Source organism: Leuresthes tenuis, unplaced genomic scaffold (genome assembly GCF_036924035.1).
Source record: "Leuresthes tenuis unplaced genomic scaffold, fLeuTen1.0.hap1 SCAF_13, whole genome shotgun sequence".
NCBI classification, from domain to species: Eukaryota; Metazoa; Chordata; class Actinopteri; order Atheriniformes; family Atherinopsidae; genus Leuresthes; species Leuresthes tenuis.
Genome location: NW_027325367.1, coordinates 13,739,565 through 13,806,471, shown reverse-complemented (window position 1 = coordinate 13,806,471; position 66,907 = coordinate 13,739,565). Strand labels below are relative to the sequence as shown.

Sequence of the window (66,907 nt, the reverse complement as noted above, 5' to 3'; positions counted from 1 at the left end):
GAAATGAAAGGGGTAAAAAAGTATAGGCTACAGACATGACACAATTTTTTAAAAACCAATATACTGACACTTTAGTGTAAACAATGCAACCCTTTTTGTGTCCCGTTCAATTTTCAGTGCCGTACAACAATGGCAGTACAGCCAATGACAATGCTGACACAAACCACTCAAAGGAAATTCCACAGCTAGTTTGTAATGCACACTGTGTGTCTCCAACTATACAAGAATCCTGAAGAATAAAGAAGAATGTTAGCCTGATATCCCCAGCATTAGATTGCTGTGCAATGGAACCACAGAGAAACTGTTATCATCATTGGAACATGTAACGAGGAAGAAAACATCTTGTTTCTTCAGATTGTCAAAATCCTCATGAATACGTAACTGTCAGTGCACTGTTAGTCATTATCATTCATCAGCCATGAGGATTATGAAAATGTATCCTTGTAAAAAATGTATTTTTTGCATCTATAGCCGTCATCCTTCTAATCTAAAACAATGCTATTCAATTTAAACAACAGGCTACTCCAGGAACATTTTATCAGTCATAAATTAGCAGTTCACAACTGACAGAGTCGAACAAATGCAATCACTTTTCATTAAACAGCCTTAAAGCTTATGCACGCTTACTGTGTGCCTGCAAGGGTATGTGAGATGTAAATTTCATCATCTGCCAGAGTCCCAGTGGGTCCAGGCAGAGTCGTCTGCTGATGTGTGCACGCTGCTCAGAATCTGTGTCAGCACAGATTGTATCCACAGCTCATTCCCAGGAAAACAGCATGCCTGACTACTGTATAAAAATGAAATACATGGAAAATAAAGTAAAGTAATACATAACGCCATATAAGGGGTATAGTATATATTAGTATATAATACTAAATACGTATTACTATTGTAAAAGTTGGGACTGTGATGGAAAATGTGAAAAAAAAAGAAACTTACTTGATTCTTACATTTACTTTGACTGATTTATTTTCAGACAGAATGAACCCAAGATATTTCATGATTTGTCTCACCAGTGTAAGTTACATGTATTAATAATGTAAAAACAAAACATTAAAAATGCTAGTGATGACACAAACGATATTCAGTCATTTCAAGGTGACGTCAACAAGTGGTTGTGACTTGTTACAAAAGCAGGATCTATGGAAAGATTTGAGCAGCAAAGATGGGCAGTGGATCTCCGGTCTGGGAACAGATGCGTTAGAAAATCACTGAACTGTCTGTAAACAATGTTCCTGAAAGAAAGATTGGAACAGACGTGCACACTTCTTCCTTTACAGTGCAGAATATCCAAAAAACAATCTGCCATCTGAAGGAAAGTCCAGATGGCACTGCATCAAGAACTGTCATTCAAAGATAGTTGAATTTATTACTAAAACAAGGAATGACCGCTGGAAATGTTTGTCAACCACTACAAAAAGGTGATATATTCACAAATGCCACTTCAAAACTTCAGTGAGTGAAGAATAAGCCTTTTGTTCATCTTGTACAAAAGCAACAACTGGAACTGACCATCACATAGAGGAAATGTGTGCCGTGGCCAGACAAATTAAATAGACACCTTGTGTGCCAGACAAATGTCAAAGAAGATGATGATATGAGGTTGTATCATTTCCCCTGGCAAAGCTCACACACACCTCTGTGATGGCAGCATTAATGCAGGAAAGAACACCTTTCAAGTGTTCGAATCTGCAATTACTGAAGGACGCATGTAGCCTTACATAACCTGAAACACACTCTTAGTTCATAATGTGCTAAGAAATAGAAACCAAAGTAAAAGTAGAAATCAGCTGTTTATTCATTTGTTTATTTATCTTATTGTTATTATTCCATACCTTTTCTTATGTTGGGTTGTAATTATATGTAGATATTTAGTATAGCTTCTGGCTTGCTGCCTTGCTGCGTATTCTCTTAAAACTGGTCATATCCACTTTTAGAAGTCACGGTCAGCTTTGCAGGAACATCCAGGAGAGCTATGTGTGGGGTTTTTTTGTGTTTGAAATTAGTAGCAATGTAACGCCCCAGTTCACTGAACTTTGCTGCCAACACCTGAAACTACTGCTGATGCCTCTACTTGTCGATCTTGCTCTTGCTCTGACACTCTGTACTGTAGTGCACGTGAGTGGAATGTTGACATAGAAAACCTGTCCCTGCATAGAGAGGCTCTTGTTGGCCTGGCAGCCTAGCTCACTATTCATTTAAGTTAATTTAAGTTGTGAAATCCATCACTCATTTTCGACTCGTTCCATATTCTTGGATAATGGACATTTTCCGCTTGTTTCTTTTGTACTTGAGTTTTTTGAAGGATCTAAAGAAACCACCCATTTCATTCTATCTCCCCACAAGCTTATGTTTTTTCTTCTTTCTGCTACTTTCTCTCTGCATTTATTATGCCTTCATGATGTGTTTGTGACTTGGGGCTAGTTCTACCAGCTTTATAAGTGACCTAATTTACTTAGAGAAGATTCACACTTAGCAAAGTTTCTAATACAGATGACTATGCCAGTGTTAGCTTGCTAAACTTGACTTGGCACTTGATTAAAATGAGCTATTTAATGATACTGCACAATTGATGCACCAACTTTCTAATTTGTTCATTAATTACTTTTTACCATCTGAAACAACTTGAACCTCCAAAATTTCATCGTGGTTTATGAATGTGTGGATTTTTAAACCATGTCCCTTGTTCATCAGACAGTTACACTGACTGGGTCCTTTTAATGCAGTCCGTGTTGCTTTGGAATGACTGTGGTCTGTGCTGCTACAGTAAAACTCAGGAAAGCGTCGGGACGAAGCAAACAACTTTTGGGATGAAAAAGTGACACAGTACACAGTCGCTCAAACCGTTACAGTTTCTGAGGTTTGAGTTGTGTGAAATGGTGAAATGTTGCTCTCCTGGGAGCCCAATTCTGAGAAGCTTTTAGCATGGATAGCCCAGAAATCTTCTGGTTCTTCAAACTGTGAGCACACTAAGTGCTGTCTATGAGTAGGACATACACTCAGATCCGTTTAGCTCTGACTGTATGACATTATGAGTAGCGCAACATGTTGCTGTGCTAATTCAAAGTCTTTTGTGTGTTCTGTCAGAAGGAGAACTGTTGTTGCTCAGGGACTTGCACTGAAGGCTGACATTTGCTGTTGATGATAGGGTGTTTTCACCTTTAAGTTTGCATCAAAGTCTTCAGCTGATCAATGTGTTAAGAGAAGACTGCAAGATAAATTCGAATGGACTGTATATGTGTTTAATTAGATCTGTATTCCGTCTTATTTTATGTATCCAAATGCTCAGGAGCAAATATTCTGCTTGTGTGCGTTAGGTTTACATAGGTTCCTCTGACAACACACTATATGCTAGTGTGTGTGGTGTGTTGAAAAAAGAAAATCCAGGCCAGATCCCCTGGGGAGGCAGACCTAGACTCATATTCAATGCTCTTTGTGAACGAAAGCTGTGCCCCTGTCAGATCTCTCTATCTCTCTTCTCCCTTCATCTCTCACTCCTCTTTATATTCATCTTGTTCTCTTCTCTCACATCTACTCAACCCTTCAGCATACTCCCCTGTATTTCATCTGGCTCTCGGTATCTTTTCTCAGAATCTATCAGGATTTCACTTTGAACTGCTTTTCCTCTCCACCCGTACACGTCGAGGGCATTTGTGATGAAACTGCAGTTCCTGCCATACGGCTAAAATGACCCATAACTTTTCCATCCCACACTATATAATTATACGGTCTGTACATGGAATCTCTGATGAAATTTGGAAAAGATGAGCTAATAACCTGTGAACTTTCGAAACTGTGGTGTCGTTCAGTGACCGTGCTTTATTCCCCATATCTATTAACAGGGACAAGTTGGCACAACTTGTTCCATTTAGCACCTGGTGTGAGTGTAGAAAGTAACACAATCTTACAGTAAATCACTCTGCAGTTTCGGCAGCTTACCCAACACTGCACACGGGAATGTCCCGCTCCCTCCTATCAGCATTCTCCATCTTCACTACCTCTGCCCTTGACTCTACCTCATGGCGTTAATGTGGCGATGGGGGGTCGGTGGCTGGCCATTGGTGTGGCGCCAGATAGGAAGCAGCTGACTACTTGTCCAGGAAGTTGGACAATGAAGGACACATTGAACATCAGGCATAAAGTGTGGGACTGTGGGTATTCATCATGTGTGTGTCAGCAGATGTGTATATCATAGCAAGCCATTGTTTTTAGGGATAACATGGAAACAGAGGGTTTCTGTAGAACATGCATTCATTTTGTTCAATTCATCAATGAATGTTTGAAAAGCATCAATAGTCTGAAGTTTCTGCGCATTTTGGATATGATAACTTCTATTAATTTACTTCCATAGTGTGTCACCTACTACAAATTTTCTGCGCAATGTATTCGTTATTCATGTCTTTAGTTATTTTGCTTTTAAGCTGTAAGATGTCAACAATTGCACAACTAGGAGCTGCAACATATAAGATTATCATAGTGTAAATATATATATATATATATATATATATATATATATATCATATCTGAAACACAGATCAGACATAGGGAAATGATTGGCATGCCACAAGCTGCATGAGGGACAAAAGACAGAAACAAAGCATGTCTGTAAATAGTGCTGCTGTACTCTGTGTGCTCCCTGTGGCTCCTGCACGTTTCCTTATCTCAGAGCCATCGGCTAGGTTGCTCCTCTGAAGTCAACGCTTCCCATTGTTCCTAGAAAGAGTGGAATTCCACAGCTGGTACAATGGGACTGACAGAACAGGGACACTGAGCAAACAGGGGGTTTGACATGAACATATATGGACAGAACAGTGACACTAGGAGAGTTGTTTTTTAACACTGATTGTTCCTTTCTTTTTAAATTTTTGTTGTTGCCTTGTTGTCTAATCCCCACTGAGGTAGCTGTGAGCCCAGTCTATGTCTAAAATGATGGACATGAATACAATGATCTGAAGAATATATATCAAGCCAAACCAAACACAACAATCTATGTTCATTCAAGTGATTGAAATTCTGTTGATTTCATCTTAGAAGTATTTAGAAATACAATGATAAGGCAAGTGAAGACATCACAGGCTGAACATACACACCTCTGTACATTAACATTGGATCTGAAAAAGAATAAGCGTAGAATTAATTTCTGATGCTGTGGAATAATGCCTTTGGAAAGACAATTAGAGTAGTGTGTATAGGCTTTGGCACCAATTTGGATGAACAGTTTTAATCCTAAGAGAAGCCCCCTGGATTCTCCAGCTGGCTTATTAGGAAAAGAGGAACAGTAAAGCTGATGTGGTCAGGCATTAATGAGGCTGAATTTATCTGCTGATCGTGAATAATCCTTTGGGTAAAAGATTCCAACTGCAGACTTGTTCACACTAAAAATACATAAAAACAAGTTGACTGCAACTGATAGTGTTCTACTATATACAGCAGAAATCAGTACACCTGTGCTATATAATTTAAATGTCAAATAATTCAAACTGATTCGCCTTACAGTTTGTGCATTATTTCTCCCAGTTAATGATAAAAAAAAAAAAATTACTTTGAAAGCACAGGCTCCATATTAGAAACTTAGAAAAAATGATGTGCTTTGAGTTATAATGTAATGATGGACGTGGCTTTGTAAAAATGTGATTATTAAACTTTAATAACTTGTGATACTTTGTTAGCCTACTTTTTGGCCCATAGGCCCCATGCAAAACAAGTGCCCAAGGAACTGAAAAACACTATGAGTCAAAGATGATACGAAGATGAAAAATGACATATGGAGGTCTTTGATCCATAACAAATCAGTAGAAACACAAATGCATGAGCAATCTTCTTACCCCGTTAGCTGAAATGAAAACAAGAAAATCACTAAAACTGAAGTTTCCACATTCAACCAAAAAGAGGCTGCGTGTGGCTTTATCCCTGCTTTTTTGGTTTTCAAGCAGAATGAGTATCGAGGTGAAAGGATATGATAAATTGCCCTTTGATGTGTGTCCTTGGAGATACATGACTCAGGCGTGGTGGGCATGTGTGTGTTTGCATGCGTGTGTGAGTGTGCAGGTAATATGTCCCCGAGTCTCCTGGCTTATCCCTGTCAGTCATCGAACTGAAAACTGCATTGCTGAAAAGGTCACATGGCGTCTGATGAACAGGCAGACAGATGGCGAGATAGCTGAATATTTCAAACAGTTATTGACAAAAAACACTGGCAAAGAAGACATTGTATGGTTTGTACAATAATCTTTCTCTGAGCTGAAAAGTAAAAATATCGCACTCAACTTCATGATAATAAGGAATAATTGTTGTAAACATGCAATTATTATCATTATGTGATCATAAATCATGCTCCATTTGAAAGGCATGTGAAAAGGTGCAGTTCAACATTCTTGGTTTGTACATCATTAAGTGTGATTGGAACAGAATGTTTCTTTTCAGAAACTGCCCAACCTGACCAACAGGTGAATCACCTGTTCAGGTGTGTAAACACCAGCCATCGAAAGCCAGTATCTCTTCCTCTTAATTCATAGAGATTCTTCTTCTGAGATTCCATCTGCAACACTGAGCTGACAAGGTTAACAGGCAGGGCAAACAAGTCACACTGTGAAGTGAAAGAACACAGGGTCAAATATGGATCCAGAGGGCCTGCTCTGGGCTGCAATCGTGCTGTAACTGAGTTAAACGGCAACCATGTGTTTGAAACGGTGTGGCTTATCAGTATGTACACAGATGAATGTGTCAAATGTTATGTTCCACACAGTTTATTGAGATCCTTGTTCCCAGATCCTTAACCTTTTTTGTGTTTGAAGAAAAGAAAATTGATATACACGTTATTGCTGATGTACTTGCTATAATCCCCCCCCCGTTGATGTGTTGCAAAATAGCATCGACCACAAACAATTAAATGATAGATGAGCTCTCAGGCCTTCTCTTCTTCCTGCACATTCACCCTGCAGGTGAAGTGAAAGTGAAAAAGCCGACAGGTTGGTACTTTCAAAAGTCAAGAACCAAATTCTTTACAATCCTTGGCTTTGAAAACTTTTGGATGAAAATCAAGTGATACTTGTGCCTGGACAACCAGATCTCAGATGTGTGTTTGCAGATGCGATGAGAGTTTACTAGACATAAATTCACACTCATTCGGTTCATGACAGCATTTTTGTTAAATGCTAAACTGAAGACAGAGGACGTGATTAAGGCTTTCTGTGTATGTTAATATCACTTAATATCACTCTGCACATTTCAGTAAATGCAGCCGTATACACACACATCACATGTACTCATCACATGGTGAACATCGGGTATGTGAGCATCAGGTGACTTAACCTTGACACCTCCCATGCGAGACATCTCCCCAGACACCGGTGCCATGTGATTTGCTTTTTCTTTTATATAACTTGGCCAAATTCCAGTTTCAGTCTGGAGCTAGTCACTTGCAAACATTTATGAAATTACCGTATAAAGCATACAAATCAGGTGCTTTGTTAATAAAGTAATGTCTGATTCCAGGCCAGTTTGCACCTCTTTTGAAACTTTCACATCACATGTCAGAATAAACATGTTTTGCTGTGCTAGCTCTCCTTTATACATACACAAGCTTGTGCCTTTCCCTTTCACCTAACATTAATTCAGCAAAAACAAGAGTACACACCCATTCATTTGACTCTGTAACTTTGCCTCACCATTTCACCTCTGTTCTTTAAACAAAATGTGCAACAAATTCGTAACAACGCCACATTGAACGGGCTGTGTGAAAAGGGCTAATGAGTCCTCTGTAGGGTGAGGGGCTGAAGGCAGAGTTTGGCCTTTTTTCACTGTGGCAGGTGTTTGTTTCTGCCATGGGAAAACCAAGAAACTTGTGTCAGTCAGCTATCAGCCAGCTGAAAGTCCTCTACTTCAGTCGCTTTGATGGCGAGAGGCATGAGAGGAGGGGAAATATCTCTCCCTAAAGTCTATATCATTTGGTTTTGTCTGTGTTAGGAGCAAGATTATTGTGCATGTGGACGAGAGGGTCAGAGAGGTTGGTGTCACCTGAAACTTTGTCTTCAGATGGAACTATGTGTCAAGTGCATACGTATAAAGATGACATGTTTAGGGGCAGGTACTTTCATTAACTTTATGAAACACTTTGGCTAAAAAAACAAACTTGCCTAGAGTTCAAAACAGGCTTGCACGAGGGTTGGACAAAAATTCTTGACATTTAGCAAACACAATAGCCAGCATAGCTGAACACAGTTGAATCAGCCCTCTGGTGTTTTTGAAGGACATACTGCTGTTGTTGTTTTGGATTCTATTAAACTAAAAGATGTCATTGTTATTTCATCCCCTCTACTACATTAACCATCAAGTATCAACATCTGCGTATGCTTTACAGCAGCTTACCAAACAGCTCACCAGAAATATGAGATTTGAAGTGACAAACACAGAATTAAGAGGGTGTGTTTTATGTTGCATTGCTGGGTTCTCTGCAACCAAACAAATACATTAACTTGTGGATTAAGTAAGTGTCACATTTAAATTTTCGAGAACATCAAAATGGCTGTGATTATTGAATCATTGAACAAATTAATGTAACTTCCAGGTGGGATATTTTTCAGAAAAAAGCATGAGTGCAAGCATATGCAAGAATGTGCTTAGAAATGTTGCTTATTACATGCATTTTGGCTTTTCATCAACAGGCAAAGACAGATTCAGGTCATTCAAAACAAATCCTGTGGAAGATTTATTCTGAGAAGAAGATGTTCAGAGACTTTGTTTGCAGTGTTGGCATTTGGAAAGACAAACTTTTTTGCATGTGATGTTAGTGGGTGTGCAATTTTCTCCTTCATTTTCAAAAGGTGGTTCTGCTGGTATGGTGCATGTACTGTAACTGGTAATGAAATCGGACGTTGAACACAAAAATGAAAGAATTTAACATGGCTTTTGGTTTGACATGTTCCTGGAAGTTATTCAGTGAGGTGAATTTCATGCTTCTAGATCAGATTGATTGATTGCTCAAATGTATGGAACACAAACATGAAATGTAGCAACAACTAAATCAGGTTTTAAATTGACTTTGCTCATAACTGCTTTACTTGTTTTAAAAGCTCTGTGTTAAAGCTCGGTTCAAAGCTCAGCAAGCGTACACTGGTGCAGGTCACTTATGCTTCCCTTCAGGCTCTGCTGGGACCTGAAGTTAAGGCGTGAACCCTGTTTGAGTTTTTGCATTTTCCTTTTTTAGATTGAACAATGAGATAATGAGTATCTGGCCTTTGACTTGTTAAGCTATAACTCAAGTAAAGTCAAAGATAATTTGGACCTAAAAGCAGAGACGATACCATACTTTGTCTTATTGTCAGCCGTTCTGATGAAAAGGTCAAAACTATGAATACTGCACCTCTCTTTTCAGGCTGTCTGACTTTCTTACCCATTCTGTGGAACTCCAAATGAAATAAATGAAAATTTGAATGAAAAAAGACAATATTCATTCCAAAGGAAAATTACATTGTAGAAGTAACTTTTTATTTTCTTTTTTAAGCAGTCATTACAAGCTTTTGTCATAAAAATGTATTGCTGCCGGCTGGAAAAAAGTCCTTCCTCCTTAAGCATTATAGTTTTAGAATATCAAATATTAATTAGATGAAATTGTGGATTTGCTGGGTATTATTGTGGGGAGTAGCAGAGGAGTATTTCAGGCACCAAACCAATCCAATGGGATTAGGTTAAGAAAGATCGTCTTTAATGTGACCATGTTAAAATATTTTGTTTTGTGACCTCAGTAACAAAAAAAAAATCATAAGAAAAACAGCTGACTAATAACCAATAATAAATCAAGCTTTCACAATTTTTTTATCATACTACTAATACTGCATGGGTCGGGCACAATAGACATTTTTTTTTATATATGGTAACATATTGGCTGTTTCAATTCTGTTGATAGCTGTAGGTGAGTTTGTGATGTTTAAAACATTTTCAAAGAGCTGTAACAAGTGTTGTGACAAGACTTCACACACCTCCAGTAAGTAGTAAAATACCATACCATTTAAAAGTGTCATGTCAAATGAAAATAAGTCTTGACAGAGATGGTCTTATTGCAGTTGCTCCCCGTGGTTTAGCTGACTGAGCTCAGTGATGATTGTCGGCTACTGAACCAGTCTAATTGGTTCTCTGCTCTCCAGCGCTTTCCCTCTGTCTCCTTAGCTCAGCACCGCAGAGCTGGGGGTCCCCTGGGAGTTTTGCGGCTGCACTCTCTTCCGAGCGTACACACAGCAACACAATATGTTAATGTGGCAAACAAACGTACACAAACCCACCACAATCACTGGCAAGCGAAGGTATGTATACACCCCAACAGATTCAACCCCTCCATCCGCTTGCAAGCACCGTTATTTCCATGCACCCCTCCAAACACACCCCTGCACCAACAGTTGGCACGTGGCTATGTGTACAGACCTCATTAGACAATGATAGATTGAATAATCTTGAGTTTAGGCCTTGGGAGAACGTTGATGTAAATGATAACATGATAATATAATCCAATACTTTTTCTCACCCTTTTTTTTAGTCGGATGTGTGTATCAGAATTAATAGATGTTGTTTACATGTTTCCCTGACAAAAGTCTGTATTTCCTTGCAGATGGTAGTTACTTCTTCTCTCTCATCCAGATACTCTCTCATATATTTTGATTAATATCCTTTTTTGTTTCAACAACTCTGCATCCTGACATTGTTCACACCGAGAAATATAACGTGCAGTGCAAATACACGTAAAAACCAGCTACTATGAAATCTAAGCATATACATTTCTTCCCCAGCGAGTCACATTTTAAGAAATTGTGTGCTTGTAAATTAATATGTGCATAGTGAGGCTGCTATTTTCAGTTTGGGAGAGAACTTGTGTGAAGGCAAAGCACTCCTTCCTGTATCGGGGCTCAGTGCTTCTAAGCAGGAAAATGGTTAATTCATGAAAGCAGCTCAGAATCATGAGCATCTCTTTTAAAGTGGAAGAAAACAGTATGAGAAGTGGCTGTGTATGTGTTTTAGAGAACAACATAAAGCCAGGGTCACATGGTCTGGGCATCGTTCCCATCCATGAGCTCACTGCCGCATGTCAGTGGTCAGTCTGTCCGTGCCCAGAAAAGACTCAGCCTCGGTGAGATAGCTCTGATCGTGCCTTTTCGAAATGATGAGTCGAAATCAGGGGGAGAGTGGGAATCAGCTGTATGAGATGCATTGTGGACAGTCAAAAATAGGCAAGGATAAAAACAGAAAGACGGACGAGGAAGGCCATCTCCTTTTTTTTTTACTCTCATTTATAATATCAATTGCTGAACACATTGAAGCTCTATGCGTGGTTTGAAAAATAAACAAAAGGGTAATCCATAGCAATATATGACTCCTTTTGCTATCTCTCTATGAATTTTACATGTTTATAATGAAAACAATAAAATATTGTATGTCCTTATACAGTATGATGGACTGGCAACCTGTCCAGGGTGTATCCTGCCTCTTGACCAATGACTGCTGGGATAGGCTCCAGCCCCCCCGCGACCCTAAATTGTATTAAGCGGGTATAGAAAATGGATGGATCGATGGATGGATGAATGTCCTTATATTACATTAGCTCTGTTTGCAATTAACACTAACTGTGAAATCAGCAACTTGAATCAGTTTTGTCTCTTATTTTTCTCACCAAAAGGACAAGGATGAGCACATATTTTCCAACCAGGACTTGTTCATTAAATGATCAGCACATACCCAGTGGACCTTATTAGCAGTCTCAGATTGCAATTGTATATCATCTCTGCCCATCACCAGGGCATAAAAACAGCCTCACTTGGCTTTCTGTTGAAAGTTCTTTGCCTCAAGTGCACCGTCCGATTATAAATAACAATCATGAAAAGGAACATGAATTCCATCCCACATATGTTATGGTTATTACATTCAAGAATTTTTTTCTTTAGGAGAGCATATTTTCTTGTGAAACTTTATAGAAGTGGCATAATTTTGAGAAAAATGCATAGTTTATGTACTTTGATCATTTCGGTGACTTGTTCCATTTAAGAAACCCTGTTGTTAATTATTTAGAGGCTGCCTTTGAATTCACAAAAGCTGCCTGAAATCTTTCGGCAGAACACAGAATTATTCATGTGCCACGCAGCTATAGATATATGTGAGAGAGAATCTGTTGTGGTTATGTAAGACTGTTGCTGCTGTCAGACTCTATAAAAGCACCCTGGAGCCCTTACAGCTCTATTTATGAGGAAATATTTCGGCAAAATAGGGTTTTGTCTTTATTCCCATGACTGGGTGCAGTGAAGCATAGCACCAGTGTTTTAATGCTAAAACCAAAGTGAGCTTTTTCTTTCATTTTTTTTCTATTGACTAGATCCAGTGAAGCAAGTATTAGAATGCACTTAAAGCTAGATTCTTTTTTATTGCAAGTTCTCTTGCAGAGTTAATTTGTCCATTTCCTCTGATGCAGCTCATGGGAGCATGCTGGTAGGGGGAGATATGTCACAGAGAGATAACTGTTTAAAAGAAACAAAACAAATGTTATCACAATCTGACAGTTTACATGATGAAATTCAGTGTCTTACTGATACATCCATCCACCCTGACCTCCTCCCTTCAAAGAGTTTGTTGCTATGTGGCACTGATTGACAGCTGTGGCAGACAGCTCATTCATCTGCTTTTCTACCCAGCCCTTTGCACTATGTCTGTTTGAAAACCAGTTTGCTGAAATGATTCATTTAGTGTCAAATGATCATGTTTGGTCACAATGAAATTTAACAATCGGTCACAATAATATACTTGAGCCTATGCAGTCTAACGCCAGAGTGTGAAATAGCTACGGTAGTTCACAGCACAAAATATAGCAGTTTTATGATAAAGACTCAAAAACTGTAAAATGAATATACTCGGAGATACAAAGTCATTGTATGTCAGTGTCAGCCTGTTAAAATCATAACATGTCTATGTGTTGCATCACATGAAATCCTCATGTATGATCATCATTTTAAAATCTTAGAAAATGTTACATGCTAAGGTTTTCCTTCGTAAATTGTCACTTACTTGTGTTTTTCACAAATGGTATATTGCACCACTGTTAGAATTTCCACAATGCTCATGAAGAGGTTTGGACGGTTGTATTAGAGAACCAAGTTCAAGTACCGTCTGCCATGATACTGTTCAATAGCTTTGATATATGATACTTGGTCATGTGTGGACACTAAAGAACATATGGTTTGGGTTACTGATGAAAACAACATGGTCAGCCTTAAATATTAACAAATACAAGGCTAGAGGGTCACATCATGTCGCAATTCTTAGGCCTTCATTGTGACACACTGTGATCACATTTTGGACAAGTAGACAAATATATATTTTTTGAGACTGGACAGCTGAGAAAACAATCCATACTGTTTCTTTATTTAGGGGTAATTAAGATAAATCAGCAAGTAGTTGTTACAGTTTGAAGACTCAAGTTTAAAGACTAATCTAAAGACTTACGGGTGTTTTTCTTGATCAGAGTAGAAGGTTAGAGCAGAAAATAAAATTGTAAATATGAATATTTTTCAGGGAAATTTAATTTGAAATTAAATGCAGACATGCTGGGGAAAACAAACAAACTTTGAATTGGGTGTAATCAACAGTAAATGGGTGAATAAATAAATAAAGATAGAAGAAGCTGGGCAACAAATTATTGTGCTATTGGTTTTCTGGACAAACTGGAAGGCAAACTGACTACTGAAAAATGCACAGCAATTTTTTTCCCTGCAAGGAAAGCTGCATCCCTCTGATTATACAGCAGAGGAAAACTGACATGCATGCTGAGTAATTAGAGTTTTATTTCTGCTGAATGGCGACCAAGTGCGGCAGAGGACCTTTTAATTTAGTTGTTGTTCCTTGATGAACTGTACAATAACTGCACTTATAACATATCGAATGGTGTGATTAGAACAGGATTGACTGACTAAACTACTCTGAACAGGAGACTTTGACCAATGAAGCAAAAAAAACACTTGATATAATTGTATATGTTTAAAGAACTTTAAAGAACATCAACAGCGACTCAAGCCAAAAAGACTGTCCATCTGTTTAAAACATAGGCTTATGGAATTTGTTCTTCCAGGCAGATATGGCCAATAATTAAGTTGGAACTATATGCTACCTTTAGTGGTTGTGAAAGCAACTGCATGTAAAGGGTAAAAAAGGCTTCCATGATGGGATGGTCATGTTGAAAAACTGATGTTTTTTTCTTCTTCTTCTTCCTAACCATGACTTCTTTCTTTTTCTTTCCCTCACTCGAACCCTCCAAGTAATTTTCTAACCGTCTAACCGACATCCAACATCTATCCGTGATGTTGTTAATGTGTCCTGGTAATGTAAAATGGCATTCTTGAGGTTAAGTTGTATAAAGACTGTATCTTGGCATCAAGCATGATCATTTTCTAAGTCTAACTAAGTGATGTCACTGCCTAAACACAAATTGACAAAAGCTTTTTAGTGACACGTTGGCATATTATTGACAAAGTGTGTGTTGGTCAAAAATCTCACGTCCCATAGAGGACTTTGTGTCTTCTCAAGCGAAAGATTTGAGAATGAAGTCTGTTCTGATTTGGAGACTCATCTGAGTTGTATTCCCCTTCTGTTGCACGTACAGAAGGATACTTTAGATGACGCCACGTTTTAGTTGGAGGACTTCTTGTCAAATACAGATAGAAACTCTTAGAATGGCTGACTGCTTCATGCATCGACCATTCTGTTCACAGCCAATATGCTGTCAGGTCCGTGGCTATAGACTCAATTCCACTGACAGGAAATTAGACAATTCTAAGTGGCTGCATCTTTATTAGCTGCTCTGTAAAAAAAAAAAAAAAGAAAGAAAAGTAAAAAAGCAACTTAATCTATCCACATTAGAAGTTATTTGAGTTATACAGTGGATGCAGGTCAAGTATATACGGTAGACTGTAGTCATTGTGACTGAAAATACAGGATAAATGGACAAAATATGTCATACGCTACAAGCTCTTTTTTTTCCGGGCAAAATATCTGAAAGCATGCATTTGTATCTTCTTTTGTACTACAAAGATAATACAAAGTGAACGGGTTTATAAGAAGAGCATGACTCACCTGTATTGTTCACAGGGGTCACATCAGGGAAACTGAACTGCTTGTGTGTTATAGGGACCTACTTGAAGATTTCATGCGATCTATGTTGAATATATGTTTGAGAAACTGACCAAAGACAGTCAGTAAAAACAGTCCGCTATATGTTAAGCCTTCACAGACTGTCTGTGCAGTCGGGGCTCTAATAACCAAGTGTCACTGTCCTCTTAAGTCCTCACTGGGACAATTTCAGAAAAGAGAAAGAAAACATGGGAGGGATGAGGTGAGGTAGTTTGAAGGGGGGAGAGAAAAGGGGAGGAGCTACCATTGACTGCTGCAGAGGAATGAGTGAGTGGAGGAAAAGAGGGAGGGCAAAGAGGAGAAGAGGAATGAGCGGGATGCAGAGAGAGAGAATGAGAAGGAGAGAAGTGGAGGGGAGGCAGCGCCTGCTCACTGCAGAACCTTTCATTGATAAAGTAGCAGCGGTGTGCGCCACAGGACTGCAGCTGGACACATCACTCACACCTCATCATGCACCCAAACACACACTTCCTGAGTCTTCCTCGGAGCATTCACCCGCAATTCCACCATTGAGGACACACACTGACATGCTCTCATTGAACCGTACAACAGTATCATCACAGACTCTTCCTTCTCGTCTTTCCTTCCTGGTTTGGGGAATGAGGGTTTAGTTCAGCGAGGAGATTCACCTGTAACTGAGGAGTGACACTTGGTGCATCTGATCTAGGACCGGGCTTTGGAGGAGTCTTCTAAAAAAAAAAAAAAAAAGGCTGCAGTGGGATCAGCGGAACCAGCCAACGCAGCAGCATAAAGGTAAAGAGGGATGCAAGCATGTGGGCATACTGTACGTGTATCTCTGAACTTAAATCCACACTGGCATACCAAAACTTCACACACACCTGACAGTTCACTAAGTAGCTTTAAAAGTGCCATCAGCATCTTGTAAACAAAGCTGTTGACTCCTTACAGCAACAGGAGCTGGTTGCTCTTAGGCTCTTTGTCTTTTTCTGTACATCTTTATCTGTTACCTCCAATCCACATCTCTATCCACACTCACTGGTGTTACAGTAATCCGACTCCAATTGCAGTATCTTGCCTCTCACCCTCACGTTTTGGTCCATATGCCTCCGCCACCCCCTCTTGCTCTCACTCTCCTGCATCCTCTTTTTGGCACACAGAAGCATCTCCTAATTTCTGTCCTGCGCTTGTCTCTGCATCTCTTTCCCTCACGCCTTAAACAAGAAACTCTCGTTTGCTCCTTGTCAGCCCGTCTGTCATCCTGGGATCTACGGAGGCAAGCGGGGTGCCGGTGTCGGCCATGAAGCTGGTGAACGGGGGAGGAGGAGGTGGCGGTGGGGGAGGTGGAGGAGTCGGAGGAGTCGGAGGAGGAGGGGGAGAGAAAACTGCCTTCTCTTTTAAGAAGTGCTCTGCCTTCCAGTTTGTCAAGAGAAAGGTGAGTTTGGGTGACACACTCATGCACATGTTTCGCTCAGTTTGGGGTGAATGTCGCCTTCCTACAGCTACACCTACACAAGCTGAGAGAGGAGGTGTCACAGTTGGAGTGTTCCCATTTTCTTTGTGCCAGAGATGATGTCATCGTGAGAGGCAAGGTTCGGCTCCCTGTGTGTCTGTGTTTACAGTGTGTGTGAGGACACATCTCCTTGCTCGTGTGTTTACTTCAAGACGTTGTTACAAGGCTAAGTATCATGACATCGGTGAACGGACGAGATTCAGAGGGACAATTTAAACTTCTGTAAAAAGGAAACAAAGAAAAAGCTTTCAAATGCTGTGAAGGAGGTGAGGAGGGTTTGTAAATTCATGGAGAATAGGTTTTTAATAACAATGCATGCATAACAGAAATAATAAGAAATGAGCTGCAACAATGTTAATTGATTTCAGACGTTGGTTGTTTTGTTTTTGACTTGAGGTCGTTTTGTGCTACGTTCTCACAAATTATCGACCAAAAGATCATTTGGAAAACATGTAGCAGATTAACTGATTGTAAAATGTTGCTCTAAACAGATGTAAATCAAAGTAAAAAGTGTTAGGAAAAAAAACCAACATTAAAATCATTTGAACTTTTCAGATTCTGCATTTTGATGAACAAAACTGCGAATTAAAACAACATTAGTTGGCATGACCAGAGGTTGGATAGACTGGCGAGCCACTGCTGTATTCTTGACAAACAACTCAAATTCTGCTTCTCCAAATCTGAATAAATAACAGCTGATTTACATGAGATCAAACGAGAGCACAGAGCAGCATGACTGTCGGCCATAACAGGAAGGAAATGACTATCATCATTTCACGCTTGAAGAGAGGTAGACCGATGCATTTACTCAGTGACACTACAACACCGGGAAAAGTTGTCTTTTCTATTGGCCCAAAACAGTCCCATTAATGAACTTGACTTATAAATTAGGCATTTATTTCACAGTTTATGTAGTTTTTTTATGCAAACATGTTGCAGGAAAACAACAATTTGACAAAGTTTTTTTATGTTGTTGATGATTATTTGTTATATTTAGGTTCCCGGATACATTTACATACATCTATCTTTGGCTCAGTAAAAGTTACTAGTTAGCCTTTTTTCTGCAAACATAGGTTGTCCAAATTGTGCATTCGTGTGGGTGTGTGGGTCTCAGATGGTGTGCAGTATGGTGTGGCTCACAGATGATTCGCCAAGTGGCAGATTGTGTTGACACCCACACGCGAACACACATTTACTACCAAAGTATCTATCTATCTATCTATCTATCTATCTATCTATCTATCTATCTATCTATCTATCTATCTATCTATCTATCTATCTATCTATCTATCTATCTATCTATCTATCTATCTATCTATCTATCTATCTATCTATCTATCTATCTATCTATCTATCTATCTATCTATCTATCTATCTATCTATCTATCTATCTATCTATCTATCTATCTATTTTTTTCAATTACTTTTGGAAATATTCTTTTTAATTCTGGTTTTGCCTTTTTACCTTTATTCTTGCAAGAAAAAAAAAGTCCAGAAGTTTCCACACATGCAGCAGCACAAAGCCCAAAATGAGGAATGAATGCATGCTGCTCTTAGTGTTTTTTTTTTCTATTTTCTACATTTGTCTCTCTGGTTGTGTCTACATAAGCCTAATCACATAATGGGGAAAGCATAAGCCCAGACAGGGAAATGATGAAAGGAAATATAAAATCAATGGTACTGTGTATATAAGTGTGTTTCCATTGGCCTATTCGGGACTGAACATTTGAACAGATATGCAAGAACAAACAAGCACATCACAAAGATGATGTAACCTTAATCATTTTGAAGATTTTTTAAAATTTTTTTAAAGTGAACAAAAAAAAAACTTATGTAAAGACTGAATGACTGAATTTTATTTTCTTACGATTTTTTCTTACGACACTTACGATCAGTTTCATCGTCAGCTTGTTGTCAAATAAGAGGGATGACAACGGGTCCTTTGATCTATGACATGCAGTCACAGCATATCTCGCTCTGCTTTATAATCTGATGAGGAATATAAAAGGAGAAGGCAGTCTGATTAGATTTAATGTCAATCACACATTCGGTTCTCTGTCAAGAAGTTTGTGTTGTACTATTCTTACTTTAGGATGTGTAATGCTTTCAGACTCCTGTGCCTCTTCAACAGTGGCTTGTTTGTTTTTTTGGTGACCTGCTGGGGTGTTTTTCCAGGTCTGTCTTCCCTTGGACTCAACATGCCTTGACATGCTGTCTGCCTACCCTTCGACTTTGACATTCAATCTCAGCTTCTGTGTGTGTGTGTGTGTGTGTGTGTGCGGGTGGGTGGGTGGGTCCCAGCTGTCTGGACTTGCTCAATGACACGGGCCACAACCCCATGGCGTGTGTTTTCTAAATATTCGATCCACGCAGCAGCATGAGCTTTCTCATGGCCTCTTATGAAAATGTTGATTTTTCTCTCATCTCCGTCAATCTCCCTTCTGTTTCAGCACGTGTTCAGTTCTTTTAAATAGTTTTGTGTGTGTGTGTGTGTGTGTAGTGTGTACATTTGCCACTTCTTTTTTTCAATGTTTCTTTCCTCTGACAGCACACACACATACGTTCACCCACACACACTGGGTTTTATGGTTAGTGGCTGTAGCCTTAGTCACCGCAGAAGTATTGTGCATGAAATATGCTTGTGTTTACTTGTATCAACTTGTCCTTGTTTTGTTGGCATTACACAACTTAACCCAATGCCTCATTTCAATCTGGACTACATATGGCTACAAAATGTAAACATCAATAGGTAATCTAAGTTTGGAAGGGTTTCATTTGTGATAACTCATCTCGGTAGCACAGGAGTGGGTTCATCTGTGCTAATATTCAAGAAGGTCAAGCAAGTTGCAGACTTTTATTTCTTTCTTTATCATACTTGACGGTGCCATCAAGTTGTCCTTTGCGACACCAGCATGCTGCAGGTGTGTGTGTCTTGTTGTGTGAGTTAACAAGTGCTCCTCTTTGGTGGCAGAGCAGAGATGTGTCTTTTTTTATTGTATGTGTACCACTCTAACAGACATGTATCTGTATCTGTAGAACTCCTCTGATCAAACACTGCAGCTGGCAAGGCTTACAGTGTGCATACACTATTGTGTGTGTGTTTGTGTGCTTTGTAGCACCTATTTCAGTACTTCCTATTTCAAAATTTCAAAAAACACATGAGAAGAAATAAAGAGAAGCAAAGTGAGATGAAACCGACTTTTGTTCCCCAGGTAACGATCTATGCTTTCCTTTTCAGGTACGTAGATGGATGAGGAACCCCAAGGTTAGCGTAGAGAAAGCTCAGGGGAAAAACCTCCTTTATCCTTGTCCAAAGTGTCCCCTGGCTGACGAGTTGTGGTACACACACTTCCCCTCGCCTTACGGCTGCTGTCACTACGCAGGCCTGCAGGGCGGCCAGTATTACCACCAGGAGCCGTGCTCACCTTGCGCTGCAAGTGGACAAACCAGTGGGCATGAGAAAAGCAAAGGCTGCAAGGTAAAGGTGGAAAAACAAATAGGGGAGTACGTGTGTGTCTGTGTGTGCCCCTAACCATATTTACGTCACTACTCATTCATGATGTCACATGGCTGTGACACAAAGTCACCTGCTTACACCACACGTGCCATTTTACACTTAGAGCTGAGGGCAATATAGCCACCAGTATAGTGGAGAGTTACTGAACTACCTCTGTATATTTCCAGCTGCAGGCACCATGACTCACATGTTTTATACCATTATTATAATTATTCTTATTGTTATTATCATTGTTATTGTTGTAGTTATCTGCTATCACTTTGGAACATTTAAAAGTGTATAAGTGCATTTGTAGTGCATGTAAATCTTACTCTACCTACACCGTTTTCTTGTTGTTTTTTCTTCTTCTCTTATTTAAATCCTGTTTACTCCTACACAACCATGGAAGTATAGTGACCTACCACATTTGAGCTCCAAGCCTCAAAGTAGTAGGAATCTCCTTCAGCTGTTCCAGTCAATCCAAAGCTTAACTACTTTGTTTGCAATGGGAGTGCTATTTAAACAATCATATCCATTTTATTATTTATCTAAACAAATAACATGCATAGATATTTGGCCAACTATGTTAATGCTCACAGTGGAAAACTTTTTGTGAAAATAACCACAATTTTTGGCTTGTACGTTTTGTTCCAGGGGTGCTTCAGCAGGACACTGTTATGTATTATCAATAGTTCTTGCAACCTCTGTGCATTCACTGCATTTTCTGCAGACAGTTAAACTTGAATTTAATGCCTAACTCACATGTTCTGCATCTGCTGGCTGCATCGCTTGATCATCTCCTCAGAAATTAATACTTCGAGTTAGCAAGGTGTCCGGCAGGGGAAGTGTAACGTAACCTGATGTCTGACACATTGATTTAGGGGCCTGCACTGGTTACCATGTACCAGCTAGCTTTTACAGCAAAGCATTATAGCTCTTTGCCTCTTTGGCTTATTGGACTGACTATATTTTACCACTGACCTTTTAATAAATTCAAACCTTCAGCTCTTTAAGCTTCAATGTGAAAGCTTTCAGTTCACACTTCATTTAGCTGTTGCACTTCATCAACTCAAGTTTTTGCTCCCAAACATTTCAGCAGTGAGACTCAAGCTTAACCAGGCAATGTATTTATGTTACTTTCAGAAGAGCTTTATCACAGCCTTTTATACCAACCACAAGTTTTTTAAACATGAAAATGCTCACTGTTTTAGAGCAGATTCTTTTTCTTCCTTGATATATAGAAGTATAGTATAGAAGTATATAAGTATATATATAACTTTTAAGAGGAAAATATGTGCAAAATTGTAAAAGTTCTGTCATCCACAAGATGCAAAAATAAAAAAGAGCTTTTTCTATCTTTAAAAGAATTTGTAGGGAAATTCAAGTGGTATATGAAGTGTTAAGAAGGAGAATGTGACCTATTTCAATAAATGTACCATACAAAAGGAGAGGCCGCCCACGCTGTTGCTGTCCTCACACTACAAATCCCCACTCTGATCTGCAGGTGACATTGTATTCACAGTTCTCTCCACAACTTTAACCATTTCACTGACGTCCCATGGCTTGCCCAGCAGCCGTTGGAGGAAGTCAGAGAAGCAATTGGTACTAAAAGGTTTCTAGACATTGTTGTGTTTCTCTCTGTTCTCCCCTTAGGCTCCACCATGAGTGGTGTTACGTGACATAAACACAAAAGCAACAAAAGACTTAGCTGTTTTACAAAGAGCTCCATGTTGCTGCCCACTGTTGGGTGATTCATTACATTCAGCGGAGAGCATGGACACTGTAGTGAAAATTGAAAATGAAGACCCGTGCATGGTTGGGAGGGCAATTGTCAACACTGGCCAAACACGCACACGTACGCACGTATGCACACATTATGATTGTGCTGCTGCAGATGTTTAGGTTGTTATTGGTTATTAAGTCAAAAACAGCGATCCAGCTGCTTATCGATCATTGCACTTGTTCCCCACTGTGTGTTTTTCCATTCCTCCGGTATCAGGAGAGAATGAGTCATCACCGTTGGAGCGAGGCTAAGCCATTGATATTTGTTTAAATATCAGTGTGTGCAGTGAGAAACAATGTCGAGGCACTGATGATAAAACCAGGAGGACATATCCATTCCCTTTCCTTTTTTAAAATTTCATTTCAATGGTCTGGTCTGTGGAAGTCCTTCTGCCTTACTCAATGCCTGAATCAATTCCACCTGTCGCCCTCGAAACCGATGCATGTGTCAGTAGTGTCACTGATCTATCTCAGAGGATATAACTGGCATGTGTGCGGATTTAATAGGTGTTACACTGAGGTGAGAACAGTCTGAGGAGATTAAAGAGGAGGGGGCTCAGCTGGGAGTCATTTTCACAGCAGACTGCCAGAGTTGTGGCGTGTGCATGGGTGAAGTCAGTAGAACACATGGTTTACCTGCACTAGCTATTCATAGCTGTGATCTTGCGTGGTTTTTGATTAGCGGATTGACAAATGATTGACAGCACACAATCTAACCTCATGAGGTAGCATCTGGTGGCTTTGATATGGACTAGCATTGTTACTGCGCATTAGCAACAGTCCTTGAAAAGAAATATTGAAAACACACGGTATGGCATCTTTGCATGCTCTGTGCAAACACTTCACAACTCAACCCCTAATGTTGGTTTGCCAAACACTTAAAGAGCGTCATAGCAACATTTCCCTCGCATGTCAAACTCACTGCTGTGCTCAGATGGAGGCCACCCACAACCTGACTCAAATGCAAATGAGCAAGGCTTCATTGTGAAATGCATCATCCCATTACAATCGACTCTATCAGTCAGATTGTCTGGGACTGGCATGAAAAGGCTGCTGTCATGTGTTAAAGACGCTGCAGATGAATAAGACAGCAGATGACAAAAGTGTCAGATTACTCTAAAGCATGCGTAGACAGAAGGGAAAGCTGGAGATATTTGTCACTGGAGTTGTCACAATATCAGACTTTTGCTTTAATTGCGGTGAAAAGCATTTATGGAAACAATATTATCACAACATGAAATAGTAAACTCAAAATACACCCTCCCACACACATATATATTCATATATATGTCCATATGTTTCTATCAGACTGTTTAATTTGTTTTTTAGTATTTCTGATTTTGGCAGTTGAATTGCACTCCAAATAGGAAGAATAGACCTTTAAAAGTTCCTTGTACTTTTCTTTTATGCTGTTGAAGGATATTATTTTGCATTAAATTTTACGCTTTTGTTTTTTGCTCTTCTCCCGCATTGTGAGAAGAGGCTTTTGCATTCGGTTCGTCTGCTCTAGGCAGCAAAACATATGCAGTTGTTTCTTGCCAAAGGACCTGCATCTGACCAGAAATGTTAGTTTTTTTTTTAACCCAGGAGAGGCCAAATTTAAATTAGATATGAACTCTGCACTCTGCATCTTAATTTTCATACGGACAAACCTCCTTACACTAATGTGATGTTCTCTTTCCAATAAAATCCTTCCTGACAGATTGCCCACCTCCACCTCTTCCTTGTCCTCATTAAATAGCCATCACAGCGCCTTTTTTTTTTATTACAAAGCGTCAGCACCATTAAAAATGCACATAGCTTATCTTAGACTTGACCCAGTGCTCCGCATAGCCTTTACCCTGTTGCCACTTCTGATGAGCCAATTAGAGCTAAAGATAAATATAGACCCAGCTTTATTGAGCTGATTTTATTATCATACAAAATCATTGTGCTAAAGCCATAACCACAAATGTTCCTGTGGAGTTTAGTGACAGTAGCAGGGACAATAAAAGGGAACAGTTCTACTGTAAGTGAATGGCAGGATGAATGATAGAGAAAAAAAGGGCAAACAATAGCTTAATGGCTGGAAAGGGGTAAAATGAGGTATTGGTAGAGTTGAGATATGCGACATAAAGGATAACTACTGTGACAGAGAGAGATGAGGGGAGCTGACAGGACAGTTTTATTAGAAGATAGAAGATGAAGTCAGGCCATCTGTCCCAACACTGCCTGAGCAAGAACAAAAAAATCAGAAACATAAAGAGCATTTAAATCCTCCTGCTAAGGACATCCTGTAGTGTCCCGTACACACACCCAAACACAACTAATCCAAGTGCAGCCTTTCCACTAATCTCTTACATCAAGCCTGACCTGTTCTTGACGAAGACTTAATAAAAAACAGATAACTTTTGCTGACAGCTGCTTGCTCAAACATGTTGTCTCTCCCTTTATGCAATTTCATTCCTTTCCTGGAGTCTTAAAGCTCAGCAGCACTTTGTCACATTCAACAGCCATTATCTGAGCTCAAATTCTTCATTGATGTTTAAGAAGAAATCACTTAAAGACAACACAATATTTCCACGTAAATACAGTACTAGGAATACATGTGATGTGTGATTATATTATGAGAATGCACTCTTTCATCAGTGATTAAACTAGCAATAATGTACAGACTATTGATAAGTTTCTATGTATCATAAATCAAGGCTTCTACTTTGTGGTCCCGCAGTAAGACAAAACTGTTCATACATACAGAGGACATATAGAGTTATATATAGCGGATTTACCTAAAATGTCTACTAACTGTTCAAATTCCTGGAGACCTGCCAAGGGGCGAGGGAGGGTATGATGGTGATTCTTGAATGCCCACAACTACTGTTGCAGGTCTGGAAGCTTTGACTGTTAATAACATAAACCAACAAGACAAAAAAAATAAAGGTCTTTGTTCGTGGTAAAGGCAAACAACAGCTGTTGTGATAGCATATGTGAACAACCCCATGTTTCTGAGCAGTTGTAGAGCAACAAATGGATCATTTCAGCTGACTTTTGACTCAGTGCACATATGATGTTTGCACAACTATGCATTCACACCTAAACTGAAATGCCATGCTCTAAAAAGTATCGCAGGGTCACTCGTTGCTTGAGCTTCGAAAACTTCCGCTTTTGAAATGGTTGCGGTGGATGACGTACATGTTCAAGCTACTAAAACATACATATGATGTAGTTTAAGGTGGTAATACATTGTTTTAATACTGCAGATAAGCCAGAAAACACAGAAAAACATGCCATTGGCCCTTTAAATAGCACATTTTATTTGTCCTCATCTGGGTATATTTAACCATACCCTAACTGTGTTGTATAAAATACTGAAATTGCACATTTGTACACATCGCAATACAAGTTTTGTGATCTCAAACCTTACTTAACCATTTCACCAAGTCATAAAAAACTGGAGCATTGCCACTTTATATATTATGTAAGGTCATAGATATTATCTAAGTTGCTCAAATGGCATTTTAGTTTGGCCAGCTCTCAGTATGAACTGGAAGACGCTGTTAATAAGTGAGTGTACTCAGAACCATATACCTAAAAAAAGCCTCTGGTCCCATTTGTGTATACTGTCTAAAAGTCAGTCATACAGAGACAGAAAGGAAGGAAGGCAGGAAGTGAAACAGAGAAGATGAGTGCTGAAGAAATACAGGGAGATGAGTGAAGCCAAGTGTGTCCAGGAGGAACAGTGATTTTTATCTGCCCCCATGCATCCCTGTGTGATGTGGTTCACTGTTTGTTCCATCTCAGCTAAAAATACAAAGAAGTGGATCAAAAGAAAACTTAACCTGAATCTGAAAAATACTCAGATGGAGCAAAAGCCTCACCTCATTTGTCGATGATGTAAGCTCATCTTGTTAATCTTTTGTCAGAGTCAGCTTGATCATTCTGTATGGCTGGCTCAGATGATCAGTGGGTCATGTCCATTTCTGAATAAGCATGTCATGGTGCTTTGTTCTCCACAAAGAGAGAACAGAAGGAGATGATCTGTTACAGATCCACCTCCTCTGTTTTCCATTAGTAGTGACAAAACCCTGCCGGAAAAAGCTCTACTCCACAAATGTTAAAGCATTGTATATCAGTCAGTGAGGGACGCAATGATTGTGCACTAAATCCATTCAAAGATCTTGTCAAGTAGAAAGACATTTAAGTTGTCAAGTGCCTCAACCCTAAGCCTACATACAGGCTGTAAACAATTTCTCAGAAACAAAGTTATCACACTGTCATTTTCTTTTGTATGGTGGGAATATTTCTAATGAACTTTGCTCTCCAGACTTTGACTCTTGACGTCTCACTGGAGAAATTGCCTTTCTGTACATTCTGTGAGCCAGAACCTCTTGATGGAGCTAATGATTGATGACTGGTGTCATATTAAAGATTCTACTGCTTTACTGGTGACCTTTTACATGCACTCCACTGACGTTTTCCCGTCAAGAATATGAACTCTGTACACCAGGGTGTTAAAATCCAAACAGTAAAGAGCAAAAGAAAAATCTTAAGCAAGAGCAGATTCATGTAAATTTTAGAGTTAGCAGACATAAACTTATTTCTATTTTATGGAATCCAGTAAAACAACCGAAAATATAAAGAGTACAGGTTCAGCCATAAATATTGATAACAGTGTTAGTGGTTTATGTAACTACTGTGGGTGCACCTAATGAACTAGTGTCTTGGTTTTCTCTCTTCAACTGCCAATCAGGTTCCACAGCCTCGCAAAAACCGCAACTGAATTCGAGCTCAAGTTTAATTCGAGCTTAAGCTTCATTCACCACAAATTGAATTACTGTCAGAAAGGCACTGAGAATAAGATGGAATTAGAATTAGAAGAAACACCCATCAAGGTCCAATTAGGTTTGATACAAAGAGTTACACTGAGAACCCTTTCCCTGTTGTTAGCTTGTCATGCATAATGTATCAATAAATGGGAGAAATACCTTCCATTTCAAACGTGTGTTTGTACTCTTTTCAATAGTTGATGTAATTTACTCACAGCTTTCTTTCTTTTTTTTAAGCACCTCAGCACATATTGACATTCAGCTCATATTTGAGCCAAATGTTAGAACTCCCCGAGTCTTTCAAATTCTTTGCTTAGTAATGAAACTAGTGAAGTGCCAGCTTAGCATTTTTTTACGAAGCTGACTTCTGTCAGTTTGGCCATCTTCCAGGACCTGGCGATACTTGAGGAAGGCAGCTGGTTCGACATCCACTATTAAAGTCCAGCCTTTTTTCCTTTACAGTCTTCACACGTTTGCATTATCGTCCATTGCTGTCTCCATTGTTGATGTGATGATGTCTTTCCTTTCCCCAATTTAGAAGTACTGAAGTTGCATTTAAATAAGGGAACTCTCCCAGGGTCTCAAAGGCAATTCTAAGCTGCCACTGTTTAGCATAAACTTAGCAATGGAAACTCCTAATCCCTTGATTTTCTTTTATTCCATAGCCAAGTGCTTTGGCAGTGAAAGAATGTGGTGTGAGGAATAAACTTGGAATTGTTATGATCTCCCATCTTTGCTCACAGTAGATAAGTATATACTCTTCAAAAAGGCACTGTGCATTTATTGTTGCTGCTACTGCAACGTTATACAGACTGGCCTTCTCTGTGCCAAAGTACAAAATAACTCGACTGCAGTTTTCTGGTCTTTTAATGATATGAGCGGACATTTGAATTACTTTTGTAATGTTGCATTGTAATACAGCTTTAACAAGCTTGAGAGAAACAGAAGGAGAAAAACTAGGGAGTAGGTTTCCTGACTAATCTGCGTGATGTTTTAATGAGATAGCGAAGGCATTCGAAGCACAAGGGGAGAGATACGCATCTGTGTGACCGCGTGTCATGTAAATATCGCGTGGCATGTCATGTTCAGCAATTTTGAAGGGAGGGACTGCTTTATTTGTTTTTAATTAGTCTTTTAGACCAACGTTACCATTTTTTAGATATTGCCATAATTGATAAACATAAAAAATACATTCCCTTTGCAATCAGTGACTCGACTGAAGAAAAAAAAGGTATAGTAGAACTTATAAGCCACTGATAGCTTGTCAATTATTTCTTTTCAATAATTCTTTTGTGCTGCTGAATGTATGCTTCAAAGTGACATTCTGCTGAAAGACCTGAGATGTTTACATTTAAATCTAGTTTTCTGACACAAGCACATTTTGCTCTCAAATGCCCAGATAAGCTTCTGATTTTTATCACTCCTTTGTTACATACAGCACCTTTTGTACAAGAGGCAGCAAAATAGCCCCACAGTATGATATACTACCTCATGTTACCTTAACTTCCTACGAGGTTTTATTTTGTGACCTTTAAACAAGAATTTTAAGACATTTGGCAATGCCCTTGAAGTGTTTGAGAGAATCACTTTTTCGATAATAGCATATCTAATGCTCTCAGATGGCTCTTCTGCTTTTCTTTTTTTTTTTAAAGCAACAAGAAACAAGCAGTGCTATTTTATGCAGTTGGTTAATTCGGGTCATGTGGTGATAAAACTTAAGCCCCTTACATTACAGGGGCGCCAGAAATCTTACTCTACCACAACTATTATATCCGCATCTTGGTAATTTACATTGAATCAGTACTCCTCCTTCCATCTCTTCCGCCCTCTGTTTTCCTTTCTGCTGACCTTGACCTACCAAAAAAAAACAACAACAACAGAGAAACAGATATAAAAAGAGAGCACCCTTCCATGCAAGTTTCATTGTGCAGGACTCTGGATATTGGTGTTGGGCTAATCTACCCTAAGAGCCCAGCTAATCCCATTTTCCATCTTGATATTCCGGAGCTGCAGCCATGACTGCTGCACCACAGAAGCTCAGAGGCACAATGATCATACAGTACAACTTTTGTTTCTTTCACATTCATGCTCATCTCCAGTAAGACTGCTGTGTGTGCTTTGAGTCTATGGCAGACACTCAGCAACGAGTTTGAGACCAACCTAATCTGCCTCCATATGGATTTAGTGCCCAGAAATAAACTACTGTGGCTGTTCATTGTTAAAACAGTGATTTCATTCTGATATACTTTAACAGCTTGTCCCACTTCTAGTGTACATTAGCTTAAAGGCGTAATTAAAGTTTAAAGCCGCTAAATCTTGAGATCTATGAGCTCATCAGCGTGCTGAGAAACTAATTTGTTACTGGATAATCTTCTCATTTTTCCTTCACACCACCATGAGGAGGAGATTTGTGGTTTTGAGTGTCTTGACAACTGTTTTAGTGTTGGGCTGTTCCCAGGCTGAATCACAGCTTAGCATGCTGACATGAGCATTTAGGTCAAAGAGCTTTCGTTCCTAAGTGCAGACTCATAGAGTGATAATAATGTGTGTACTTCTACTTCTCACTCCGTTAACAAAGATCTGGGAAACAAATGTCCCGTTTTGTTATGCACAAGAAAATTTGACATCAAGCACCTTTTGTCAGATTAGGCAGCTAAAATATTACTGTCAGCTTTAAATATCTAGAAGAAGTCAATTCAAGGATTTTACTATTCTCTATTCCAGTATATTCAAGGTTTATACTAGTTTTATTAAGCTGTTAAAGTAAAATGTTTGGGCTGTTATGATTATCTCAGTGAGATAAGAGGAAAGGCTACGAAGGAGAAGGAAGTCAATCTTAAATTAGCCCCTGTAGTGGGTCAGCAGGCTCTGCGCCACTTTCTTTGTACAGAAACAAGAGAAGGACTGAGAGAGAAGCATAAAATATGTGTTAAAGCACAATGAATCTCCATGAATACTAATGTTTTTGCGAGCAAGTCAGAGTTCAGTCTGTGTTACAGCACTACTCGACATTTGAAGATCAAAGAATTAATAAAACCATCTTGGATGAAAATGGGCACAAGCCTCAAATCAGCTTAGGGTCAAGACATCTTAAAATCCCAAACTTACTATTTTTACTGCTTCTCTGTTGCATTACAGTTCTGTCTGTTATGTTTTTGTATCTGTCGGGCTTAATCTCCCAGGGGATAAACCGTGCATTTGCCGTTTGTGTTCGTTTTGACTATATAAATCATTTTGCTTTTCCTTTTTGCTATTTGGATCCATTATTCTCCCAACCCTCATTCATTTTAAGACCTTCATCAGTAATCTAGGAACAGAGGGAGAGAGAAAAATGAGAAGAAGAGCAGTGTCCTTCGCATTAATAAGGAAGTCTTATATCCAACAGAAAAAGGGGTAGATCATGTAAGACTCTCTCACATTCTCTATTGATCTTTTTGTCTTTAAAACATATATTTGTCTTTGTCTTAATGCCTGTCTGTGAATTACTGACATGCTAAAGGGAGCTGATGAAAAACACAAATGGATAATAACACAAGGCTGGTGGGAGAGTTTTACGGGAAAGAGGGCTGTGGGCTGGCTGACGACACCACAATAAACACTGTTTTTATCTACTGTGTATTGTATGAAGGTCTAAGGCAAAAGTTATGTGTAACAGGAAAAGAAAAAGAAGAGACTTTTTTTGGAACAAATTAGTGGCAGTATGTTGATTGCTGTACAGTGATTTATGACCATGTACCATAAAGTGGGACTGAAGGCCAGACCTTGCGGTAAAGGTTTTACATAACTTGTGTAGAATATAGGCAAAGGTCAGCTCAGGCCAGTAAAGAGAAAGCTGAGGAAGGAGTTTAAATGAAATGTGAATAAAATGATGTTTTCTTTCCTTGATTTATGGAGCTGTAGACTGATGTGTACATCCTGGCATTAGAATGAGAATTTCCTTAGAATATATTACATCCTGAGATTATAGGGTTAAAGGACAGATCTTGTCTGAGAAGCTTTATGTAACCTAATCACTGTTGTCTTAATGGGTTGTAACACAAAACGAGGTCAAAGGACAAAGAAAAGGGTTGAAAGGAAGGGGTGTCAAATGTGGGCATCCATTTATACACCTGAGTTTCCTGCCTACATGTTTTTTGGGCCCCTTAAGGAATGCTACTAACCCCCTTCGGAACAAGGCTCATAATCAGGCCATATATTGAAAATATTGCATGATATAGTATAGTATATAGATATAGTATTGTCCTGTATTCACAACATCTCAGCGCTATCTCAGACTCTTTTTTTTTTACACATTTCATACATAAATTAATGTTAAGATACACTACTCGCAGCTGGGTTTTGTGTCATATTTAACAGAAAAATACTGATGTTGTGTGACATACAGAGTATTTTGGAAGACTTCCTCAGTCGTTCCTACACAGGGCTGCAGTTCGAGTCATGAGATCAACCATCTACCCACAGGCAAGATTTTTTTTGGCTGACTTGCAACTTTATACTCAAACGCACACACAATCTCAGTCACTCATATTGTAAATCTTCCAATGCCAAGCTTTGTTCATGTTGCAGGCCAGCAGAGCAGCAGCTGCTGATAGAGCCCTTGATAAGACTCATTTGACATGGCCTGCAGTCTCTAAACCTGTCTGCTCTGTGTACCAAGGACATCCATTCCCTTACATAAGAGTCACTCTGGGTCACTGACACAAGCAATATGGTTTCCTTACGAAGTATGGGTACCTTGAACTTAGCTTCTGTTGTCCTATATCTTATCATTTATCTCTCATACCTTCAATCCTCTGTGTGTGTGTGTGTGTCCTCCTGTTTTTCCATCCATGATATGTCTGTGTTGGCTGTGTTGCATGCCAAATGGTGATTGAGAAAAGGAGGTTTGTGGTAAGATTGTCCTGTGTAGTGTGTCACTGCAGCTGTCACATGGGAAGAGATGTCTGCTAAGGCTGAGAGTGACTCACTCACTGCGAAGCAAATGTGACTCTCTATTTTATTTACTCAAACAGTGAGTTTTTGCATACGCATTTCATGCCTGCAAAATGTCAACAGTTGTTCTCTTGTTCAATAAAAGGTCTGAATAGATTTGTGCCAGCTCTTAAATAGAAAGTCTATAGAGCCCAAGGAAAAAGACTGCACTCTGTATTTGATTAATATGACATCAACATTAGCTTGACATCAACGAGCTAAATATACAAGCTATGACAATTTCTTTGCCCTCAACTCTGACCAGGTTGTGGTTATCCTACTCCTGATGTTATTTATAAGTTAACTGCCAGTGCAAATAGATCTTTCATTTCATGTTATTATATAAGTGCTAGCCAAAGTTGATGTTAATGCTAATGTTTTTTGTAAAACGTTTATTACCATTTACCATTTTTGCCTCTAATCTAATCTTTTAGAACTTGGATAATTTAGGCAAAACCATCAATCTGACACACAATCTGTTGTTTATGAGACTGTGTTTAGATGATACACATATGAATTACCTTTCTCATTCACACCATTAAGTATACTTCAGCTTCACTGAGCAAAAATTAAATATAAGTCTCTCTATCTCACAGGTCAGAAAGTGGAAGATGCTGGCTCGCCATCATAGTGACAACACGGGCAAGCAGAAAGAGGCAGAGTCAGATGTCCACTTAGGAACTTGTCAGTGCTGGGGGTTCCACACTTCTCCTCTCCTGGCCAGCCCAGTGATGCTGGAATGCTCCATCTGCAGTGGGCCCTACATCAGCTACACCTTGGACGATACCTGGCAACCCCGTCAACGAACACAGGCAAGTTTAATCTACAGTTTGATTCAACTTACAACAAAATCGAAACCTAAAGCAGGGGAGTTCCAGGTGTCCTAGATATCAAATTCAGGAAACTCCCAGAGAAACAATGGATCTTTTTACAATAGTTATTTCAAACATTACTTATACTTGTAACTCCCAAGTTGCTGTACACTACAATTTCTAATTTTCTACTCACATTCTTCTTCAGTGGTATAGTTTCTTTGCTGCATCTGTTATTGATATTAGGATGTGATACATGTCAGTATGAGCAGATTCTTTTTTTCTATGGCAGCTACAAACTGGTTCATTTGGCTCTCCTCACTGCTTTGCAAAATGCAGATGGCCCCACCAACTTTATTGCTGACATGTACTGCAAATTAGTATTCAGCATACCACAACCCACCTTCGATGCAGTACTTGCAGTTGTCAATAATCTAATTCATGGTTTGTAACTTTTTCAGACAATGAGGAATAGTAATTTTTGCTCTCCAAAAAGCTTCACTGCCAAATAGATTCAGTATATTACACACCTGTTTCATAGTGGTAATGGTAAACCCCTGAGCAGAAGTACAGCAAATTAATAGATCAGCTGTTTTGGAAATTTTAACCCAAAAATGCAAAAAACAACTTATCGACATTCTGGATATTAGATTTATATTTTTAATGCATAATGGCTAAAGTGAGACGATTTCATTATCTTGTCAGTTTGCATTTTCTCAAAAAACAAATAAGCCATTAGGGTATTATTTTCTCTTATAGCACATGTGCAACAACAAGTTTGCTTTAATCAGTGATTTCTATAGAAAGTCCTTAAAAAGACCAAAAACAAAGTGATATTTAACGTAATATCTTAATATTGGAAACACATAAACCTATCTAAGCAAAATGCCTGTTTTTCGTTTATTTTACAACAAGAACATATAAAATTAACAAACAATAACTAATAATAGAAAAATGGTTCGTATTCCAGACCAGGAAGAAATCTGCACTTCATTCATTTCTGCTTTTTCTAGCGTTTTTTTCTTGACGTCTGCCTCTTCTTGATACTGACACACAAACACACAACTGTTTCAACACGGTAAACTTCAAATCTTCTTTTGGAATAATAAATCTGTTATGAAACATTAATGAACAGAAACTCCAGACTCACTATCTCTATGGATACCACTCCATCAGACTTCTACTGAATCAATAAACAGCGACCAGAGAAGGGAGAGAAAGCAGCAAAGGAAAGCAGGAAGGCAGTCACGAGTGAGGCAAATTCAAGGAGAGAGAAAAAAGGGCTGTGAATGCTAAAGTGACTGCAGAGAGATGTTGACAGCATCGGGGAACATGACCAGCTGGACATATAAGTGTATATGTATACATACGTGTGCATCTGAGAGGAAATGATAAACGGATGAGGCTTCTGTCAGTAATAAGACTTAGATGGAGATAAAGTCACTCCCGTAAGAGGCAATTGATTGCACTGAAACAGCTCCCACGTGCACATTAATACACAAATATATACGTCTCAGCTTGTCTCGTTCTCATAAAACACCCATGGGAAACGACAGAGAGCTGCGATCATTTATCAGAGCTGAAGGCGAGGAATAGCAAACTAGGCTAAGACTGTATATGACAGCCACTTTGAGAAGTTGTTGACTGACAGCAACATCATGGAAAACTAATATCTGACACGACAGTGTAGTGTCACGGGAACTTAACAATTTTCTTTTCTCCCCTTGACGGCTGCCCATCACGTTATTGCAGTAAGTGAAATGACAAAGTGGGGCAAGCTGGGGACATTTGTGCACACATGCTAACGTCTATATTTCGGAGCCACTCTGCCTGCCCTGTATTGAGCTGTGTATTGACTGTTTTAATCAAATGGAGCGAGCCAAAGATCAGCTCTCACACAAAAACAGATTCAGCAATCATGTCCAACACAGAACAGTTCTGAGCTAATTTCACCTTACTCACGTATTCAAGTTAACTGCTTCTCACTGCAACACTTTAATTATAGATTGTTGCTTTAGGCCACTGATGTGCTGCACATGCTTTTGAATTGTTTACGAGTCCAGCAACTAGTCCTTGCCGCCTTACAGTTCTCAGGCGGTATTGAAATAGGCATCGTGCTGAAGTCCAAATTGTAACACAAAAAGACAGCATTTAGAAAAAGATTCAATCATCTCATGACAATCAGAATTATCTTGTGTTCCATAGCAAGAAATGTGATCAAAGATCAGGGACTTGTGGATGAAACTCTCTCAATCAGATGCAGCTGTTAAGGGCTCCTGTGCTTGAGCGCTGAAAACTCTTCAGACACTCCTCGTTTCTTTATATTTTACTTTCAAGGAGCCAGACTTTCTTGTAATCTTTTGAAGTTGTGTCACGTACTCCAGGCTTTCCGATATTCTTTAAAAGTTATTCTTTGTACATGGACTGCTTTCTAATTCATTTTCTGTCCAGTCCTTGAATATGATCAGTTTCTTAAGGATTTGTTTTAAGTTTGTTAACCCACTTAACATGCATCTACAAAATAGACAGACATGAAATAATATTTTTGCACAAAAAAGATAATTCCCAAAGATCTATTCATGAAGAAATTCCATATGATGCGTTTAAAAATGTCGGCAAACTTGGCTGGCGGAGGATAAAAGAAAAAGTGGCTGTCAAGAAGCTTTTCTTCAGGAAGGAAAACAGGGAGAAAAGGCTGAAGTATGCCAAATGATTGGACTGAAAATCAGTGGCAACAGGTCTTATGGAGGGATGAATCCTCCCCAGAGCCTGGACCTCAACATTATTGAAGCAGTGTGGGATCATCTTGACAGAGAACAGAACAAAAGGCAGCCAACATCCAAAGAACAGCTTTGGTTGTCTTTCAAGAAGCCTGGAGAACTATTCCTGAAGACTACTTAAAGAAATTATAAGAAAGCTTGTCTAAGAGGGCTCAGGCTGTGTTAAAGAATAAAGGTGCTTATACCAAATATTGCCTTTCAAACTCATTAGAACAATGTACAAACTCTTCTTTTTTTCTGCCTTACATACCATACGCACCATCCAAGTATTAATATCTTCATCTTGTTTTCTTTTTGGCTGATCATTTTTCGGTGTTGGTTGGTTAACCAATGGCACTATTATTGTCCATAACTAGGTGTAAAATAACAAATGAATTTTTAATTACTCATAGTCGTGGGGAGAAATTGTTCACTGCACATTGTGAAACACATTTTCAAAGTGGATAAGAAAAATGTCTTTTAATAAGAAGAAATATGTAGCTGTCTGCTGATGTCTTTGGGCTTGTTTGAAGTAAGAATAATCATTTTCTGAATGATTTTATGCGGGCACCGACCACCTGCCTGTGCGTTCGAGTTTAAGCAGTGGGGATACAAACGGAATATAGGTTATAGTTTCAACAAGACAAAAACTTCAGATATTCTTTCAACTGAATTCACAATTCAGAAATTCACAAACAAGGAATTTGCCAAAACTAGCATAGCAGTGTTGTGGACAACAGCAGGAAAATGTTTCCTCATATTTTAAGTACTGCTTTATGTCCATTCCAATTGTCTATAGTCACTCTTAATGCATCTTTGCATGCTATTTGTATGGTTAAAATAACATTTTGATTGGTCATTTTACATAATATAATCTACACAATAAAAAACCCTCTTGTTTTGATGAATATTTGAACATTTGTACACACTATACTTGAGTGAGTTGTTTTTCTAAGAGTCACCACATTTATCCCCCAGGCAATGGACCTGTACTACCACAATGAGTCAGACCCGGACAGCTACTGTTGCCCTGGCGACAACAGTAAGTAACAACCAACTAAACCTGATGTTTTATATTGTTCCACTTCCTCCTGACTTCTTCTTCCCAACTCTGTGACTCTGCTGCTTAAACTCTTATTCCTCTATTATTTGTCTCCATACTCCCTCTCTGTCATTTCTCTTTAATGTCAGCAGTTTGGTTTATTTTCTTTGTCTCCTACTTTTTATTGTTTAACCCGTCTTTGTTGTTGCCTTTTCATCCGAACCTGATGACTTTACATGACCTCATCACTTAGACATCTGATCCAGCCTCTGAACTCTCAGGATAATTACTGTTGTCCAAAACCAAAAATGACTATTTGTTTAGTGGAATGTGGCAAAACAGTAGTTACGGACACAATGCTCAGGACAGCTCATCGCACACATGACACAGTGACCTTTTCTGTTTACAACTTCACTGCAGCTGTCAAGACTGCATGGGAGCTTGTGGGATTGCTTCTTGGCCTATATGTGCACCTGGGTTAGAGTCCATCTTTTTTTATTGCCAAGATGACTGCAATTTATGGAACTTTAATTTTCTATCACGTTTCATATTTGTGCCACAATCCCGAGTCCAGTCTAAAGTACACAAACTGCATGTATGCGTGTCACATTCTAGCACAGAGTCAATATATCTTCTTCTTTTAATCACTATGGATACTATCACTGGCAAGAGATGGGTTCACTTGTGCTCATGAATGTGTGTGTGTATTCACCATATGATAATAATTGCACTTTAATCCAATTCAAATAGTTTTTATTGTTAGTCTTGATCAACGGGTAACAGTTAGCATTAGATATTCAATTATATCAAACAAACGGCTTTGCTTTTCCATGTAGGACCTATTCTTTGCTGAACTGTATGCTTCTTTTTGTCTCTAGACAATATTTGTGGGTTTTTTAACTCATGTAAAAGTGATATGTAATAGTCATTTGAGTAATATTTTACTCCAGAAAAAAAGCATTAGAGGCAAAATACACATTAAAGGTTGTTATAAACACTTTAATATCCATCCATCCATTTCCTATACCGTCAATCCGTCAATCGGGTAGCGGGTGGGCTGGAGCCTATCCCAGCAGTCATTGGGCGAAAGGCGGGGTACACCCTGGACAGGTTGCCACTTTAATATATAAATGGTATTTAAGTGTACACAATGAGATTTCTTAACCTTTATTAGCAAATCATTATCTCTGAGCTTACATTTTTTTCTAATAAAAATATTTATTTGTTAGGCAGCTAATAGATAAAGATGCATTGCCTATGAAGAAGCATTAAACTGGAAATACTCAGAGGGCACGTTTGTGATTGTGAGTAAAGGGACACTACTCAAGTAAATGTATCCTCTGTGCAACTGCAGGAACTTTGGTGGGAGTTCTGCAAGTACCTGCTGGAACATCTCCAAGACAGAAATGTGACAAGAACAACAGTCTAATGAAAATGCCTCTCCCTGGCAGTCTTCTGCCTGTTAGTAATGGAACATTTCAGCGTGCAGAGAGAAATCGGAGCAATTAGCTGAGACGGTGACAGGCCGTTCCTGTGGCCTCTGCTGTCACGCTGCTACACTGCGTCGATCCAAGTTCAGCAATTAGTAGCTTTAGGACCACTTAGAAGTTATAAAGTGACACATATATAATTAATTTACAGTAATGCTGTAGTGTGTGTGTTTGACTGAGGCAATGGTAGAGAGCAAAAAAGAAAAGAAAAAGACAAGAGAGATCCCTCTATGATAATTATAGGGAGAAAAGTCCCGACCTTATAATCCTACGGAGCACACCAAGTCTGTCCACAGAAAAGTACAGCTCAAACAAAGCATATCTACTAAAAGACACCCTAATTAAAAGCATCAGTATCTTCATCAACCTGCTGCAGTGCAGTGAATCTGCATTTACACACTGACTTCTCTTTATCAGACTCTGTTATATAATATGTAATTACCCAGCCTGAGTGTGTGTGTGTGTGTCTGTGTGTGTGTGTTCTTATACTTTTGTCCTCAGTGATGCAAAATGATAGCAACAGTTTTTTTAGCTATTATTCAGTATTTCTCCCACACTTTATGACGCATTACTCACCTGTGTCAACCTGCCGCTCAGAGCTTACTATAATAGGCACACCTACACACATAATCACAAATACAACACAAACATATACTTTATGAAGCCATAAAGACATCCCAAAGCCAAGGATATTCAGCAATTTTGAGTTGAGTGTCTGAACTTGTTGGTTACAGCAAAAGTGTTGACAGGTTTAGGTGTGTGTACTACACTCAGACTAGAATGTTCACGTAAAAGAAACATCAGCAGCCGAGTAGCCATTATAACATCTTTAAAATAGCAGGTATTTGCTTTTGAGTTAAGTTAAGTTTAAGCACTTGATTTCAATTAATTCCTTGGAAATGCACTCAGTGATAAGGATTTCCATTTTCCTTCTTATCTGAGCATCTGATTACGTCATCTGTTCCTATAACCTTCCACTGAAACAGGAAATGTGTCAGTTCATTTGAACTCATTGTGAAGCAAAGAAATAGGACACACCAGTCACACACAGACAACCCAGGAGGTATCTCAATTCAACAACTTCTCCCAAAGATATAAAAACTCATACCAGGAACAACCAACTGCAGCAGCAATGGTCACGTGACTATCTACAGGAGTAGCTGAAATGATAAGTGGGCCACTTTTTGGTAGCCCAGAAAACCAAGAAAGCACACATGCGCGCGCACACACACAACCGCCATGTCCAGTGACAAAATAAAAGCCTAGCTGTCCTCCTTTGAATAAGTGAGCCTTTTATGTAACAGTGTCATTTGGTTCCTCACCACCGAGGCTCATTCACATTCATCACCAGATCAACTATATCCGCAAACATCCTCATCATCCTCAAAACAAAGAATGAAGATTACGACAAAGAGTGATGGGAAGGTGACACAGATGATCAGATTCGATGGATAGATGTCGTTTGCCGGAGACGGTGCGAATATGGGGACATGCTGGTCTTTGTGTATGTGTTGGTCCACTTTGAGCGGGTAGGATTTATATGTGTTTTGTACAACAACTCTAATAGCCTGTGCTGAGGCGAACCCTTCCTGTCCCTTCACCAAATGGCCCACAGAGAGTGTGTGTGTGAGTCAGTGCCTTCGTTGGCATCGATCACAGTGCCACTAGTGGGTTACATAACGTACTAGTGCCTCACACACATATAGAGGCAACAAATACACAGCTTGAGCGTTGTGTTGGTGAGCCTCCTCTTGTTCAGGGCCGGAGCATTGAGCAGATTGTGAGTCCAATGTGACAAAAGCGGGCCAGATAGGAAAAACACAGAGAGGACCTTTTGATAGAATTGCTCTCTCTCTTCTGATCTCCTTTCTCTACCTCCGTCTCATTGTATTCAGTTGGCTATATAACCATCAGATGCAGCCTCAAGAGCAAAGCGTACACTCCGGCAGAGGTAATGTAGTCCTCATCATCTGCTTTTAAAGTTCTCCTTGATGACTTTGCAAAAAAAAAAAAAAAAGACGTGTTCTCAATGCTTCTCTCTTATTTCAATGTGCTTTTATTGTTCTCTTTGGGAAAGCAGGAACTTCTGATGTGCAAGGTTTTACTTGCTGGGCACTTGCTGCTTCCCGGTACTAATGACAGATGTCAGTTCGTACCCCACGAACGCTGCCACTTTGGTGTCAGAGACGAGAAACCATAGATGAAATGCCTGTTAAAAGATGGCACTGCTGCCATCTCAGCTCTCTCGAGGAGAAATGTAATTTTCAAAGAAACTGCATTTAGTCCCCGGTTGTGCACTGAGGAAGGGGCAGAGCAGGACACTTAGAAACGATTTAGGGAGATTGCCCTTCACTGTTTAGAAAGTGGATGTGTATTTTCTGCAGGTTGCTCTGCAGGTTTGCTTTGCTCTCCAGCTTATGTGAACACATGTACATCTGTGCTCAAACTCACCTGCGGGTTTGTTTTTGCCCCCTGGCTCGGTGAGTGTGTGTGTGACTGTGTGAGTGCATCAGCTGGCTGCAGTGGACAGATTAATAATAGATTTGACCTGAGCTGTGGGAGAGACAGAGACAGCAGTAAAAAGTGGAGGCTATATTTAAAAACTGCAGAGTCATACGTGCATGTTAGTCTTCTTGACTCAGTATAATTTGTAGATGAGCCTTAATTGTTGCTTGTCTTTTCCTCTGCTTTTCTACTGTCTAATTACAATTGCACATGTTGTTGTAGCAGAAGAGTCGAAGCGTTTATTTTCACTTTAGAATGTGTGACTGAAAGCTTGCAGGTTGATTTCCAGGACTGGCAGGGTGAATCAGAATGGAGGAAAAAGCAGCAAATTCCCTTTAGCCAATATCACAATTAAAATGTCCCTTTGCTAAACTCTTAAGAACTCAACTGTTGATGCTGATTGGTCATGGATTTTAACCAGGGTTGCATTGGATATGATGTATACATTAATTTGAAAAAGAAAGTACTCCTTCTGTCCTAAGGTTTTACTTATCGGGACATAATAGAAAATGATGTGATCTTAGATAAACATTACCTCAAATCCACAACAACACATATGATTACACCATGTGATGACAAAAACTAGAACAAAATGTAGACGTTGTGTGTTAAAAAACTAAGCACCGACCATAATTCAATATCTTGTACAGCAACCTAAAAGCAACACGCTTCAGTTAATTGACGTTTGCAGCCTTTATTTGGGAACAGGTCCTGCCACAGCATTTCAGTTGGGCTGAGATGTGGAATTTAACTGGGCCATTGCAACTCAGACTTTTTCTTTTTCAGACTTTCTGCTATTGATTAGTTGCTGTGTTTGAGTACAGTGTGCTGTTCTATGACTCGATTTCAGTCTAACAGTTGATATGAGGTGCTTTTGATAATAAGCTGTGTTTGCTTCTCACCAATTGTGGTGCTGTGCATCATGACCAAACTTCTCTACTTTGGTCTTGTCTGCCTAAAAGACATTGTTCCAGAAGTCTTGAGGTTTGTTCAGATGCAAGTTCTGAAGAGGCTTTCTCTTGGCAACCCTTCAAAAACAAGTCATACTTTCATACTTTTTTCATTGCCTGTTTCGAATTGCGTTAGCATTAGTTTCAACATTTAACATGCTAACTGAGGCCTGTGGAGTCTGAGATATAGCTCCTGGGACTTTTACAGTTTCTCTGAGCATTGCACAGTCTTTCTTTGGTGTGAACGTGCTGGGACGTCCACTCCTGGGAAGATTTGCAACTGAATGTTTTCCCCTCGTGAATAATCTTTCTCACTGTGGAATGACTGACTCGAGAATAGTTTGGAAATAGCTTAATGACCCTTCCCAGTTTCGTGTGCAGTAACAGTCTTTTCTCCAAGATCATTGCTGATATTTTGCCTCCTTGGCATTAACACACACCTGAACGCTACAGATCAGCCAACTGCCAAAATCTTTGCATTTACAGATGGTGATCAATGAATCAGGTGTATTTGATTAGCAGCACCTGGCGGCTGCTTACCAACTTCATTCCTATAGAAGCAGTAAGAGTGGACAGCTTTTTCATTTTGGCTTAATTTGTGTCGAGTAAATAATAACACAGAGTTGTGTTCTGAAATAGTGTGCATATCACATTGAAACCTTCAGATTAAAACAGCATAGGACTTTACTGCATCACAATTCTATCTAACAAAAAAAACAGATTGCATCCTAGTTTATAAAAATGTTTGTACTAAAGTGTAATTTAGTGTGTGTGACATATTTCACATTTCATTTGGCATTTGTTCCATCTCTGCTTTCCGTTATTTCTCTTTTTCAACGCTTTTAACTAAATCTGCTCACCATAAATCTGCAAGGGTGTGTGTGCTTAAAATAGTGCAATTGATAGGGAGACGGGGTTAATAATTACAGTAACACTCCTTGACAGTTGCTAAATTCAACCCCAAGTGAACCCTGTGAATTTCCAAATATTAGCCCAGTGTGTGAAAGACCTCATATGGCAACAGTGGAAAAACTCCATACTGTGAAGATGGGATTTTTGTTGGGGGAGGGGGGGTGAGTTTATTAACTATTTGCAATTATTTTACAACAACAAATCACTTAATGCACTTGTGCAATGGATCATTGCAGGATGAGTGTAATTCAAAGCAAAATGCAGACTGATAACAAGGTTGAATGGGATCTGTGTTGGAATATGTGTATGCAAACAGTATCGGGGTCTACTGTTCAAAGCTTGTTCTCCTCTTTCCTCTTTTGCGTACATTTCATCATAGTTTTAGTTTTTTCATACCTTTAAATCTATGCCACTTGCCAGGCATCGCTTTGATTAGAATCCCTTATCGTGTCGAATATTCTCGCTCATTTTCTGGTGAAACAAAATTTCAGTATATGTTTTCAATGGTTGAACTTGATGGTTGAGCTCATGAGAAGTATTTCAAGGCAGCGTCAACCCCGCCCGTGGAAAAAGTCATGCAACCGTCCGTGAAACACAAAACTGGGGTGGAAGGAAGGAGAGGCGGGACGTCTCCGCCCTGAAAAAAGAAAAAAAGAAAAGATTGCTGGAAGAAGTTCTCCAAGAAGAGGAATGCAGTTTTGTCCGATTACCTCTCGGAGCCCGCAGCCTCTCTACTTGTTGTGATCCGGGGATTTAAAGCATCCTTATGAAAGACAAAACTACCGCTTTGACCTGTAAGTAAACCAAACATTCTTATGACAAAAGCCGTCTGAGGATGGAACCAATTAAGAAGAAAAATCTCTCAGACATACTGATTGTCGATTAAGGGTTTCTGTGGTTTCTAGCCTTCTGCGATAGGTTTACTTGTTTCTTCTGAAGAGCAGCCCAAATCCTTTTTTCTGGCTCAGTGAGAATGAAAGCAAAGGCAGACTTTAGCCTACTTTTGGGCGCTTCATTCACCCCATAAACGCGTGACCTGGATTTATTGTACCGTTATCTATGGAACTGCCTCACTGACAGAGTACTAAGTGCTCGAGAAACGTTGGCAACACTCTGTTGCGACTTGTTGAGCCACGGAGCCACAGGTTGTGCAAACTAGACAAACTTCTGAGCTGAAAGGTTTGTTTTGTTTGGAAACTCTTCTCTAGTTTAGAGATAGCATGTTCTCCAATGTAGTTTTTGTGCGTTTTTCTGTTATATGTTTTTTTGTGCCGCACTTAAAGAGCGAAAACAGCGTATTTCTCCTTTTTGCGCACGGTATTCCACATCAAGTTTGAATTAATTTGTCTTTCACAGGTGATATCGTATTACATTTTCTCACGCCACAGTGGGGTGTAGATAAAACTTGAACCAGGTGCCTTACATAACCGTGCCTAACTCAGTCCGTCTGCACCGCAGTGTGCCAGCGCTCAAAACGTAACGCAGAGTTGCGTTTTTCTACTTAATTACAGTCTTATCATCCCTTTGAAGCCCTACCGACTGCTTATTTGGGGCTAACTGCTACAGATTGTGCATCAAATATTTTCTCTTCCTCTTGAACTGGATGTAGTCAAGAGTTTCTCACTCTGTACTTTTCCACTACCAGTGGCTTTTCTTGGCATGCGGCCTCCCTCCACTCGGGCTCTCCCTCCCGTCTTTTGTGTATGGAGGGAGGGCCTGCGTCACTCCAAGGCACTTTGAATTGAGAGGCAGCCAGGCAGTGAAGTTGATAGGCTTAGTGAGGAGGCTATCAAATTATTTGTACTGGACTTAGATGCGACCTCAGGGGAGTTAGAGGCTGAGCAGTGGAGGCCGTGAGATAATATTAATCAGGTTTTAAGAATAATCTCGGATCCCAAGAAAAGTCTTGACCTTTCTTGAGCTGCGCTCTGATGTGCAGTTGTTTGTGCAATAGATTCTGTTCTACACTATTGGAACATAAGTGTGCCGACGTCAGTTGAGCTCCATATGTTCGTTGATGGGAACATTGGCCTGCAGCAGCTTGGTCTACTGACAGTGTAACAAAACCAGGCTGTGTGACACATGCAGTGTCTAGCAAAGTGGCCATGGAGTTGCACACACACATGGGCAAATAAAAACCCACTGGTGAATAGTTTTTTGGGTTTTTTTTTTTAACGCAAGCACACATAAGGTGCGGCTATGACGCATTGGGAGCGCAGCGACCGTTGATTGGTCGAGAAGATCGCCTTCCCAGGATTTATTTACTAAAGCTAAATGTTTGCGGAGGATCACGCCTACTGGGGGGTGTGGGCGCCTGGGGGTCGCCCCTCCCTCATTTACAGCTCTTAAATACCAGGAGCCCAAAGGTAAGAGTTAATATTTGGATTTCGACTGTCACCAGAAGACTGAAGGAATCATGACGATTAAAACAGAAACAGAAAAGCCTGTCCTGACTTACTCGAAAACCAGAGGCCTGGTAGCATTAGTCACCGGTATGGATAATTACCTGATTTTATTTATTTTTCCTCTTTTTTCCTTTTTTCATTTCTTTATTTAGTATTCTTCTTGTCATTTGTTCTTTTAGTTTAAATATCATAGAAAGTATTCTTAAGTATTCTTTTGTTTTTGTTTGTGCTTTGCAGCTTTTATGAAACAAAGGAGGATGGGTCTGAACGACTTCATTCAGAGGCTCTCCACAAACTCCTACGCCTGCAAGCAGTGAGTACCATCTGACTCACGTTATTGTTCTGCTTTGCCTGGAGGACAAAACATTTGAGAGACACAAGCAGAAATGGCACTTATTTGTCCTCTCGGCAAACATATTTTCACTTTCAGATGATCTGATTCATGCTAGAAAACAACTTAGGATATTTTCTTTGCTCTAACCTTACTTTCTTCTAACCTTTCTTTGCAGTCCTGAAGTCCAGTCAATCCTGAACTTGAGTCCTCCGCAGGATACCGAACTAATGAACACAAACCCTTCTCCTCCGGTACATATGTTTACATTAAACAGTGAAATTTGTGCTCTTTCCTATGTTTACTGTTTAGCATGTGCAGAAATGCACACACATACCCTCTGCTTGTGTGTTTCACATGTACTTTTGTTAGGAGGATTTCAGTTTTGTAAGTAACTTTCATTTGTTTCGTCTCACAGCCCAGTCCATCCCAACAGATCAACCTTGGCCCATCGTCCAATCCCTCGGCCAAACCTGGTGATTTTCACTTCCTCAAAGTGATTGGCAAGGGCAGCTTCGGGAAAGTGCTGCTTGCACGCCATCGTTCAGATGACCAGTTTTACGCTGTTAAAGTATTACAGAAAAAAGCCATTCTCAAGAAGAAGGAGGTATGTAAACACTGTGACATACCTGCAGCAAGAAACTGAAATATGTCACAAGGTGTGTTCTTGTCAACCTCTCTAACCTCTGCTCTTTGTTTTGTTGTGTTTTCTTATTTTAGGAGAAACACATCATGTCAGAGAGGAATGTGCTTCTAAAGAATGTCAAGCACCCATTCTTGGTGGGCCTTCACTACTCTTTCCAAACTGCAGACAAACTCTACTTTGTCTTGGACTATATCAACGGAGGAGAGGTGAGTTATCTGCCGAGGTGCTGCCTGAAAAGAAAGTGGATAAGAGGGAGGAAAAAGATGACAATAGGGAGGGGAGGTGTTGAGCTAAATAAAGACGGAGCTAAAGAGGAATTAAGGCGGAAATCATAAAGTTGGAGGGAAAAGAGAAGGTAGAAACTGATTAAGTTTGAGAGGAATTATATTATGCCAGAATCAGACACAAAGATGAGGCAGACACAGACAGAGGGGAAATCCTGTCATGAGAAGCAGAATAGAAGCAGTTGCTCTGTCTTTTTTTTCTTCTTTTTTTTTGACACTGAAGGAAACACCGCTCAGGAAATCATGGGGTGGGCTGGGACTGGGGCAGAAACTCTGGGCCAAAATTAGCAGCGCCATTGAGACTGTGTGTGTGTGTCTAATCGAGCTAATTTCCTGTGATTGTTGCATGAGCAAAGACAGTGCTGATTAAATATGGACCTCATCAGGAAGCAGGGCACATTTACTCTCTTTCTTTCCTTTCTCCTTTCTTCCCCTCCATCCTGCCGGTCTCTCTTTTCACCTCTGGCCCTAGTTTCATCTGTCCTCCCCTGTCAAACTTTTTAAGCCGTCACCTTCCTGCCTTTTCATTTCCTCCCATCCGTTTTCCTTTTGCTCTCACTATATCTACATTTTTAGGATTGGTCTATTCATTTCTTACCTCTGCTCTTGTCCTTTTGACTCTATAATTTCAGGACAACAGACAACTCATAACGTCATTTATTTTGGTCACTTAGAACTTGTGTAAGTAATGTTTTTCCTTGTGTATTCCTCTTTCTTGCAGTTGTTCTATCACCTGCAGAGGGAGCGCTGCTTCCTAGAACCCAGAGCCAGGTTCTACGCTGCAGAGATCGCCAGTGCCCTGGGATATCTACACTCCCTCAACATTGTCTACAGAGACCTGAAGCCAGAGAACATCCTGCTTGACTCACAGGGACACATCATTCTCACAGATTTTGGGCTCTGCAAGGAGAATATCGAACCTAACGGAACCACGTCAACTTTCTGCGGTACGCCAGAGGTAAGGAGAGAATATTTACTGATTCAGAACTTCCTTGTTCTAGTTATTCTATGGCAGTCCGTGGAATGTAACTTATTTTTTTCCCTCTGCAGTATTTGGCTCCTGAGGTGCTACACAAGCAGCCATACGACAGGACAGTAGACTGGTGGTGTTTAGGAGCTGTTCTCTATGAGATGCTGTATGGCCTGGTATGTAACAGACTGTATACTGTAAACATAGACCTCAATTTAAATTTTTTTTTCACATTTTATATTATCATATGATAGTATATTGCAGACAATCAGTATTTGCTTTGTTTATTCAGTATCATGCTGTTGCTAAATTGCTAATCATTTGGTTTTGCCCCACAACAGCCTCCGTTCTACAGTCGCAACACAGCAGAGATGTACGACAACATTCTGAACAAGCCTCTGCAGCTGAAACCCAACATTTCAAACGCAGCCAGACACCTGCTGGAAGGCCTCCTGCAAAAGGACCGCACCAAGAGGCTGGGCTGCACAGAGGACTTTGTAAGTGTTTATGCACTTATTCGGGACGTTCTGTGCACTTATGCATGTTAAAGGCCAACTTTTAATAGCTTGTCATTTGTTCCTTTGCCAGATTGAAATTAAGAACCACATATTCTTCTCTCCGATCAACTGGGATGACCTAAATGCCAAGAAGATCACCCCTCCCTTCAACCCCAATGTGGTAAATCTCCTTTTTAATAATACTACTACTATTAAGTGCTAATTTACTACTTTATACCAGCCAAAATCAACACATTTACTTTTTTGTGTTGTCAAAAGCATGGAACATCACCACTGTGAATTAGAACATTTCCACTTATGGCAAGGTACTGTAAAATCTGACTAATACCTGCTTGTGTCCTCTTTCTTTCCCTCCCTCCTACAGACAGGTCCAAACGACCTGCGGCACTTTGATCCTGAGTTCACAGACGAGCCTGTACCCAGTTCCATTGGCTGTTCCCCAGACAGTGCTCTCTTCACAGCTAGCATCAAAGAGGCAGCCGAGGCATTTGTGGGCTTCTCTTATGCCCCATCAATGGACTCCTACCTATAGGATTTAAACACAGGCACTCAATATGGACACCAGTTTAGACCTACTGGACTTGAAATGTGCCCTGTCCACGGACTTGCATCTTGACCCCACCCAGCGTTCCCCATCAGAATGATGGATATTTCCACATCAAAACCCTGCAAGAGCTCTTCACCTACATGTGTACTTGCCATATTCTCTCCTAATCTTGAATGCATTTCAAATACTTGCTACAAGAGGATGTCTGCCGTAATTAGTGTCTAGTTGGGACTGTAATCTTCTATTTCACCTTGATTTATCAACCCAAATCCCTTTTAAGTCTTCATCTTCACATCACATACTTGAGAGTGGAGGTTTTTTGCACATAGCACAGGCAGCTTAACAGTTCCCCTCGATCCTGAAGCCACAACTGACAAGCACAGACAAAAACTTCCACCTTCTGTCAAAAGATAAAGGCTGGACCATACCATGTCAAGCCCCGGAAAAAAAGATTTCTATTTTCATCCATGTAGCGAAACATCTTCCCTTCACCACCCACGGGGAGCTGCCTGTTGAGTCTGAATGAGTAACTTGGAGATGACATTCATCTTGGTGCTTTAGTTTGTTCTCATTTACTTATTGCGTGTTTTGAAAAAGGAGTTTGTTGAAGCTGAATGTTACAGAGACCGAGGGGGGGACGTTTAATTTCTCTCAAATGTGCCTTTATTTTTTTCTCTCCATCAGAACTCGCATCATTTGGGTTTGTCCGTGACAACATTAACATTAGAGTTTAATCCACTTGCATTCAAGTGGAAGGGGTTGTTTTATTTTGTATTTAACTTCTTTTTTTTTTTAAAGTCACCTGAGTGGAAGGATGTAGCACTGAATTAGTACACTTGTTCAGTCTTGAACACGTGAGACGTAGGGACTCAAATGATGATCATATCCTTATTTGCACATTAATGCTGATAGAGAGATGGAAAGAGAGCACTGCTGCTAGGTGAGAATGGGAGGGATGTGTTGAGAAGTATTTCTGTAGTTCTGCTTGCCAACTTCATCCCCCTCATACAGTCTTCCATTCGCCTCACACTGATGTAACGGCAGCCTGCAGACAGGCCGACAACATTGAAACCGAACATTCCACTTTAATATTGCTGTAATGCAGTTTGACGGTATTTAAGTTTGTTTGTATATTTGGAGTTACGTGTACTAGTTTTAATGTATATTGAACATGAAAATGACTAAAGGTATGCTTAAATATGTATATGTAACAATTCATGTTAAATGTACTGTAAATTGTAAAATTGTTTATGTGACCATGTTTGGTTTGCAATAAAGATTTAACTTTATTACACGTTAGAAACTCTTTTGACCTGATTTCTTTGCGTATAAAAAAAACTTCTGTTTATTGACTTCCTGTTAGCCTGAAAAATGCGGATCAGTTTGACATCACCTCATCTTGATATTAAGTGAAAATCTACTGGTATGAGTGCATCAAAGCATTTTATTGAAAGTTACTGAGTAAATGAAAGAATGTGAGGAATGAAGACTTTATGGAAAATCTTTACTAAAGGTTGTTTAAGGGACCAATGTCCCACATTTGCGGAAAGTGGACTTTATCACCCGTTCGTGCGTCAGCAGCCTTACACAACAATGACTGTAACATCCAAGTGTGAATGTGTATGTGTTCTTATCTGCCTCAAATGATTGGCTACACCGAGTTCAGCAGAGGGGTTTTAATTACATTGACAAAACAGATTTGTCCACACTGACATGAGTGATACTTCATTTAAGTGGGTCTAATATAAATGATATATATAATACCATGTGCCTTTAATAATGTAACCCAAGGCCTGTGTGCTGGCAAACTAAAATGTCACACTGTTGGGGGTCAATGTTGTGTCAGTGGTTAATAATGTCTGCTAACATAACAAGTAATGAGAAATTTCAGTCAAAAGAGGGCTGTGAGAAAAGTCCTGGTGGAGATCTATAAATATTTTAGAGCTCTTTTTTTAGTCAACACTTTTGATATATCAAACCTTGGAGGCTATATTAAAAAAAACTTTGTTAATCATAGAAATTTCACAACTTAAATCTTTTTAGCAAAAACTGCAAAACCTGAGCAAGTCTCCAGCAGCTGCTGCCTCCCAAAATAGGCTGATCTACACAGATATTACACACAATGTGTCTTTCATCGGCCTTTGCCATATCCCCAATGTCATAGTGATTATTGGTATACATCAGGTACCATCAGTGCACACCTTGACTGTGATTGCTACAGAGCCTAACGTCCATTTGAGGCTTAAAGTTAGTTTGGTTATACACTGCTCTGCAACAGGTCCATATCTATTAAGCAGTCATGGTCATGCACTGCTATCTGCTGGCTAAGTTGTGTAACAAACAATAACTTCCCCTTCTGTCTTTCTGCCTATTGATGCCAATGCAACTATAGTACTGTTTTAGATGGTACTAATGGCCTGGGAGGTGATTTAGTGCACAGAGCAACATTCCAGACTGATGTAGTTGTTGATTCAATCCTTTGCAGCATCCTGCAAGGGCAAACTCCCCAGCGGCAGCCATTTAAATTCAAGGACAGAGAGGTAGGCTGGAGATTCCACTAGATGTCAGCATTCTCCTTTTAAAAAAAAAATTGCAGCATCACTAGGTCGTTTATTAATCATAGCTCAGGCATTTGAAGCATTGAGTCAACAGAAGTCAATCTACTAAAAACTAAGTTATATAAGTGTCCACCAGGCAAGCGTGACAGGTGAGGTAAAAGTATTGTTTTATTTGAATATGCAAGGTTTTAGATAAATTATGGCGTTAAATCTTCATGTGAAGTTTGTCTGTCTTTTCACTTCTGAAATTCAACTATGTAGAAGCTTATGGGTCATATGATTATGAGTAGGCTATTTTCAAGACCAGTACAGTCTTTTTCATGTCTATCATTTAGAATACGTCACCGCAGTTTACCTGAGGATGTTAACCAGTATGAGCACAATGAGTGAAAACCACTTACACCTTTTTTGTTCAGGAGCAGAGATGTAAGGATCTTTTACTAAATGTAAACATCCCACCCTCTCCATGAAAATAGCTATTATAGGATGGTTTTCTAACATTTAAATTAAACCTCAGTGTGGTTGTGAGAAGATGAGATGGGAAGAAAGATTTAGAGTTTTTGTCAATATTCTTGAGTAAGTGTATACATATGTCTAAATCCAGATTTATTAAGTAGGTTGTACCTTATAGAACATGGACAGGAGTCTCCTTCTACTTAACCTGAATAAAGTGTTTAGTCTAATTTAAAACTTGATTACATAGATCAGTGCAGATCAAAAGTCCCTCCCCTTCTCCCTCTGAATGTGAAACTTGGACCCATGTGATAAGTCCTGCTCAGCAAAGCTGTCCAGGTAACTCAGTAAACCTGCATGTTAATATTGGTTTATGAATTATTGAAACATGAAAGTGGTGATCGTTCAGCTGGAGCAAAAACATGGAGAGATGAATTTAGAAACTCTTTACTCTGGCTGTTTTTCTAACACTGATTTATGATTATATTGCTGACAGCAGAGTTTAAGCACATTGGCTGTTATGTCATGGTAATATACATCCCATTATTACATAATGTTGTCTGTATGTATATGGCCTTTTTTGTGCAGCAGTGAAGACGGTGCGATATTCTCCCCTCCCATGAGAGAAGGCACAGAAACATTCTTAAACAATTCAAGATTAATGTTATGCAAACTGTAGTTAGCACCTTCTGCACATTGACTGTTTCTCAATCACTGATTTATGGTGAAGCCAAAAGTTGTTTATGATACGTTCGTCCTGGTCACTCTGACCTCGGTGGCATCGCACCAAAAATGTGACACAGATAAACAAAGCACCTAACCACGTTTTAAAATACATAAACATTCATTAACTAAACTAAACTTTTGAAGCCTCAAGTTCGCCAGTTGACCATCACCATCGTTTTTTTTAGAACCAAAATTCATGAAAGCTGAAGAGAATTTGATTGAAAAAAATATACATCTTTGCGGGCAAACATCCAATTAATTAATCAACCAGTTATTTTCAAAAGGACGTCCAGGACAATGATCGGTACATTTCGCTGATGGCACTCAAGATGCTTTTGGACCACAAGACCTTTTTCAGAGGTCTCAGAACTATTGGGATCAACCCCTTTGTTTGATTGCATCCGTATCACACCAAATGTGGTCAAAGAACTGTTTATAGGGTCATTTAGTTTCTACCTCAGAGTAGGAGCTTTCCAAATTCATTGGGATTACTATCTATGGCATAACTGTACAATGACTGGTTTGGACAACTTTGGTGAAAGCAAAATGCAGCGACAGAACCTGTAATCATATTTCAAAATAAAGAAACAAACTGAAAAAAAAAGAAGATCTCTCAAAGACAGAGAAATACACTAACAATGTGAAGGAACATTTATTGAGCCTTTATGCAATGGGGGAATTAAATGAATTTGACTTGTCTACTAATTACCACCAAGTTGTTATCTTAATGCAGAGCTCCTATTGGCTAGCTAAATGCAGAAAAAGCAGTTGAGGATTGTTTTTGGTTTATCAGGGCTCCACAGTTCCCATAACCATCAAAAAATTCCTTGAATGGTTTGTTCTGAATGCATTTCATATAGGCCTATGCCTTTTGGACTGGGTACTGATGCTGGTGTTAGAGCCAGTTCAGAGCTGGCTTTGAAGAGCTAATTGACGTTCCACAGCCAGAGAGCCACCACATAGACTCATCCTTTTGTCACTTTAATAGTCTCCTCAGAGCAGCAAGTATGAGTTTGTGGCTTAAACTGTGACTCCACATCCATGTTGAAGTTCAGTTTTGTATTGTTCTCTTTCAAATTTCAGGGACAACAGGCTTAAGGCTCTGAATTTTTTAAACAAGCCAGCTTTTTTGGTTGGTCACTATAATTCCTAAGCGGTTCTTTGCTCTGAACAGAAAAGCGAAGGCGCTGATTTAGCACCGTTTTTTTTAGCCTGAGGCCAGTACTTTGGTGGTCAAAATAAGAACTGGTTCTGATATAGGCACTAGGTCTGAACCAGCACGGGAACAACTTAGGTGGAAAGGGCCTGTTATTGACTTTTGGGAAATATTTTTTATCTTATTATTTCATACAACAGTGTTTGTACCATTCTGTTTTTATCAGACTGACGGTTTGGTCATATATTAAATAAAAGAGGTCTGTTGCATCAATTAACTTGAATTTTGACAAACAAAACATTTTACAGATGGCACCTCTGACCTTTTCTTAAGTTCTATGCCTTCACTAAAGGATCTGAATTCTGAATTTTTACTCCAAATTCAAAGTGTCTTTTTTAAAATAATTATGTCTACTGTTTGATTTTCTTGCTGGGAAATCAATGATCACAACATTCTGTTTTCTAGCTTTTCTTTTACAAATGCATGCTCATAAATAAAAGATGAGTCCGTTTTGAGCAAAAACGAGCCAAAATAAAGCAAATTACTTAAAATAAGTTGAAATTTTAAAATTGTGAAACTGCGTTCAAAGGACTAAACCTTAAATTCAGTACTTTCACCAAAAAGGATGTGAATATTGGGGAATGATCTTGATTTGATAAGATGAATATGTTGACAGAGTAAAGCACTGTCTCTAGCAAGCAGGCCAACCCCCAGTGTTCTTGGTTATTGAGTTATTACATAACACATGCATGCACATGCACACACTGCTCAAGACACGCAGTCTTGTATTTATGACTTCCAAGACATAATGCTGAATCATATTTATTTTGTGATTTACTTTAACCTTATTCATCACCACTACTTACCAAACCAAACACTAATCATATTCTTAAAGCTGGTCCTCCTCACAAATTGAAATGTTAGATTTCATATTGTCCCCACAAGGAGACATATCTCCATAATGTGACTGTGCAAACATATCTAAATCCCCATAATAGTACCTCAACCACACATACACACACACATACACAGAGACCATGTAAACTTTATTAAGGGTCAAATAACAGTGATTTAAAACAAGTCACACTTTGGATTCTGTAGGATAGAAGATCTAAATACATCTCCGGTATATAGGCCAAGCACAAACAGAGCATTCCATGCATGTTAAAGGCTACATTCAGTCATCTATGGAGCACTAGGGGCAGGTGTGACAGCTTATCCCACTTGTAAAAGTAGGCCATGGGAACCTTGCAAAACAGCAAGTGGCAGTTCTGTTTGTTTTTACATGCAGTATGAGTGAGGACAATTATTGATACAGGTGTATTTCATTGTTGAATATATAGATAATGTCGATCACAGCAAAAAAAAAATGTAAAACCCCCACATATTTCACCTACAGTTACAGTTGGAAAGAATATAATCTGCACAGATGTTGATAATCTCAATATTTAGACACTCTGGAGCAGTTTTATTCTTTAGAGACACGTGCAGAGTGTCTCGGTACATCTTTTCAGACTCAGGAATTCATTCATTATTTTATTACAGAGACGATTTTCTCCGACCACTACCGGTTTGATACGGTCGGACCAATAGGAATTTGCGTTGGGAATTCTAAGGCCAAACCTACGTTTCCTATTGGTTAGTGGAGCAAGAGAAGGGCGGGGTTAAGCAAATACCTTACCATAACAAGCTGAACGCGTGCATTAACACGAGTGAAAGAAGAGTTTGGATGACGAGGGGAAACTGCACGGTGAGAAAGTGTTGAAAAAGAAGCGAATGGCCCGACAAACAACAGTTTAAACCGACTGCAGTTACACTACTGGGGTGTCAGGTAAGAACTATATCACTGCGGACAGTTGTCATAACAACTATACTTGTTAAACTTTTTACTGTTGTGAAAACTCCAATTTTGCAGGTTAAGTGTGGTTAAGCCCATACTTTAGCAGTGTTTTAGAGCTCCCTGTAATGACGTTTTGGCCTCTAGAATGCCAGTCCTTTCAGGCGTCTAAAAATGCCTTTGCAGCATTAGGACAGGTCGTGGTACTTTGCAGGTAATGGGAGAACAGACGTACGTTAAAGTGGGAGTTGGCCCTTTCTCTAACCTCAGTCATATGAGTGAAAGTGTGCATCTCTAATGACATTTCGGGTACACGCTAAAACAAACAAACAACAAAGCCAGCCTTCACATGCAACAACTTGTCTTAGAATTCTTAGAAGCGCCACAAAAAGGCTTCACTTGGTTTAAGTTTAAAGAACTGAGACTGCTGAATAAATAACAAATGCACACCTTTTTTATATTTCGTTTAGAAGGGGCCTCTTGTGTCGTATCAATAACCTTAGTTTAGCTATAAAATTTACAATAATAAAGAAATAAATAAATTAGGCCCTATATTTAATTGATTCACACCCACACCACACTGCAATAAGCAGATACCTGACATTAACATTCTGTTGTGTCCATGGGTTCGAGCTGGATATCAAACCTCCGCTTTTTGTGTTTCTCCCTTTTCAATACTGATGAGAACCTAACTGTGCAAGTATTGACAGTTGTCACGTGTTGAGAGCTGGCATCAAATATCTGGTTAGTTTGTTAGCAGGGCCAATGTTGCAGCATTGAGAGTACTTTTCAAGCAAAGCTCTTGAAATAACTTATGTTTGTAATTCTCGAAGTAATGGGTAGTTTTACTAAATTTCATAAAAGCAGAGGCTCCGCGTTGGCACAATAACTGGAATTTTACTGATGACATTTTTATTTTTAATTCATTCATTCATTAAGACACAACTCAGGACTGGTATGGCAGCATTGAAAGAAGTGCCGAGGAGACAATTCTTCTCAGCTGTTCTCTGACTCCGACTAAAAAAGATGAAAGTCCTTGAGATGAAGGGGAATTTTGAGTATCAAGTGTGTTTGTCTTGTTGTAATTAATACCGCTTACTTATGTTAAAGTGTTGATTTGTATCTGTTTGGAACTAGGCCTGCTATTATTTCTGGTTGACAATGGACCTCAAGACTGAGACCAAGAAGATGACCTCTTACCTCCCGGACAATCATTCTGGTGAGACCCAGAAACTGACCCCACCCAGAGGATCAGGTACATTGATGTTCCAGTGATGTCTTATCAGATGAAATATATGTTTTTATCACGTCTTTTGTCCTGACCACCGCAAGAAGCTTTATGTTAAGTGGTTGCGACACAGCAAGGCTCGTGTGACCTTAAAAAACACCAAACTGTCTGTATTTCGGCCTTTAATCCACTGAAAACCCGCACGAAGTATTGGCAACTACAACTTTAGTGGCCAAACATGAATAGACACAATACTTTTTATTATGTTTCCGCATAGTCTTATCAACATGTTTGCGTCTGGAGAGATGCGAATGTGAACCGGATGTGGGAGGCATACAACTGAAAGAGTTTGTTTTGATTTGAATGTAGGTTCAAGTCAAAAGATGTGCCAATGTTTAATTTGGCACTGACCCCAAGTTTTAGGGCAGAGAGGGGGCTAAATGTAGTTCCATACATGTACCCATTCATCATGTTTGCAAAAAACTTGCTGACTCTCTTTTCTTTTGTAACGATGAAGCCAAAAGTTGTTTGTGACATCCTAAATGGTTTTGTTACTTTGACCTCGGTGGCAATGACTACCAACATTGTGAAAGACACGGTTCACTCAGCACCTTTCCATGAGTTGAAAACAGTAACTAGCCATTAAATTATAGTTATAAACTAAACCGATGTCTAAAAAGTTCCAAAGTGTTTTTTTTATCTTGTTGCACTTAAACAAACTGACTGCATTTTTTTTTACTTTAACGCTTTTTACCGTGACTTTTGAGCTTGTGTAAGAGGGACTGAGATGAAGCCGGAAAACTCCATAAAACATTAAATGTCGGAAAAACATTAAAATCTTTTGGGGTATCGTGGATGCTGTGTCCTCTGTGCTTGGGTAGAGAAGGATCAGGTTGCTCGTGAATGCTTCAAATTAGTTTAAAAACCACCATCTGTCAAGGTATGAGATGCATTGGAGCCACAGGTATCTTACTCGTTACTTTTGGTGCTCGGGACGCAGCAACGTAAAAAAAAAAATCATCTGAAATTTAATCTCAAGCAATATGTGGAAATGTTTCACTTCCAGAACGACAGCAGGTGATGTTCTCAGTACCAGACACATGGTGGTTTTAAAAGAAGAGGTTATGCAACCGTGTTAAACATGCCCCAACAAACCCCAGCATCTACAAAGATATGTGAATGGCAGCAAAACTGAATTGATCATAACACTGCTGAGATACAGCGACATTTCTAAAGGTTTTCTTTCTTCCATTTTCATTTTTACGTAAGCTTTTAATGATTTCCAAGTCATTGCTTTGTTTTTACTCACATTTGCCATAACGTCCGGATCACAACTGTTCAATTACGCACAGTGAAATTAGGAAAAACAAAAACTTCGTCATTTTAACACTGCTCGTCTTCCTGGCACCAATGTTAATTCTAAAACAAAATATCCTCATAGGCCCTGAGAGTGAAAATTTAGGATTAGTCGAGTCCTGCCCGCTTCAGCTAAATGTGCAAGCTAAAAAAGGTTTTTACAAAATCGATTACTCATAAATTGTTCCCACGTTTATCTGTTTTGATAACAAAGAAAAGAAACTTGACATATTTGTTATTGCAATGCCTTTTTTTTTTTTCTTTAAATGTGCTGCCATTGATAAAACCTGAAAGAAAAAAGCCAGACTACCACAATCACTAATATTGAATACATTAACAGATAAGTTTTCAAAACTGCCGTGGCAGAGTTATGCTATGACAATGAATTCCTGTGTAGTTTAAGGTGCAACAAGTGAGGTCACACTATGACACATTTAAGGAAATGCACGTGGAAGTCAAACATACTTACAGCAGTGATATGGCAAAAGCATATTGACGATTAGTAACTGACTTTATAACACCATTGGGAAAAAGAAAAAAAAACTTGTGATTATTCCTGCAAAGATTGAATGATTATGTTGAAAACTCATCATTATCTAATGAGCTTATTAGTGAACTATCAGTCGCTTCCCTATCTATCGGGTTTCCTTGGACTCCTGATCATTTGGCATGCGAGGTTGCTTTGTCATTCTCTTTGTGAACCTCCGGCCTCTTAATTCCACACAGTCAGCACTGTTAAAGCCACTCCAGGGTTGGGAGAACCTAAAGGGAGAAAAGCTGCATGGGAAGAGATGTTTGTGTTTGTGAGAAAGCAGAAATGTACCCAAAAACAAACGTCTGCGAAACGCGGTGCACCTCGCTTGGATAACTATCTCTCACCATCTCTCTGTATTTCCTTTCCTTTCTCCAGGCTGCAGCTGGCTGGTGGTGCTTGCAGCTGTATCAGCCTCTTTAAGTGGCCTGATGTTGGGCTATGAAATGGGCCTGACCTCTGGGGTGCTGCTGCAACTGCGGGGCGTTCTCTCCCTCTCCTGCAGGGAACAGGAACTGCTGGTCAGCTCCCACCTGCTTGGAGCTCTCCTCGTCTGCGTGGCCGGAGGCCCCATTCTTGATCGCTATGGCCGCCGCTGCTCTTTGCTCGTGAGCGCCGGCCTGGTGATTGGAGGAACCATGGTGCTCATTGCTGTGACCTCACTTGTTGCACTCACACTAGGTCGTGTAGTTGTCGGCATGGGAACATCTCTGTCGGGGACAGCAGCTTGTCTGTACATAGCGGAAATCTCACCGAGGGAGAGGAGAGGTCTGCTGGTGACACTGTATGAGCTGATGTTAGTTGTGGGGGTAATGCTGGGATTCGGCTGTAGTTACGCCTTTGCCACTTTGCCTTATGGCTGGGCGTATACATTTGGACTTGTAATCCCCCCAGCACTGCTCCAGATAGGCGCTCTCGTCTTTCTCCCACCGAGTCCACGCTTCCTTGCTGCTCAGGGCAAAGTGGAGCAGGCGAGGTTAGTGCTGATCAGAATGAGAGGTGGTGTTAAGGAGCACGTTGCAGTGGAGCTCAGGGACATCCAGGCTGGGCTAAAAGAAGAATCGGAGCATAATTTCTGGGAGCTTTTCAGTGCCAAGGCTAACCTGCGTTTACGGCTGCTAACGGGTGTGGCCTTAGTCTTCCTCCAGCAGGCTACCGGACAGCCCAACATCCTCTCCTACGCCTCCCCTCTCCTCCGCAGTGTGGGCTTCAACAGCGACGCTGCGGCTACCTTGGCCTCTACAGGTTTTGGGGTAGTCAAAGTAGTCGGCACCATCCCTGCGGTATTGCTGGTCGACCGCGTGGGACCCAAGTCCTTTTTGTGTGTGGGTGCTGTTGCGATGGGAATGTCGCTGGCTGCACTCGGTACACTGACAATGCAGAGCCACACTCACCTCACAAGCCTGTGTAAAAGTCAGACTGGACTAAACCACACCGATGCGCCGTGGGACTTAAACCAGACTTCTATAGACTTGGACAGCACTGGCATTTTTTCCACTCACCCCCCCAGCCAGTGGGACACCGAGGATGCACAAAGAACTGAACCAGATGCTGACGGGACTGGGAGATCGGGAGGGGGAGGGAGTCCTAAAGAAGTGTCTTCCTCGCTGAAGTGGGCGTCATTGATCAGCCTGCTGGTGTTTGTGGCAGCCTTCTCCATTAGCCTTGGGCCAAGTAAGTGCTCATCCATTACTTTTGTCATCCTCTACTTGCTTTACACAAGCAAATACTCAAATTGAGAGAATAACTACCCTGTACTGACCCTTCTGGCCTCCCTTTAAGCTATTTATCTTTAGGTCAGATGTTTTTGCAGTTAAACAAATGTCTTGGAATTTTCACAAACTTTTATTCCAACTATTTAATATGAAGGAACTATGTGCAGCAGTTTTTCGGTAATTTCTTTCCAATACATCAGAAAATATGTATTGGGTTCTGACTGCTACTTATATCACGTTGCATAATTAGTACAAAATACAGGAGTCACTATCATTCAGTAATAAGGCTTGAGTAAATGAATAATAGATACGCTCCAACTCCCTCAATGATGCAACGTGAAGCCTGACTCTAAGGTTTCCCCTTTTTGACCCTGTATGTGTCTTTATTGGCTTCCTTCTCCAGTGGTCTATGTGGTGCTCAGTGAGATCTTCCCTATGGGAGTGAGAGGCAAGGCTGTGTCCGTGGTGTCAGCTGTAAACTGGGCCACCAACCTGCTCATCTCCATGACGTTCCTCACCGTCACAGGTTTGTATGTTGCAGGCTTTTTAAATTTTTCCCTAAAAGGAGAAGAAGGAAAAAAAAAGTATGAAGGAACCATATATCTTTAAATTACAGCACCAAAAAAATAACAAATCCCTTTAAAAACCGTTGGGCAGTGTTCAAACTTGTAATGTAATGCACAATTACTTTCTTATGACCCTATTTGGTTTGTTTGAATCATTCCTTCCTATCTCACGTTAGTAGATCTTACCTTCATCCCAGCTGTAGCAGAACATGTGAATTATACAGCTACATTACACATTATCCAGTTATCGTTTTTGACTGAAATTATGTGCAAACAAAGAGCATGTTTTTCTGTTTCTTTTTTCCTAGAAAATATTGGCGTTCACAATGTGATGTTCCTGTACTCTGCCATGAGCTTTGTTCTACTGGTGTTCGTCATCCTCTGCGTCCCCGAGACCAAAGGCCGCACGCTGGAGGAGATATCGAAAGAGCTGGCTAAGAAGTAAGTGGCACCTCGCTCATGTCCTTGCTGACAACAGCTTATCTAGTAAACTGATGCGTGCGACTGATTTCTTTGTCTTTCTCCTTTCATTGCTTTTTCCAGGAAGAACTTTAAACTTTTCAGGCACGCACAGCCTCAAGACAGCCTCATCAGCAAGAGCCCATCCACAGAAAATCCAGCAAACGCCTGACTTTTTTTTTTTTTTTTTTTTTTAAACAGACTGCCACGCTGCTCCGAGCAGCCAACAGATATGGGATTGCATAATACATATTTTATCCCTTTGCTATTCAAGTAGAGCCTCAAAGAAGAAAGGAACCTTTGCCCACCAGATGATGGAGTCGACAAAGCCCCTTAAAGACTGAACAACTTGAGATTTTTTTGATTTTTTTTAACTTTTAAACACATAAGCATAGTGTTACATAAACTTTAAAATCTGACACTAATGACATGAAATGAGAATGTATTTAACACTGTAGTTGTCTGCTGGCTGGCAAACTAATTCCCAAATGTTGTTTTAGCTCCCATAAGTATGGGAATAACGCCAACCTAGATCAAACCGGCCACATTCTTGTAAAAGCGAAGCTCTTTGCCTCCTCATTTACATATTACGGGATCATGTGTTTTGATTCATTGCGTATTGCTGGCTGCTGAATGTTAACAAAAAAAAGAGTCAAAAACTCTTTTTAGGATCAAGTGCGAGTATTGGTGGGATAATTTCACATCTAAAAACATTACAGTACGAAGTCAGTCGTGCTTGTTGCCAAAAATTGTACCCAACGTGTAAATGAGTGGATCATTTGACAGAAAATCATTTTGTAGATCTGTTCAAAAATGTTTTTATTTTTTTTTTTTTTTTTAAATTTGCACTTTGATAACTATACATACGCTTATTTTCATGTTGCAAGGTGTAGAAATGTAATTGCACAGTCATTGGAAATGAAAACTCTCTCAGACATTCTATGGATAACTGGAAACGGCTGCGCTCAGGACACGCTTCCGCTGCCGTCCGCGGGTTGGAAAAGAAAGAACTGCGCGACAGCGGCTGTCTTGTGGGCTTTTTAATCCTTTTATTTTTCTACAAAATACAAAAATTCAAGTGTCACAAATCTGAGGTTGACAAAAAGTGCTCCATCCCACACAGACGACATATCAAAGTTCTTGTCAACACCTTTCATACCGGACGCGTACATTATATACATACGTACAAGGGGCTGCCGCACATGCGATGCACAGCTTAACAGAGAAGGCGGCAGATATGCGACCGATAAAACACTGCTTTCTGTTGAAGACGTCGGGTTTTTTTTAACTTTCACAATATGCTCCAATGCCGAATATTTTTACGCTGCTCTAAAAGCTCACATGAATGTGTTCAAGCAAATTTCAACAAGTGTTACTGCTGCCATACAACTGTATGACTCCAAAGGATGCATGTACTTATGAATGCTGTTTAAGGTTCTGGAACTCGGTTCACTGCAAAAATAGCCACAGCTGGACAGTATTTCAATGGGTTTTTTTTTTTTATTCTAAACAATAAAAAGTTTGTTTTCAATGTTTAACTAACCGATGATTGTATTGAATGGAAGTGAATGAGGTTTTGAAAAATAAAACATACCCAGAACTCTTGGAAATATTTCACATTTAAAATCAATTAGGACATTTATCGTATTTACGCATTTTTTTCTTTTTCCCCCCAAGTCAACGAGAACAAACATAACCAAGTGGATAAAAAATATTTGGAAAGGATAAAAATTTAATAACAGCATTGTGAACAAATGCCACAGCCGGTGAAAAGACAGCTCACTGAAAACGGAAATAAAATCAACAAGTTGGAGACGGATGCACACTCTGAATGAAGGGATCTGCGAGTCTGCATCAGAACTGGGTTTCATATTTCTGTACACGTAACAGTAGTCTGACGGCTTCGATAGCTTGCTGTCTGCTTGAACTGCAACATGGAGTGGATGTGTTTGAACGGTGTTCACCTTTAAAATCAGATCATGGACGGAGATTCTTTCAGAGAAAAGACAAAAGAACAACTTGTATACAAAGTAAGGGAAGGGGCTTCTCTGTCTTAACATATGGACTCTTAGCAATGGGCACCAAAGTTAAGCGTTAAAATATATATATAGATATACATCTATATCTATATATATAGTTAAAAAACATTTTTGGCGTGTTCATGCATAAACACCCAAAAGCAAATTATGAGAAAGAGCAGATGACTTTCCCAAACTCCAAGTAGGGCCATTAAAACTTAGGAGATCCAAGTCTGTTAGTCAGTTAGTTTAGACATTTCTGGCCGTTTCCACATAGTGATAAAAACAAGCAAATCGATCCAAAGAGAAGATGCGTCCCCTTTGGTCTCAAGTTCTCTTTAAACGATATCCTATGTCCTCTTGTGCTTTCTTTTCCTTCACTTGCAGAGGGGCTTCCGACACTCAAACAGAAGAGGGTAGGCCTGCTCCACTGCTGTCGCCACATTCTGCACATTTGGTCCTAAATCAACATATAAAAGGGGCGAGTAAGAGAGATCAGCAGTGAGAATGAGAATATAATCCTGAAAAAAGTAATAATGGTGTGCTAAAACACTGAAACCACATCTGGGTGATAATTAGCATCACAATAGCAAAAACAGAACTTCCATAGTGCGGATATGCTTAGCTTTCCCCCCCCCACACACAAACTTCACTCTAGTAAATATTCTTTAAGGAATTCGGCTGTTTGCAAACTGCTCTCCTGCATATAAAAGTCGGTCAAACGTGTGGGTGTTCGTGTGAGAGCGACATACCTGTAACTGTGAGGCTGCCTGTAGAAAACACTTGTATGGTGGCCTTTAGATTTTTGATCCTATAAGTAGCAGCAGGATGGAGCTCGGGTTCATAACTGAAATACAAACAAAAAAAAAAAATGGTTGAACACACCAGCTTTCCAGTACTGTTTTCAGTAAACATACAATAGAAATACAGTCTATTTCTTCATACAGAACAGTTTCAGAGGCTGAACCACTGACCACACCAACATCTTCAGCCTGCTTTTTCAACAGTATTGCCAAATGCATTCCACCACTAGAGGTCATCCTATGCATAATAAAAACAAAGTGTGACCGTGTCAGGGGGGCTATCGGCTTCCCAAATGACAAATAATCTTGACATTTTTCAATATTTGGTCACAATGCGCGTGTTAAACCTGGTGAATCAAAGTAAATGTGGAAGATAGTCAATCTTCCAAGCAAGAGCACAGAGAGAAACCACAGCCAGTGCAACAGATGACAACTAAATATTGCCCAGTGTTTTTCTGAGGAGGAGAAGCGGGGTCAAAAACATTCATTGTGATCGACACGACTGCATTACCTGGCAATGGGCCGGTTGTTCTTCGTGAAGTCTATAAGGTGGATTGCAAACGGCATGGAGCACACTGCCAGCACATTCACGACTTTGAAAGCAGAGAACCTCACCTGAACAGACGACATACACATCAATGCATCCACAAGTACATTTTGACAAGTGAAAGCTGAATTTGTGCCTATACCAACAACCGTTGTCATGTATTGAGTTGGTTTTGTTAGTCTACTTTTTAAAAAACATTTTGGGTATTAATGTGTGAATTCTCTCTGATATATGAACGAGTTTATGGACTATTGTGAGAATACGATCGTTAGAAACTTGAACTCAATCTGGATCAAATAATATTTGTGTGATGTTTTAGACTATTATACAGCCAACTCTTACATTACAAAGCTATTACCCACTGACCTCTCTAAGCAAGATGATTTGCCCAAACAGACAGCTATACTGTCAGTTCAGGTCGGGTTTAAGTTTGCATTTCCATTCTAGACTTTAAAGTCAACTTGGCAATTGACACCACAAGTTGCTGCATCTCGCTGGTTATGACGGCACTTCAGCTCTAAAAGAACAAAATGGTATCTGAAAGAAAGGTGTTGGAAAGCAGCTACTGTTTGTTATTCTCACCTTGAAACCCAGTTTTTGCAGACAGCGTGCTAACCTGCGAGCACCGATCTTTGCGTCATCCTCACTGAAAAAGAGAAGAAGAGGAATGAGTGCCTACATCACACTGTTAGGAACACAGACAGCAAACTTGAAACCATTTAAAACTCCGCGATCAGTCTGAACACTGTTTTAATATTGGGGCCTGATTTGCCTTTACTATTAATGCCCTTTTCTTTCTTGACTGCAGGTCATCCATTTGTTTCTGAGAGTAACAACTACTACGTAGTTACAATGAAACTCTCACAGCTCTACATGAATGTGGCAGCTCAGCCTGCATCAAAAGTAGGTAACCATAGCAACAGCAATCCACACTATGCCTCTACATACAAGTTAGTGTATTATGTTAACAAGCTAACATCAAATTAGATACATACACCTATTTGGAGACTATGGCGACTGTGATGGACATGAAAATCTCAACATTACAAATAAATTATATTAGAAAAAAAAAAAATTAATAAAAAAAATAATAAATCAGACACAACGCTGACAATTTATCTTTTGAGCAGCACAAGATGGCGACTGTAACATCCAACAGGGTCCTCTGAGCTATGGACATCTTGCTGGGCATTATCCCAAAGATATCCATGATAGGTGAGACACTGAATTACTAGCTGTTGATAGGTACCACATCAACAATAAAGGAGCTGAACAAACTGTTCGGTAGCCACAAAAAATTAATGGTCCACTTCAAATAGTAAACTATTGTTCTGTACATTTTTTTCTTTCAAAATCTAGTCAGATTTTGATTAGTGCAACACTGTGGAAGCATTCTGTGTGATGTCCATCTACCTTGTTGCTCCAGTGCAGATTATTTTCCCTGAGGACCAGATTGAGGCGGTTATCTTGGGTTTACGGAGTTTCATCAGCACTTTCTGAAAACAAGAAAAATGACAAACTTTCAAACTTCCAAAACACTCCATTTAGCTTCCTCTTTCAATTTAACACTCAGGTTTAAACAAGGACGCCTCTATTACTGCCCGCAAACTTCGGTTTCCTTACCCCTACTTCTGGCTTGTAGATAACGTTGATTCCCTCTAAGGCAATGGTGCGCAGATTAAGGTGACATCTGGTCCTGAATGTCGCCACCACATTGGTGACAATGATGTCGAGGGCCTCATCATTGCTGGAATCCATGAGGAAGTGTGCGGTGCAGCAAAGGGACCACAGGGGCGTTTTTCTTACACATTCATTACCAGCACCATCATCATCATCATCATCATCACTTCATGGTGAGGGAGGCAAGACAAGCTGAAGAATTTTGATAAAAGAAAAAAAAAAAGCTCGGGGTTAATAAGCATTTTTAAAAGTTAAACAATCTTACTGTCCTGGAAAAGTTTTCAGACCATTTTTAGACAAAACGAACAGATGTAATATAATGCCCCAAATTATATATGAATGTCTTTTTACAGTTTTAAGGCGGACCGTACGATTACTGTAGATATACCATATGTCACATCAAGCCTCTGCTCTAACCTGAATAAGTTTAACGTGTTACAGGAGGACTTGTGACCCAAGTTTAATCTGGTAATAACCTGACTCTAGCCTTGCAAAGCGAATTAAAATGAGAATGATACCTCAAAGACGAAATCCAAGATCCACTATTTCATCACATAAAAAGGTGCACGAATACTATATAAATCAACGAGATAAAACGTTACAGCATAACAGTTTATGCAGTTTTGAGTCGCAATTGATCAACTCGTTTGGGGAAATGATGCTAGCTAATTTCGCCAGGCTAATAAAACCAGCTGTCAAGTACGATCAAAACGCACACCAATTCAGCATAAATGCATGTACTAAGTTGCTTTTGTAGCTGGAAATAAAAAAAAATAGTAGTAGACGACATTTCACTACTGCCCCGCTAGCTAATGTTGTTTGGAAAGCTAGCCGTTAGCTAGCAACAAAGAGGAGTACACAGGCAGTAATGAATGAAAAGTTGTTAGCATCGGTAGCTAGCAGCCTAGCTTTCTAATGATAAACTGAGGACGAGCTCCACCATTTTCAAGAAGCTTCGAGTACAAACGGAGACATATGGGCATATGAAATGTTTGCTTTAAGTCTTGAGGTACCTTTTTAGCTACCCCGGTGCAGTTATGAATAAGTCAGTCAATTGGAAATAATTGTTGCCAAACCTCTTCCTTTGCAGCTCCACAGCAACATATACCACTTTCCGCTTTGTCCTTTCAAAATAATCCCAGTTGACCTTGCGATGACTTCGAAGGAACACCAACATCCGGTTTACAATTTTCAAAATACAACAAACAAACCTAAAGAAAGTCGTTTCAAGTAACATAACACTAACAGCTTTTATGGCTTACTGCACAACGTGTATCTTTAAAGAAAAAAAAAATTTTAAAAATGGAAAAACAGGCCAGTAATAAAAGATTAAATAATATTTCTCTGCCATTCACAGAAAAAAAGTGATAATGTTTGTTAAATGTAGCAGCAAAAACTAAACTCTGAAAAATAAAAATATG

The 66,907-nt window shown here is 39.7% G+C and overlaps 3 protein-coding genes across 9 annotated transcripts; 2 read left to right on the top strand and 1 right to left on the bottom strand.

Annotated features, from left to right (window-relative positions):
• The first annotated feature begins 15,477 nt into the window (after positions 1 to 15,477).
• On the top strand, positions 15,478 to 49,141 carry sgk1 (serum/glucocorticoid regulated kinase 1). 4 transcript variants are annotated; one of them, XM_072361946.1, is made up of 14 exons: positions 15,478 to 15,909; positions 16,363 to 16,549; positions 19,866 to 20,105; positions 32,278 to 32,493; positions 36,231 to 36,294; positions 44,794 to 44,869; positions 45,066 to 45,141; positions 45,306 to 45,494; positions 45,608 to 45,739; positions 46,539 to 46,775; positions 46,868 to 46,963; positions 47,129 to 47,284; positions 47,376 to 47,465; positions 47,670 to 49,141. In XM_072361946.1, the coding sequence occupies exons 2-14, from the start codon at positions 16,415 to 16,417 to the stop codon at positions 47,835 to 47,837; spliced, it is 1,875 nt and encodes a 624-aa protein (XP_072218047.1). In that variant the 5' UTR covers positions 15,478 to 15,909; positions 16,363 to 16,414; the 3' UTR covers positions 47,838 to 49,141. The 4 variants fall into 4 exon arrangements, with proteins under 4 accessions (XP_072218047.1, XP_072218049.1, XP_072218050.1 ...); XM_072361948.1 differs by lacking the exons at positions 15,478 to 15,909; positions 16,363 to 16,549; positions 19,866 to 20,105; positions 32,278 to 32,493; positions 36,231 to 36,294 and adding an exon at positions 39,616 to 39,735; XM_072361949.1 differs by lacking the exons at positions 15,478 to 15,909; positions 16,363 to 16,549; positions 19,866 to 20,105; positions 32,278 to 32,493; positions 36,231 to 36,294 and adding an exon at positions 42,347 to 42,945.
• Positions 49,142 to 49,512: 371 nt separating this feature from the next.
• On the top strand, positions 49,513 to 61,997 carry slc2a12 (solute carrier family 2 member 12). Of its 3 annotated transcripts, none has more exons than XM_072361952.1 (6): positions 49,513 to 49,585; positions 55,720 to 55,837; positions 58,077 to 59,372; positions 59,817 to 59,939; positions 60,288 to 60,420; positions 60,523 to 61,997. In XM_072361952.1, the coding sequence occupies exons 2-6, from the start codon at positions 55,744 to 55,746 to the stop codon at positions 60,608 to 60,610; spliced, it is 1,734 nt and encodes a 577-aa protein (XP_072218053.1). In that variant the 5' UTR covers positions 49,513 to 49,585; positions 55,720 to 55,743; the 3' UTR covers positions 60,611 to 61,997. The 3 variants fall into 3 exon arrangements, with proteins under 3 accessions (XP_072218053.1, XP_072218051.1, XP_072218052.1); XM_072361950.1 differs by lacking the exon at positions 49,513 to 49,585 and adding an exon at positions 54,464 to 54,576; XM_072361951.1 differs by lacking the exon at positions 49,513 to 49,585 and adding an exon at positions 55,130 to 55,326.
• A 114-nt stretch (positions 61,998 to 62,111) lies between these two features.
• Positions 62,112 to 66,615, bottom strand: tbpl1 (TBP-like 1). Of its 2 annotated transcripts, none has more exons than XM_072361954.1 (7): positions 66,563 to 66,615; positions 65,430 to 65,678; positions 65,220 to 65,302; positions 64,389 to 64,452; positions 63,771 to 63,874; positions 63,209 to 63,303; positions 62,112 to 62,916 (listed from the first exon to the last, which is right to left on the bottom strand). In XM_072361954.1, the coding sequence occupies exons 2-7, from the start codon at positions 65,562 to 65,564 to the stop codon at positions 62,834 to 62,836; spliced, it is 564 nt and encodes a 187-aa protein (XP_072218055.1). In that variant the 5' UTR covers positions 65,565 to 65,678; positions 66,563 to 66,615; the 3' UTR covers positions 62,112 to 62,833. The 2 variants fall into 2 exon arrangements, with proteins under 2 accessions (XP_072218055.1, XP_072218054.1); XM_072361953.1 differs by having other exon boundaries at positions 66,500 to 66,589.
• Between the last annotated feature and the right edge of the window lie 292 nt (positions 66,616 to 66,907).

Coding starts and splice junctions, on each gene's coding strand:
- tbpl1 (XM_072361954.1), bottom strand. CDS start 65,564: ATGGATTCCAGCAATGATGAGGCCCTCGACATCATTGTCACCAATGTG. Junction 65,303..65,429: donor TCTACAAGCCAGAAGTAGGG/GTAAGGAAACCG, acceptor TCTTGTTTTCAG/AAAGTGCTGATGAAACTCCG. Junction 63,875..64,388: donor TGCAAAAACTGGGTTTCAAG/GTGAGAATAACA, acceptor TCGTCTGTTCAG/GTGAGGTTCTCTGCTTTCAA.
- slc2a12 (XM_072361952.1), top strand. CDS start 55,744: ATGGACCTCAAGACTGAGACCAAGAAGATGACCTCTTACCTCCCGGAC. Junction 59,373..59,816: donor CTCCATTAGCCTTGGGCCAA/GTAAGTGCTCAT, acceptor TTCCTTCTCCAG/TGGTCTATGTGGTGCTCAGT. Junction 60,421..60,522: donor TCGAAAGAGCTGGCTAAGAA/GTAAGTGGCACC, acceptor TGCTTTTTCCAG/GAAGAACTTTAAACTTTTCA.
- sgk1 (XM_072361946.1), top strand. CDS start 16,415: ATGAAGCTGGTGAACGGGGGAGGAGGAGGTGGCGGTGGGGGAGGTGGA. Junction 20,106..32,277: donor AGAAAAGCAAAGGCTGCAAG/GTAAAGGTGGAA, acceptor TCTATCTCACAG/GTCAGAAAGTGGAAGATGCT. Junction 45,740..46,538: donor ACTATATCAACGGAGGAGAG/GTGAGTTATCTG, acceptor TCTTTCTTGCAG/TTGTTCTATCACCTGCAGAG.